We start from the raw sequence: 72,089 nt of genomic DNA, 5'->3' as shown, positions 1-72,089 counted from the left end.
AAAATCACCATCTCTCTGTGTGTCACCTTGCAAGACACGAGAAACATTTTGCAATCTCAGCACTGCAAAAGTCACATTCTATTTTTAGTTGAGTGTCGGAGGCAAAAACCTTGGAATCATATTGAAAAAAACTAAAATAATGATTGGTGATGTGATGGGGAAGGAACTGCAGATTCTTTCTGGGTTCTTTATTTTGGAACAGTGAGGGCAGCATGGTGGCGCAGTGGGTTAGTCCTGCGGCCTCACAGCGCAGAAGTCCCAGGTTCGATCCCGGTTCTGGGTCACTGTCCATGTGGAGTTTGCACATTCTCCCCGTGTTTGCGTGGATTTCACCCCCACAACCCAAAAGAAACGTGCAAGCTAGGTGGATTGGCCGTGCTAAATTGCCCCTTAATTGGAAAAAATGAATTGGGTACTCTAAATTTAAAAAAAAGAATTAGAACAGTGAAGTGGAATTCTTCACCGGTATCCCGCTCTTCACCACCATGCCTTCCGACCCCTCCACTGTTCAGGCTGCTGAACAGGCTGTTCAGGAAATTGCGAGACTACTCATCCGACATCGTGCTCAATGAGCAAATATTGCCACACCCAAATGCCTCAAAGACCTTTGTCTTCAATTCCCACTTCAAAAGTCTAGTCGAACCCCAAAACTGTCTCAAATTGAATCTGGCTACTCAACATTGTTGTCGTGCAGGCTCTGAGATGAACCTCTGAGCCTATCTTCGTGCCATGGATGAGACTACCTACTTCCAACTTTCACACTTCCTACATCAACCCTGTCTCAACTCATCTGCTGAAGAAATACACTTCCATGCTTTTGTTCCCTGTAGATTTGAATATTCCAGTCCTCTCCTCTGCAGTCTCCCATAAACTCAGCAAGACCTCCACCCTTTTTGGTAACTTGCACCAGACCTAATCACCCAGCACCCATACTAGCTGTCTTAAATTGGTTCCTGGTCAATAGCTCCATTTTTAAATTCTAATTCTTGTTTTCAGATCCCTCCATGGATTTGCATGCTTTCTATCGCCATAACCTTCAAATATTCAGCACTTCCAATTAAGGCCTCTTGAGAAGTTTCATTGTTCCACCATTGACAGCCAGGCTTGCAGGGGACTTTAAGAGGTGAGATGTGCTGCCATTAATCGGTAGCGGGACGGGTGCAGACAGTAAAACTGACAGTGCTGCCAAGGTTTCTGTTTGCGTTTCAGAACCTCCGAATCTTCATCCCAAAGGCGTTGTTTAAAAAGGACAATGCGCTGATCTCTCGTTTGTGTGGGCGGGGAAGACCCCGCAGGTTTGGAGCGTGGGGTGGGGGGAGGGCTGGCGTTGCCGAACATGATGAACTATTACTGGACTGCGAACATTTTCATGGTTAGGAAATGGGTAGTGGGGGAGGGGTCAGCATGGGGGCGGATGGAGGCAGCCTTGTGTAGGGGAACGAGCTGAAGGGCATTGTTGACAGTGCCTCTGCCGTTCTCGCCGGCCAGACACTGAAGTGAGCCCAGTGGTTGTGTCAGCCCTAAGCGCAGTGGAGGCAGCATTTGGGATTGGAGTGGGCACTGATCTGTGACAACTGTAGATTTGCGCCGGGGGGGGGGCTAGATGCGAGGTTTCGAGCGATTCGACAATCTATTTATAGGGCGCAGATTCACAAAGCTGAATGAAGAATTAGAGTTGACCAGGAGGAACGGCTTTAGCTACCTGTAGGTCGGGATTTTGTGAGGAGAGAGGTGCCATCCTTTCCTGGGCTGTCTCCTCTGGGGTTGCAGGATAAGGTAGTCAAAGGAGATAGGGTAGGAGAAGGTGTCCGAGGTCTACACGTTAATGGACTGGGAGGGGCCCTGGTGGGCAATATAAAGCATAAGTGGGAGGAGGCACTGTGAGGGGAGGTGGAGGCCGGGACGTGGGCTGAGGCCCTGCGCAGAGTGAATGTGTCCTTGTCGTGTGCGAGGCTAAAGTAATTCATAGAGCGCATATGATGGTAACAGGGATGAGTAAGATTTTTGAAGGGGTTGAGGATAGGTGTAGGAGGCCCGCGAATCAGGTTCACATGATTTGGGCATGCCCGTAGCTGATGGGGTTCTGGCACGGGTTTGCGGACGTGATGACCTAGGGGCTGAGGGTGAAGGTGGCCCCGAGCCCAGAGACGGATCTCGCTCGGATTGAGGGACTCAGAGCCGCCAAAAGCGGGGATGTGGGTGAACGACCTGGCGGAATTCCTGAGGCTTGAAAAGGTAAAGTTCATCCTGAGGGTGTATGTTAATGGGTTCACTCGGAGGTGGAAGCCATTTATTGATTTCTTTAAGAAGTTTAGTTCAGCAAAGGCGGGGGAGGGGGGGGAGTTGATGTAGGGGGGGCAGTGGGCATTTGTTGTTTATAACGTTGGATCATTTTTCTTCTGCTTTTGTTTGTGAAATGAATAAAATATTTTTCAAAAAGGCAGCCAATCTTGCAGCTGCCAGGACCCTAAACTCTAGCTCTCCACACCTCTCTCCTCCTTTAAGATGCTCTTTAAAACCGACCACCTGTACCAACCGTTTGCTCATCTCTCCTGTATTTCATCACATTCCTGTAAAGCTCCTTGGGACATTTACTCAGTTAAAGGTGCAGCATAAAAGCTGTTTTTGTGAATTTATTTTTGATTTAACTGAGAATTTGCTCATCTTGGTGGAGGACTGCTCACAATGCTATTTGGCCGGGAGTCCCAGGATTTTGACCCAGCTCAGTGAAGGGACAGCAAGATAGTTCCAAGTCAGGATGGTGTGGCTTGGAGGGGAAATTGAAAGTCGTGGTGTTCCCATGCGTCTGCTGCCCTTGCCCTTCGAGATAATAGAGGTCATGACATTTGAAAGTGTTGCAAAAGGACCCTTGGCGAGTTCTGCAGTGCACCTTGTAGATGGTACATACTGGTGCCACTGTGCGCTGGTGGTGGAGTGAGTGAATGTAGATGGGGTGCCAATCGAGAGGGCAAAGCTTTGCTGGATGGTGTTGACTTCCTGCTGTTGGAGCTGCACTCATCCAGACCAAGGATAGTATTCCATCACAGTCCTCACTCACATCTGATGGACAGGCTTTGGGGAGTCAGATGCGCAGAAGAAAGAGGATGAAGGTAGTGGACATAAGTTCCCACAATCTGAAGCTCAGTTCAGGACGAGGGTTCCTCGGTACAGATTGTAGAATTCCCAGCCTCTGATCTGCTCTTTGTAGTCACAACATTTATATGGCTGGTCAGTTTCTGATCAGTGGTAACCCCCAGGATGTTGATGGCGGGCTAATCAGCAGTGGTGATTCCAATGAATGTCAAGGGGAGATAATGAGATTTTATTTTGTTGAAAACAGTCACATCCCAAGGACTTGTATGACATGAATGGAACTTGCCAGCTGTTAGTCCAAGCCTCGATGTTGTGTAGGTAATGGTCAAAGGAGGAGGAGCATCAGCTGTGAAATTACAAAAGTACAAAAATATATAAAATTGTGGCTGGTTATGCAAGAATGCCATCCGGATGGTTGAAAGATAAAGGACTTTCTGAACGTGCATATATTTGCAATTAATGCAAAAGACATAAATCATGCTTGGGACTCATGACTACGTTGAACCAAAGAAAATCGACCCGTCTCCCCATGACACTCATTGGCTTTACCATTGCTGATTATCCCACAATTAACATTATAGGGGGTTCCCACTGACCAGCTACTCACCTTAGGCTTCCGAGTTGTTCCCCTGGAGAGGGGAAGGAAATTATCTATGTGGCCAATCCATGGTTAGGCTGAAGTGCATCTTGCGACCCATGAACATGAACTTTGTTGTAGTTTGAGGAAGGATTTTATTGGACGTTTAGATCTAAAAGATCCTTGGGAGGTGAAAACGAGAATGGGGATGCACAAAGATCAAATGTACTAAAACATTTCTGCATGTTTGTTGCAAAGTGGAAATGGAAGGAAGCAGTTATATTGATACAGTTTTCTTACCAGCAGCTCAAGGTGCCCTAAAGCAATGTCACAAAACTCTGAGCTAGCATGTCATCAATTCCAGTCCTACTTGACCCCGAGTTGCAACACAGGTGAAATTAGATTTTATTTAAAATCCCAAGGTCCTGGGTTGAGTCCAACAAGTGACAGTCAACAGGTTTGTAACTAAAACACAAGTGACCTTTTATTATATAGTGTTATAATTAAATGGACAAAGAATGTAACTGACTATCTCCTACCCCTTTCCAATCCCCCACCTTTTTTTTAACCTCGCCCCACTCTACATTCACGGACAAACAACAGGGAAAGGGTGGTGGAAAAGGAATTAAAGTATTAATGAAAATAACATGATCAGGGTCCTTGATGCACTGCGATGACTTCCAGTCAATGTCTTTCTGAAGTTCAGGCCTTTGATTTGATACTTCTTCATTCTCGGCTTGAGGTGGTTTTCTCTGGCAAGGTTCTTTACCTTCTGTTGTGACCGAAGGTAAGGACTCCACACATAGCCAGACAGACAGTATACAACCAGGTTTATGCTATTACTACTCAACACAATACTCTCTCACTCTCCACTCCCCTTCAGGGTCCTTTTCCCCGTCCTGCTCCCATGCTGGGGTTTATATCCTGTGGGGGATCCTCCAATTAGGAGGAAGCTCCGCTCTCTAATCACCGAGGGAGTTTGTATTCCAAGGTGTAAGAGGCCACTGAGTCTGTGTCCACCACCCTTTCGGGCAGGGCATCCCAAATCCTAACCACCTGGCTGCAGTAAAGGATTTTCATGCTGCCTTTGGCTACTTACGGCTCCAGTTAAATTTGTGTCCTATGGTTATTGACCCTTTAGCCATTGAAAATACTCAATCTATTTTCCCTAAACCCTTCGTTATTTGAAACACGTCCATTGAATTTCTTCTTCATCTCTACTCTGAGGAGAATAATCATTATGCTTCATTTGGTCTCGGCTGCCGAACAAATTTAGTAAGCAGCAAGGGAATAAATAAACAGCAGAAACAAGATTGATTGAGCAGAGCAAGCACTTGGAACAGAAAATAATGAGCTCAGAACCACTGTGCTAAACTGATTTAATTCATTTTCTATTTTCTTTCATTGCTCAGCCAGGAGAGATATCTGCAAAGTTCCAGATAGTTTCCATGAATAATAGGCCGATAAATTCCTTCATTTGACCGACTGAGTTTAAACGTTTCTTAAACTCAAAACACCTATTTGAACACATTTTCCAAACGATGTACATTTGAATTAATCTGCTTGCCTTCTCCCTTGGGTCATTGGCCAACAACAGCTTGATGAATGATTACAACAACTGCATCAGTTAAAACTGGATGAGAGTTTCTCCTGAGTAGGGCCGGTTTTTATAACCCCATTGGATGATGGACATTTTAAAGGTACCAAAGCAACCTAAATCACAGGCATAAACACTTTAGACATCAAAACAGATCTGCCTCGAGGTTGATCCCTCCTGCTGTTGATAACAGGTCATGTGTTCCGGCCATTAACTTGTTGTGCAAATATGTTTACACTGTCGGGATTTAGACGGAATTGGGGCAGAAACCATGGTAATTGTGTGTCAAGAGGTGCTGTAGGTATTGTGATTTTATTATAATCCCGGAACAGACCTGAGCATTTGCTGGAATACTGGGCAGAAACCCCAATATTTTATTTTAGTTTTGTATGACTGTGAGGGAAGGATACTTTGCTCCAGGAGTGATTCCACGCACAAACAGGGATATGGTATATTAAAACAAAACTTTTGTTATTAAAATATCTTTTAATATATTTTAAAATATATTAAAATATCTTTAACATCACACAAGAAAATAACTTACAATTATCCATTAAAAAATGCTGAACAATAACATGAAACGCTAACTCCAAACTGCTATCTTTATCTCCGCTGAACAAACCATTCTCAGATCACAATCCACTTTAAATACAGTTAGAAGACAGATGTCTTGGAGAAACCACTTTGAGAAAGAGAGATCCTTCAGGATCGAGCCTGAAGAATCTTGCCCGTCTCAAAATACTGTCTAAACTGTCAGCCTTTCCAGAAACTGCTATTCTATTCACAGGCAAAATCTGTTTAACTAAACTGCTTTGAGAAAAGCTGCTTGCCTGTCCACGGTCAAAGCTTTAACTTGACTGTCTGCTCTCTCGGAGAACACAGCTTCTTATCTGTTCCGATCCCAATCCAAAACTAAACTGCAAATCCAGAAACTGCTTCAGCCCCTGGCTTCTCCCGCTAACTACACCTTCTTACTCAGCTGAACACAATGTCTCTAATTATCTACTCCCCAGGGAACCCACTTAATATAAACAAAAGTCCATGAGCCCAAACTTTTACAATGCTTTAGTTGCACCTCTGTCTCCAAAAGGTCTACTACCTTTTAAATTATGATTTTTAAAAACATGACTGCAGTAGTCACACACTAACCCAGGCTTTTTAACCCTTGCTGTACCAATTACATATGCAACAATACATCTGTAATTTCTAGATTCTTCACAATTTCCTCTGATTAATCAATGCAAATAGGTTCAGACAAAGTCTTAGAACATAGAACACTACAGCGCAGTACGGGCCCTTCGGCCCTCGATGTTGCGCCGACCTGTGAAACCATCTGAAGCCTATCTGACCTACACTATTCCATTTTCATCCATATGTCTATCTGTTGCAGGCAGTGCGTTCCACACCCCTACTACTCTGAGTAAAGAAACTGCCTCTGACATCTGTCCTAAATCTATCACCCCTCAATTTAAAGCTATGTCCCCTTGTGTTGGTCATCACCATCCGAGGAAAAAGACTCTCACTGTCCACCCTATCTAACCCTCTGACTATCTTATATGTCTCTATTAAGTCACCTCTCAGCCTTCTCCTCTCTAACGAAAACAACCTCAAGTCCCTGAGCCTTTCCTCGTAAGACCTTCCCTCCATACCAGTCAACATCCTAGTAAATCTCCTCTGAACCCTCTTCTGAGGAACTAGAGGTAATCTCTTGGGTGTGTCGATCAAAGTCATGTCTCGGTACTATTGTGAGAAGAAGTAACTTCAATCCTTGTTACAACAAGGGCTGTTAGGCTGATAGCCTATATTATCCAAGTGGTTACGGATTCCTTCTTGCTTTCCAATTGGCGCAAGAAGGTGGTGCGTCACAAGGATGGATGTGTTGGCCCACTCATGGCTGGAGCAGGGGTGGGGGGCACATCACACAGTGAAACGTCCAGGAATACATTTCATCATAGTTAGCGACCCGACATTTGGCAGGTAACTTCAGAGAGCCACCTTTGCAGCAAGGACTCTCCATCTCCTCTTCAAGGAGAGGACAATTTCTCAGCGGGAAGTACAATGATGCAGAAGTGACCGGAACAATTTTGTTCAACAACTGCTTCATACAAAGTTGCTCCTATTTAGTTTGATGTTTTTGATTGATTAAAAAGTCAGCTTCTACAAGGGTCAGACGGACTCGAGACATTCATTCTTTTTCTCTCCCCCACCCTCCCCATGCTGCCAGACCTGCTGAGTTTACCCAAACGTTTCTGTTTTTATTTCCGGCACCCGGTGTATTTTGCTTTCATTGAAACTCAGCAACCTAGCTTGTTGATGGGATTGCTGCCATGTAATATATTACAACCTCTACATCTCAAGTCATTTCTCTTAATATCATCACTGCCTATTCATGAAGACCCCACAACATATGGAAAACCTCTTGGGGTAACTGGTATATTTTGAATGGTGAATCCATCTTTCTTCAGCAAACGTTCATCCCCAGTTCCACTCCATGGAGTACAATTTCTTTGCATTTTCACCAATTCGCTTTTCATGCCGTGCCATTTAGCACACTCTGCTCCCATTATTTGTGTTCTGCTGGACGACACTGCCACAAACACTAACCACCTTCCTCCAGAAGGAGCCCGCTGGAATTGTCTTGTCGCACTTTCAGCAAATTAAATTTGTGCGAGTATGTCAGCAGGAATTTTACATTTTAACAAGAGAACTCCAGGAAGGAATCAATTTCATCCACCTCTTGGGAGTGATTTATTACAATTTAGATTAGAGTGTAATTTCAAGGTTCAAACTAATCCCATCAATTTTGACCCAGAAGCATTTGTGGATGCAGAGGACCATTCCGCCAGCAGGGGGCTCTCACCGATAGCATTTTGCTTCAATTTGCCCTGACCAAATCTTCACCCTCTTGCATTACATAGAAAAACAGAGCATAGAAACAGGCCATTTGATCCAACAAGTCTCTGCCCTATTAGCGAGTCTCCTTCTACCTTGCTTTGCCTCAACCCTTATGTCTTTCTCCCTCATTACTTCCCTGCTTTTCTCTTCTGTTTTGTGCTGTTGCCGGTTCCTGGATTTGTTCTTGACTGGACACCCTGAAAATTGGAAAGATCATCTTTGCATTGACCCTGTCACATCCCTTCATAACGTTATCAGGTCCCAATCACCCCATTTTCAGGTGTCCTTTTCCAATTCTATCATTGGTGGCTGTGACGTCAGTCATCTCAGCCACACACTAACTGCATCCTCAAACCTCGTGTTCCCCTTTCCCCATTTTTGTACCATCACAAAGACTGCCCATTTCCAACTCCACACTCGGAGCCTGACTTCATCTTTGATTCAATATATTTGCTGCTAGAGTGCTCATTTATGCCTTTGTTATATCCAGCCTCGACCACCTGAACTTAATAATAATAATAATAATAATCTTTATTGTCACAAGTAGGCTTACATTAACACCGCAATGAAGTCACCGTGTAAATCCCCGAGTCGCAACACTCTGGTGCCTGCTCGGGTACAAGGAGGGAAAATTCAGAATGTCCAATTCATCTAATAAGCACGTCTTTCGGTACTTGTGGAAACCCACGCAGACATGGGGAGAACGCGCAGATTCCACACAGGCAGTGACCCAAACTGAGAATTGAACCTGGGACCCTGGAGCTGTGAAGCGACGGTGCTAACCACTGTGTGACTGTGTCCAGAACTCTGCTGCTCCTGTCTTTGTAAGAAGTTTTACTACACCAGGTTAAAGTCCAACAGGTTTGTTTCAAACACTAGCTTTCGGAGCACTGCTTCTTCTTTCACCTGAGGAAGGAGCAGTGCTCCGAAAGCTAGTGTTTGAAAGAAACCTGTTGGACTTTAACCTGGTGTTGTAAGACTTCTTACTGTGCTCACCCCAGTCCAACACCGGCATCTCCACATCATGGCTCCTGTCTTAGCCCACAGCAGGTCCCATTCATTATCACCCCTTGGCTTGCTGATCTACCTTCACTCCTGGCTGAATTTGAATTCTCTTTCTTGGGTAGATTTCTCCATTTCATTGTCCAAGTGCGTTGGAAGGCAGTTCCGGTGGCATTATTCCCACTGTCTGGAAGGTGTGAACCCATGCCCATTTCTGCGTTTGAAGCCTCATTAATTGCATGATTGTGTATCTCTCCAAATCACATGGTGTGTATGAAGCGGATTCGTTCCCCCCTCCTCCAGCTGGGGGGTTTGATATTCCCAGCCATATTTAAACACCAGTGAAACACAACTTCAGTCACCCTCTGCAGCCCACCTATCACCAGGAGACCGACCAACCACAAGAAAAAGGCCACCTCCTTCAAAAAGGCAACACCCTGTTTCAGCCACCACTCAACACCTTGATTCCAGGTGTAGAGGCATGTCGCCTAAATGTGTGGGCTCCAGGAAGCAGCCGGATGTCACCTCTCCGGCCTGGGAGGCTATTGCCCTGGAGGTCAGCACAGCTGGCAACCGTGCCAGAGGTACAGCACAGTACAGGAAGCGGATGAATGATTTCATCCATTTGGCCAGGGTAGGTCATTTTTAAACTCCCATCAATATCGACCCCTCATCATGGCATCATGTTATAAAATGGCTATTCACAGAATCATAGAAGGAGGCAATTCGGCCCATCGAATCCACACCAACCGTCTTAAAGAGCATTCTACCCAAGCCCAATAACCCCTTCACCTCACCTTCATATCACTGGAGATGAAGAGACAATTTAGCATGGCCAATCAACCTAACCATTGGACTGTCAGAGGAAACCGGAGCACACGGAGGAAACCCAAGTAAACACAGGGAGAATGTGCAAACTCCAAACAGTCACCCAAGGCCAGAATTGAACCTGGGTCCTTGGCGTTGGTTGGCAGCAATGCTAGCCACTGCGTCGGCTATTCTCAAACATCAATGAGTGGGCGACACATGTCAACACTCATGCTCTCACAGACACTTTCATATCACCACCATCCCATCTGTCATGTTCTTCACATTCCACCTCTGGCCCTTGTGAGGAGGGCTCAGCACATGCAGGGGAATTATGTCTTCATGCAGGCCAAGCTGACACACAACAAGCAAGAGTGAGCCCAGTCTAGGGGAGGGACAGCAAAGGACCCACAGGGAGAATGAGCACCAGCTGGACATCCCGGGTGTGTCTCAAAGATTGTGCATTTGCTCATAGACCCCTCTTCCTGTGCCTTCACCCATTCCAGCAGCGCAAGCCACCAAGAGTGCTTCTATCCGGGGCAGGAGACTCTTATCAGGACGGGCCAATGTAGGCTTCATGCCACCGGAGGACATCCGCCAAGGTGATCACAGACTAAAGGATGTAGCAGTCAGCAGGCTGCCTCTGCCTGTGCTGTGGATGTCGGGGCTGCACCGTGGTAGCGTTTGAAAAGTTTTAAAGTTTTTAATGTCATGTCTGGTTCACGGGTGTGCTGCCATTGCAGATAAATGTCATGTATTGACATTCATTGGATGGGGGTTTGTGAATGTTCTGGTCAATTGAAGGTAAAGTGATTTTGTACTTTGGAATCCTCTAATTCCAAGATTTAGCCATCCTCTCAATCTGATAATATCCCATTATAAGATGAACATTCATGTGATCTCAGTGGAGCTACTGTTTAGGCCCTTCTGTGTTGTCAGGGAAATGTGTTTATATACTTATTGAAAGTGTATAATGGGAATTTTTTGAACCCTTCTTCCTCCAGGGATAGCAATGGTTGAGGGCAGCTCATCAGCAGTGATACTCTAGTGGCATCTCGGTCTCCTCACTGTCAGTGTTTGCATCAAAGATCTGCACTTCAGGGTGAGATCTCATCTGTGGCTCATGAGATGAGTCTCACATCGCTGTTGTTCCTCAATGAAATTTAAGTTTAAGCTGAGAGAGTTAGTGGTCACCACTGACCAAAGCTAAGTTCAAATCAGAGCAAGTCACAAGGTAGGAATGCGCATGCGTGAATGCAGGACTCCTTCTCTCAGCGACTGTTCTGCTATCCACTGAGATGTCAGGAAATGGCCTGGAGGATGTTTCCATATGATCTCACTAAATTTTACTCCTCCTGGAACCTGTCAGCAATTAAATTATCACACCCCTTGACATAAAGGCAGCATTTTATGGAGTATAGCATCAAGGAGACCGAGCTAAACTGGAGTCAGTGGGGATCAGGGGGAAAACTCTCCACTGGTTGGAGTCATTGCTGGCACAAAGGAAGATAGCTGTGGTGGTTAGAGGTCAATCATCTCAGCTCCAGGACATCACAGTTCCTCAGGGTATTGTTCGAGGTCCAACCATCTTCAGCTGCTTGCATCATAAGGTCAGAAGTGGGGATGTTCGCTGATGACTGCACAATGTTCCGCACTATTCACCACTCTTCAGGTAATTAAGCAGCCCATGTCCAAATGCAGCAAGACCTAGGCAATATCTAGACTCGGGCTGACAAGTGGCAAGTTACATTCATGTCACACAAGTTCATGGCAATGACCATCTCCTCCAAGAGAGGATCTAACCACCACCCCTTGACATTCAATGGCATTTCCAATCAACATCCTGGGATTACCATTGATCAGAAACTAAACTGTACTAGCCATGTTAATACAGTGGCTACCAGGACAGGTCAGACCTCCTGACACGCAGTCTGTCCACCATCTACAAGGCAAAAGTCAGGAGTGTAATGGAAGACTCTCCACTTGCCTGGATGAGTGCGGCTCCAACAGCATTCAAGAAGCTCAACACCATCTAGGACAAACTAGCCTGCTTGATTACTCCCCGTTCCACAAACAGTCACTCCCTCCACCACCGACCTACAGTAGCAGCCGTGTGTACCGTGTACAAGATGCACTGCAGTAACTCACCAAGGCACCCTAGACAGCACCTTCCAAACCCACGACAACTAACACCTTGAAGAACAAGAGCAGAAGATACCTGGGAAACCCCACCACCTGAGGTTCCCCTACAGGTCGCTCACTACTCTGACTTGAAAATATATCACCGTTCCTTCACTGTCCCTGGGGCAACATCCTGGAACTCCCTCCTTGACAGTTCAGTGGGTGTACCTACACCTTAATGACTGCAGCGGTTCAAGAAGGCAACAGACCCCACCACCTTCTGAAGGGCAATTAGGTATGGGCATTAAATGCTGGCCTAACCAGCAATGCCACCTGCAGTAAATGAATAAAAAAGTTTTACATTGAGACTACTGCACTATCAGAAGCGCTGACTTCCGATGAGGCGTTGAACTGGGTCTTTCCCTAGTCTCTTTGAGGCAGGTTCTCCCTGGTGTTCTGGTCAGCAATTATCCTTCAGTCGACATTGTTTTTTTCTGAGAGCTGCAAGGCGCAAATTGGATGTCACCTTTCCTCCATTGAAACAGTGACAATGCTTGAAAAGCACTTTGTGACATCCTGAGGTCATTAAAGGTACTAAATAAAAAAAGTACAAGGCGTGCTGAAAATGGAGAAATGCTGCAGAAACTTTTCAGCTTGCACACACCAGAACAGATGCAAGAATGGCAAATTTCAAAGGAGTGGCAATTTATACTGTTCAAGGAAAAATTGGTGCTGATTGGTTGGCAAATTGACTCTGATTGGATGAGACGTTGCCATGGCGAATGTACCAAGTAAATAATATCCCCCACGCTTTTGCTTAATTCGGAAAAGACGCAATGCCTGGACATGTTTCTTATACCTCCAGAGATTGTGCCCGCATGTGAATATATGAAGCTTCTGGGAAGCGTAAGTACGTTACGAGCCTGATTGATCATGTCAAATTGGTTGCGACTATAATTCTTAACACACTTGGGATTATGCAGCAAGTACTGTTCAATTGCAGGACCAGATCTAAAGTTAGACGGTATGGGCTCAGTTAAACAAAAAAAATTAGTGTTATTTTGGGCAAGTTTGGCATGATGTTACCTGCCGGCTTTTGGAGGTAATCCAGAACAGTATCCACCTACACTTAGTAATTTTTCTGGGTCTTGGGGAGTTTCTCTCCGATCCAGCCCACACTTAGAAATGTTTTCAGCAGTGGGGAGTTAAATCTGCTGGTGGGAAGGCTCCACACAGATCGGTGTGCCATTTTGATAGGGTGCCCTGATCTCCTAGTGAGCTCCCACACCTCCCACCCATGGACAATGCCACCCACCAAAGACAAGGGCAATACCCCGCCAAATGAGGATACCCTACTATGGGATCCCCTTCACCACCCCAACCTTTATGAAGCCCCTTCATAACCCCATCACACCTTCACCCTTCATACCCCTCCATCACCCCCGCCCCAATTTCATGGCCATGGCTGCCTCAGGCCCTGACCTTTGGCACTGCCAGCCTGGCAGTGTCAACCACACATCCTGGCAGTGCAAGGTTGGCACATTACCCTGGTGCCCACTTGCCGCTGTCATGATAACGAGGTGTCAGGGACATTGCCAGGATACTGCCTGCCTTGTCCCCGCAGGTGGAGTGGGGGGGGGGGGGGCTCCAGTGGCCTCCCTGACCCCAAATGGCCTCACAAGTGGAGTCCAGTACTAATGGGTGCCTGGTTAATCCCTCATATGTGACCGGTGACTCCCGGGCAGCGGTGAAAGCGGCGTCAAGGTGGCCGCCCATATTTAAAAGAGCTTAACAGCTAATTTAAGTATCATTATCTCAGTCGCAACCAGCGAGGGCGTAATCCAGATCGTGTCAGGCGCCTGTGGGTGAGTCAGGTGACTCGCCATTGGCTCACGCGCCCAGCGCCAGGCCCGATTTGGGACCTCTCCCGCGATTCACCTATCGCCCCCTGCTCCGTGCTGTGGACCACGAGGTGGTTGAATCATGGCCAAATTTTTTTTAAATTATCAATTTGTGGGATGTGGGCATCACTGGCTGGGTCAGCATTTATTGCGCATCCCTAATTGCCCTTGAGAAGGTTGCGGTGAGCTGTCTTCTGAGTTTGCCAAGTCTCTCAAACATGGGCTGCTTGATTAAGATCAGTACGCTGAAACCTGGCTTATTTACGTTAACTAGAAGAAGCTCCATATATTCATATGCAGGAACTTGCCCTCCGCAAGCAAAAAGGAACATACCCAGTCATTGGGCCTTGCTTGGATTAATCAAAAATGGGGGAGGAGGGAGTCAGCAGTTCCTTTGTCCATTCTCCGTGGCAATGCCTTGACCAATCAATCAGTCGACCTGCCAACCCATCAGCGCCCCTATTCTCATGCAGTATAAATTGTTGTCCCCTTTGACATTTGGCATTCTCGGATCTGTCCCCCCTGACGAATGCAAGAGGACAGACAATCTTTGCCAGCATGACTCTTTTTTTTTGCAATAATTCCCAAGTTCTGTGCTACCATTCGAACAAATGCAAACCCTTTGTATTTTCTTCAGAACGTTTTTGTAAAATATACAGAGCACAGTTGGCAGCTGTTTCAATTCGTCAGTTCAAGGATATTTCAGTTCACAGTCAATGCAGTCCATGCAGAACTGGATGGTGCAACGAATCTGATAGCTGTAGAATTTCACCCCCATTATTAACCCCATAATAAGACATGCATGGAACTCAATGCCACATCTCTGCACTCAGAAACTTAAAAAACAAAATGCAAAATCACGAGCAGGCGCAGCCAGAGGAATTTAAGATGTACTGCGATAGACATTTCTGGTTGCATGAGAGCAATGTTGATTGGAAGTGAGGCTGAAACTTGATGTGGTATCTGTGAAGGCAGATGGGTTCACAATAGAATTGGTACAACTCAATTTATAAAAAACGACGCAACGTCGGCAGGAAAGCTTATGGGATGATAGGGGAGCAGTTTGCGTCCAGTTAGAGCATGCAATTGGCCCAAGCTTGTCCCGTCACACATTCAAGGCTGGCTTGAGAACCTCATAACGGATTATGTGAAGCGGCAGAACAGCACAAGGGTTGTTGACACACAGGGGGCGCGATTCTCCGAAACGGAGAGAAACAGCTGGCGTCGGAGGCCGCTCCTCGCCCCCTATTCTCCACCCCCCCCTCCCCCCCACCCCCGGGGGGCTAGGAGCGGCGTTGCGCGAATCTCGGGCGCAGGGCCTTGAGGCTTGAGTCAAAGCGGCGCGCCGAGAATGACACGGCCGGCGGCGCCTAAGTGATGTCAGCCGTGCATGCGCAGGTTGGCTGGCTCCTACCCGCGCATGCGCGGTTGGCGTCTTCCCCTCCGCTGCCCCACAAGACATGGCGGCTTGACCTTGCGGGGCGGCGGAGGGAAAAGAGTGCGTCTCTTAGAGACGCCAGCCCGACGATCGGTGGGCACCGATCGTGGGCCAGTCACCTCATGAGCATGCCCGTGGTGCTCGATCCTCCCTCCGCCCCCCCCACAGGCCCCACACTTACCTGCCGCGCGCTGTACACGCCGGCAGCGACCAGGTGTGGTTGGCATCGGCGTGAACCGGTCGGGTTAGTCAGGCTGCTCAGCCCATCCGGGCCGGAAAATCGCCGGTCACACACCCAGTCATTGGACCTTGCTTTGGGGGGGGGGGGGGGGGGGGTGCCAGAATCGCGGGGTGTGCCAGGGCGGCGTGGCGTGGTTTGCCCGGCTCTCCCGCAATTCTCCCACCCGGCGTGGGGAGCGGAGAATCGCGGCCAGGGTGTTTGTTTCCTTGCCTTCCATGAGCTGCCCCAATATAGTCAGACAAGTGAAGGCAAGGTTAAGTTATTCATTGATGATGTCAAGGGTTGTATTTCTATTTGGGGTAAAGAACCGAGGAATTGGATGCAATATCCTAAGGTGATCCAGGGATGGTATCTGATATGTGTGCAAGGTCATACTTGGGGAAACAGGATCATTGTTTTGATGGGGTTTCAGTTGATAATGCTCTTATCAATGTAGTTTTTTTTAAAACTTGTTCATGGGATGCTGGCGGCATTGCCCATTCCTGATTGCCCTTGAGAAGGTGGCGATGAACTGCTTTCTTGACCCGCTGCAGTCCAAGGTCATGTGGATACACCCACAACCGTGTGGGTATTTTACAGTTGGAAAATTCAGAATGTGTCTCTACCCTGCATTAATGGCACTCGTCAAAGGATTTCAGAACTCGGAGGATCATTGTGCAGAACCACCACCCCCGCTCCCACTCCCCCCAACCCCGCCGCCCCGGGATCCAGGATGGTCCTGAGGCACAGGTCCCAGGTCTTTGGAACTGTTCGCCGTCTCCCAAAGAGGCAGCCAACAACGGCGACACCTGAAACTCCAGTCTGTCAAACCCCAACTTCTGATCACAGGCCTGGTGCACAACGCCTGCCTTCAGCCCAGTTGAAAGGACTCTTTGTTGCCAGAACCCATGTTCTGTGATTTTTGTACTTCTGATCAAACCTCAAGAGTTTCTTTTTGTGTCTTTTGAATTCAGCAACAATTGACATGTTCTTTTGAGGTGAAAGATTCAATGCGAATTACACATGAAATGAAAATCGCTTATTGTCACGAGTAGGCTTCAATTAAGTTACTGTGAAAAGCCCCTAGTCGCCACATTCCGGCACCTGTCCGGGGAGGCTGGTACAGGCATGATGTCAAGTTCATGGTCATCATGATTCATCAGGCCACAAGTCAGGTGACTCATTTAGACTTAGACACAGAATTTACAGTGCCGAAGGAGGCCATTCGGCCCATTGGGTCTGCACCGGCACTTGGAAAGAGCACCCTACTTAAGACCACACCACCACCCGATCCCTGTAACCCAGCAACCCCTTCTAACCCAGGCAATTTAGCATGGCCAATCCACCTCAGCTGCACATCACTGGACTGTGGGAGGAAACCGGAGCACCCGGCGGAAACCCACGCAGACACAGGGGGAACATGCAGACTCTGCACAGACAGTGGCCCAAGCGGGAATCGAACCTGGGAGCCTGGCGCTGTGAAGCCATAGTGCTAACCACTATGCTACCGTGCTGCCCTCTGTTTTGCGCTGGTGTGCACCAATTTAGTGAGGGTTTTATTGTTGTTTGAAGTTGTCAATTTAAATGCTTTAAACATTGACTCTCTTTACAGTGGTTCGAAGCTACATTTTGCAGTGAGGATTAGTTACGGGCAGGTGGGACTGACGGATGAGGACAAATTGAATCGGTTCGGATTGTATTTGCCGGAGTTCAGAAGAATGAGGGGGTGGATCTCATAGAAACCTATAAAATTCCTTTTATACCACATCTTCCTTCCTTCATGATACCGGAGCACTCACTGTCCCTCTGCAACCCCCTTGGCTTCCTGCATCTCCTCATCTTCATCTTCCGAAAAGCTCTCTTACTCCAGTTCACCCATGGCAAGGACTCACTTCTTTGCAAAGCCAGGACACAGCACACTGTGGCCATGCAGGAAACCCTCCTGCGTGTGCATTGCAGAGAGTCACCTGGCCAGTCGAGGCATTTCAAGTGTATCTTTGAAGTCATATGGTCTGCTGTATGAGGGAGCCTGTGGAACTGTCAGCATCATTGTACCTCTCCTCAGCACAAGTTGGAGGATGATGCAACAGAAGCATCAGCTCGTGATAAGGCAGCCCACATCGTCCAGTAACGTGCCTCAATGACTACCGTCCGGTGGCCCTGACTTCAGTCGTAATGAAGTGCTTTGAGAGGTTGATCATGAAGCGCATCACCTCCATACTCCCAGAATGCCTTGATCCACTGCAATTGGCATACCGTTGCAACCGGTCCACATCAGACGCCATTACCCTGGCCCTACACTCATCCCTAGAGCATCTCAAAAACAAGGACTCCTACATCAGACTCGCATTTATTGACTACAGCTCCGCCTTCAACACCATAATCCCAGCCAAGCTCATATCAAAGCTCCAAAACCTAGGACTTGACTCCCCACTCTGCAACTGGATCCTCGATTTTCTGACCACAATCAGTAAGAATGAACAACAACACCTCCTCCACAATAGTCCTCAATACCAGTGCCCCGCAAGGCTGCGTACTTAGCCCCCTACTCTACTCACTGTACACACACGACTGCGTGGCAAAACTTGGTTCCAACTCCATCTACAAGTTTGCTGACGATACGACCATAGTGGGCCGAATCTCAAATAACAACGAGTCCGAATACAGGAAGGAGATAGAAAACCTAGTGGAGTGGTCTAGCGACAACAATCTCTCCCTCAATGCCAGCAAAACTAAAGAGCTGGTCATTGACTTCAGGAAGCAAAGTACTGTACACACCCCTGTCAGCATCAACGGGGCCGAGGTGGAGATGGTTAGCTGTTTCAAATTCCTTGGGGTGCACATCTCCAAAAATCTGTCCTGGTCCACCCACGTCGATGCTACCACCAAGAAAGCACTACAGCGCCTATACTTCCTCAGGAAACTAAGGAAATTCGGCATGTCCACATTAACCCTCACCAACTTTTACAGATGCACCATAGAAAGCATCCTATCGGGCTGCATCAGAGCCTGGTACGGCAACTGCTCGGCCCAGGACCACAAGAAACTTCAGAGAGTTGTGAACACCGCCCAGTCCATCACACAAACCTGCCTCCCATCCATTGACTCCATCTACACCTCCCGCTGCCTGGGGAAAGCGGGCAGCATAATCAAAGATCCCTCCCACCCGCTTACTCACTCTTCTGTATCTCCTGCCCGATAGAAGAAGTTGGAAGTCTGAGAACACGCACAAACAGACTCAAAACAGCTTCTTCCCCACTGTCACCAGACTCCTAAATGACCCTCTTATGGACTGACCTCATTAACACTACACCCTGTATGCTTCATCCGATGCCAGTGCTTTTGTAGTTACATTGTGTATGTTGTGTTGCCCCATTATGTATTTTCTTTTATTCCCTTTCCTTCCCATGTACTTAATGATCTGATGAGTTGCTCACAGAAAAATACTTTTCACTGTACCTCGGTACACGTGACAATAAACAAATCCAATCTAATCCAACACTGCTGCCTCACAGCGCCAGGGACCCGGGTTCAATTCCAGCCTTGGGTGACTGTGTGGAGTTTGTATGTTCTCCCCGTGTCTGCGTGGGTTTCCCCCAGGTGCTCCGATATCCTCCCCCAGTCCAAAGATGTTACAGGCTAGATGGATTGGCCCTGCTAAATTGTCCCTTAGTGTCTAAAAGGTAAAATGGGGTTACGGGGATTATGTGTGGGTATGGGCCTAGCTGGTGTGTTCTTTTAGGGGATAGGTGGCAGATTCGCTGGGCCAAATGGCCTCCTTCTGCGCTGCAGGGATTCTCTGATTCTATGATTAGGGATTGCTGCCAGGGAGTCGTACAGCCACAGGGGTGCAGTTTATTGAACTCTTGGCAGCGAAGCCGGTGAATCTTTGAGCCTAGCTATCCTCGTTCAGAGCAAACCTGGGCCTTCCTGTATAGGGCACCTTTGCGTAGTGATGTGTTGTGGACTGAGAAATGCTCCTGTTGATCCTGGAAAGACTCAAAGGCAATTAACTTGAGTGCTGTCGATACTTTCAATAGCCACTGGCAGGGAGAAGCCTCCAACCCCATGTGGCATCAGGTCTTCATGAAGAATGTGGCATATCTGGCGTATGAGGTCTCTGGACAATGCAGGCTGCCCGGCACTGCCTCTCACTCATTTGCAAGTCAGAGATTTGTTGTTGATAATCTTTTGGTGTGTTGCGTTGCCTCCGCTGTCTGGGTCTCTCTTCCTCACCCTCCTGTTCACGTTCAGGCTTCCCTTGGCCGTTTCCCCTGGGCTGTGCCTCCTGCTGGAGCTGCATGTGCCAACACCTCTCCCTCCATTGAATGAGGACTCTACCAAACGCAGCATTGAGCCATGGATCCATTAGTCCTTTTGCCTTCTCTCTGAAAGTAAACATCAAAGACAACAATAGTTGAAGGGTGCAGAAAGAGAAACCCTGACTGAGAGACCGATGCGCGATTTGGGTGCCTTGATTGCATTGTGCCTGTTGCAGCCTTACCCCTGAGATGTGAGCATACACACAGAGGTGAGCAACGTTCCATTCCAAAGGTGTATCTCCTGAAGCCCTATGCGGGGAGTGGGAAAAGGTGTGAATTAAATGATTAAAGCAAAGTAGCTCTGTACTCCATTCTTTGGTGGCATACAAATGACCTTTCCATTCCTCATGCTCAATGAACAGAATCCATTTGGCCAAAGATGAATGGCATTCATTCTTAACCTGTGTCTGCCCTTAATTGATGGGATGGCAGATATGATGCACCTCTTCCCTCTTCACTCCTGCCCTTAGTCTCCAAGACTGCATTGTTACCTTGCACTGTCGCTGTTGAGACTTTGATGTGAGGATATTGAGTTCTGTGTATCCCTTTAACAGCACTGAATTAAATGATTAACTATCAGTTGCTTAATGAGCAATGAGGTCTCTCTCCATTGTAACTGACCTGGATCTTGTCTACTGTAGTGGCAACAACAAGTGAGTATGCCATCCCAAGAAGGAGCCCAGCCCAGCTGATCGTCCTCCCTCATTCCTTGTAGCTCTCCAAGGCAGGACTGATCTTACATTCGTTTTTGCATGACGCCATTTTTCTGGGACCTCAAGATGGTGCAGCTGCATCTGGACTTCAAGACAAAGTTCAACCCTCCCTCCCTCACTGTCCACATGCCTCCAATTTACCTGGAGTCTCACAATGTGCTGGTAGTGCTGTCGCCAGTTATTCTCAAGCCTTCCCCACTGATACTGAATTCCATCATCATGTTCTAGACATTCTTTTTTTTTATAATTTAGAGTATCCAATTAATTTTTCCAATTAAGGGGCAATTTAGCGTGGCCAATCCACCTAGCCTGCACATCTTTGTGTTGTGGGGGCGAAACCCATGCAAACACGGGGAGAATGTGGGGGGCCTCACGGTAGCATGGTGGTTAGCATCAATGCTTCACAGCTCCAGGGTCCCAGGTTCGATTCCCGGCTGGGTCACTGTCTGTGTGGAGTCTGCACGTCCTCCCCGTGTGCGCGTGGGTTTCCTCCGGGTGCTCCGGTTTCCTCCCACAGTCCAAAGATGTGCGGGTTAGGCGGATTGGCCATGCTAAATTGCCCGTAGTGTAAGGTTAATGGGGGGATTGTTGGGTTACGGGTATACCGGTTACGTGGGTTAAGTAGGGTGATCATTGCTCGGCACAACATCGAGGGCCGAAGGGCCTGTTCTGTGCTGTACTGTTCTATGTTCTATGTTCCACACGGGCAGTGAGCCAGAGCTGGGATCGAACCTGGGACCTCAGCGCCGTGAGGCAGCAGCGCTAACTACTGCGCCACCGTGCTGCCCCGTTCTAGACATTCTGACCCTCCTCTCCAAGCCCATCACCTGCAAAGTGCCCATGCCCACATGGTTCGGACACCCCCTCCACCACCATCACCATGAGAGCAATTTCTCAATGTTAACTAATCCTTCAAAAAAATGTCAGCATCATGCGCAAGAATGAGCTTGATTCAGTTCAAGGTGGTACACAGGGTACATATGACCCGGGCGAGGATGAGTGGGTTCTACCAGGGGGGAGGGGGGGGCCAATGAGTGCGATAAGTGTGGATGAGGGCCAGGAAATCATGTGCACATGTTCTGGGCTTGTGAGAGGCTGGAGAGATACTGGGAGGCGGCGTTTGGGACGTTATCTAAGATTGTGGGGTGGAAGTCAGGCCGTAGATGGTGTTGAAATATGTCCCTTGTGTGAATTTGAAGGGAATACGGAGGTGATGGTGTTCTTGTGCATCTGCTGCCTTCGTACTTTGAGGAAGTGTAACTCAGGAGTTTGGGAGGTGTTTCTGATAAAACCTAGACAATGTGCATTCTATAGTCAGCACACTCTGTCACCATTGCATGCCAATGAAGGAGAGACAAAATGATTCAGGTGCTGGACGGTGTGTCAGTCGAGTAGAGTGTTTTGCCTTGGATACCTTTTGAGTTTCTGACAACTGCAGCCAGCCAGATGCAGCATATTCTATTTTGCTCCAAAGTTGCACTGAGTGGTAGGGAAAAGCTTTGGGAAGGAAGGAGGTAAAGCACTCCCCCAAAATACCCAGTGTCTAACCTCCTCCAGCAGTTTTAGCATTTATGCGGCTGATCCAGTTGAGCTCAAATGTTCATGATGTGAGGCTTGACAAAGATAATGGGGCAAGAGGTTCTGCCCATGTCTTTTGCAGCAGCAGAGGATCTTCCAGTCCCGCCACGGTCAAAGGGATTTCCCGTTACTTGTACCTTCCACCTCCAGGGAACCCATGGCAGGAGGTTGCCGTCAGTGGGACCAGAAAATCCCACCGGTGGAAACAGCCAAAAAATCCTGCTGATCACCTTAGAATGTTGACTGGAGGTATTCCAACCCTTTCTTCTTGGAAATGGTCCACGTGCCACAAATATTACTTTCCACCCAGAGCACAAACCTGCAAGTTGCCCAGATTTTGGTGCATGTGAGCGCGGACTGCTTCATTATTTGAGCAATTGCGAATGGTGGAGGCAAGGTTGGTGCTGAAAATAATTTTCCCCGAGAAACGACACTGAGGAAAACCGGCAGCAGTATCCTCGCACTGAAAAAGACCTTCCCTTGTACCAGGTGTGACTTGAGCCATTGGAGAGTTTTCTCCCTGAACCCATCAACCCAGTTTTACTTGTGCTCCCTTGATGCCACTCTTGGTCAAATGCTGCTTGGATGGCAAACTCAGTCATTTTGACCTCATAATCTGGACCACAGTTATCATGAGGTCTGAAGCCCGGTGCAATCCAAACTATTTATTGTTGAGCTAGGTTATACTTTTCTGATACTTGACCAAGTTTGATTTATCCTGATTTTTATAGACGGGGAGTAGCGAGGCAATTTTCCACACTGTCACGCAGATGTCAATTTTGTGGATGAACAGAACAGTTTAGAATCGATCTTTCGCACCACGCTGCTATGTTTTCAGGGTCCTTAACCTTTGCTAGACCCGGTGTTTTGAAACATTTTTGATTTCATGTGCAGTGAATTGAATTGGCATCTTCACTAGTGGGACCTTCAGGTAGCGGCTAAAAAGATAATCAAACCTAGCTGAATTTTCAAGGGCTTCATGTGCTGTGCTCCATTCTTGCCAGCATGATCATGACTCCCCTTCCTTCTGTTATATGCTTCATTATCTATCACCCTTTCATGACTGTGGAAGGAGTGCAAAGCTTTGGGTAAATCTGTCAGTTGTGAGATTGCTCAGTTCTCTCTGTAGCTGCGACTTCTGACCTAAGGTCTATTTTTCCACGGCTGTGGCCAAACTGTTGAGTATTTCTACCTTTTATGTTTTTATATCTGTTTATTCTGTTTAATTTGGTGTTGCAGCTCCATCAGGTTGGCACTTCAGCTTTTAAGTGTGTCTGCTCCCAACTTTATTTTCTGCACCCCTTTTTAAATAGGATTTGCTCATCCAACAGCATGGTGTTGGGAGAGTGAGTGATAGAACAGGCTACAAGTTTGAGGATAGTGACGTTGGTGCTGATGTCTGTTGGAATTTGCCTTTAAAGGAGAGCAGCATGCCATCACTTGAAGGGAAGTGGGTCATCAGATCCAGCCTCAGCCTCACTTCAGACCCATAACTCTGTTGTAGAACATAGAACATAGAACAGTACAGCACAGAACAGGCCCTTCGGCCCTCGATGTTGTGCCGAGCAATGATCACCCTACTCAAACCCACGTATCCACCCTATACCCGTAACCTAACAACCCCCCCCCCCCCCAACCTTACTTTTTTTTAAGGACACTACGGGCAATTTAGCATGGCCAATCCACCTAACCCGCACATCTTTGGACTGTGGGAGGAAACCGGGGCACCCGGAGGAAACCCACGCACACACGGGGAGGACGTGCAGACTCTGCACAGACAGTGACCCAGCTGGGAACTGAACCTGGGACCCTGGAGCTGTGAAGCATTTATGCTAACCACCATGCTTTCAAGCTTTCTATCCTTGTAAAAATGTTTGCAGGTGCCTAGAATGAATAAATGTACCCACAACCAGTTTGCACAATCCTTTATGAATGATTTGTGTCTTTATATCACGTGACATGGCAATGCACTGTTTTTACTTGCTGGATCCTCTCGTAATCTATCTCATTTAGCAAGTTAGTTAGTGATACATAAAATGGCTGACCGTGGATAGAAGATGGGTACTTGGTCTCCATGAGGACTGTGTGGTGGTCTGCAACAGGTGGCGATATCTTTCCAGGACGCGGTGGGTTTATATGACCAATTTTTCTAAGTTACAAGAATTGAAGAACCTCATCCGAAGTTTGTTTGGTACCTTCAACACTTGTTCCAAGTGGAGGAATTTTGACCTATCAACTGATGGAGGCTGGCAGATAAAACTATGATTTATCTTAATTTGGAGTCGACGTGCAGGACTCGCAAAGCCACTCGCAACTGACTGGACATCATTATATTACTGCGCCACCCATTTTGCCTGGGTCAGTTCTGTCAGTATGATAGGATAGACAAACGTTAGATAGTGATGGAATATTAGCTGATTGAGGTGATTCGTTTTGTTTGACCTTGTCAGACTACTGAGTCCGGGAAAATTTCCTAACTGGCAACATTCACACACTCCAAGAGTGGAGGGCTTTGCAGGGTCGACCACTCTGCTCCTTATCATGCCATGACGTGATGCCGTAAACTCAAGCTGAGGCCAATTCAGAGCAAAAAAAATTGTTTTCGACTTTTTCAGACAACCAAATCAATCTCCAGTAATGCAGTGTAATGACTAAACAGCATCTTGCCCCAGAGAACTAAAAGTGTCCTTTCTTTGCACAGACGTTTGTCAAATTCTCTTATAATCACTCTTATGAATTGTTTTCAGATAATTTGGGGGCTGAGTTGACGTTACAGCAACCATGGTGTGAACTTATGTTGAGGGCTCTCTGCTGCCATGTATCATTATGTGACTTGCATGACACCTCTTGTAACAGGCAGCACCTGGTCACACAGTCCCAACAAAGCTGCAATGGGAAAGAAGTGGTGAAACCTTGGATTTACTGTAAATTTAACTTTCTTAAAAAAACTCTTTCACACTTACAAAACAACGATATACTGCAGTAATTGTAGGGCATTTAAGTAACCCAAGATATATTCATTTTTTAAAAACTTATTTTATTACAAACATGTATCAAAGCAGGTTACAGCAAATAAACACTCCGGGAAACATACTTCCCAACAGTCAACTATAGTCTGTACAGATTTTTCCCCTTTTTCATCCCCCCCCCCTTCCCCATCACCCACCCCCCTGCGACAAATAGCTCCTCAAACACGGTCACAAACATCCCCCACCTTTTCTCAAACTCCCCTGCTGAGCCCCTTAACTCATACTTTATCTTCTCTAACCGCAGGAAGTCGTACAGGTCACCCAACCATGCTGCTACCCCAGGTGACGATGCCGACCGCCACTCCAGCAAAATTCGGCGCCGTGCAATCGGAGAGGCAAAGGCCACAATATAGGGCTTCCTCCTCTCCATGAGCTCCGGCTTCTCTGAAACCCCAAATATTGCCCCCAAAGGGCCCGGGTCTTCCTCCACTATCCTGGCTAAGACCGCGAACACTCCCGCCCAGAATCTTGCCAATTTTTCGCGACCCAAAAACATGTGCGCGTGATTCACTGGTCCCGCCCACACCTCTCACACTCCAAGGTATATTCATTATTATCAGTTGCTACCATGGGCGGAATCTTAGCATATTTTTTCGAAGTTTCAGTTCCGGTGAGAATCCCGTCGATGCTGAAGGCAGGAAAACGTACCAAATATTTGACCTCTTCAACAATTGTTTTCCCCCCCCATGATTCACGTCGCGTTCTCTGTGTTTGTCCTCTGATTCATTTGCCCCAGGAAAACTTAATCTCCGGAATCAGTGGGTCGCTCCTTTTATACTTCTCCCCCTGCACGTGTTCCAAGTCCAGTCGGGGGGTGGCTGCCAGAAAGACAGCACCAAGATTTTCAGAATGAGCCCTGACCAAACTACTGCATGTGTGTGTGGAGCGCATCCTCTACCCGCCATTGCACAGTCGTCCATCAAGCACGGTAACCATCCCAGCCTGGGAGGCAGTGGCCATGATAGCGAGTACCAGCTCACTCCACAAGAAGATGGGGCAACAGTGCTGGAAGAAAATGTGAAGACAGGGCAAGTCTGCCTGCTAATGTCTTTCAGTGCACCTCTTCACACACTCTTCGCACCTCCATTGTGATCCATCACCCAGTCACCTCACGGTCTCCCAACATTTGTCATGGTGTCCTCCCCACCCACCCGTCTCTCATGTATCTCATCTCCTTCTTGAAACCATTCAATGAATCAGGTTCCAACGCAATATGGGGCAGTGAGTTCCACACCTTCACCATCCTCTGCTAGAAGTAGTTCCTCCTCATCTCAGTTCTAAATCTACCACCTTTCAACCTGTATCTGTGACCTCTCACTCTAGATTTCCATACAAGGGGTAACATTTGATCTACATTGACTTTATCAATCCATTTTAGTATTTTGTATACCTCGATCAGATCCCCTCTTATCCTTCTAAACTCCAGCGAGTATAAGCCCAAACTGTTTAATCTCTCCTCTCACATCAACCCTTTCATCACTGGAATCAATCTGGTGAACCTCCTCCGAACTGCCTCCAATGCCACTACATCCTTCCTCAAATAAGGAGACCAAAACTGGACACAATACTCCAGATGTGGTCTCACCGACGCCCTATACAATTGCAGCAACACGTCTCTACTTTTACACTCCAGTACTTTTGCAATAAATGCAAACATTCCATTTGTCTTTTTAATTACATGCATACCTACTTGCTACGATTCGTGAACAAAGGTGCCCAGATCTGCCCAGACACATTTTTTATCTGCTTTTCATTTAGATAATAACTTTTTTCGGCCAAAATGGATAATCTCACACTTATCTACATTAAACTCCATCTGCCAAATTTTGGCCCAATCTCCTCGCCTATCTGTATCTGTCTGCAAAATCTTTATCTTCTCTTCCCTGCCTGCTTTCCCACTTATTTTATGTCATCTGCAAATTTTGCTATATTACACTTTGTCCCTGCTTGCAGATCATTTATATAGATTGTAAACAATTGAGGTCTGAAGACTGACCATCTCGGAATCCTACTAGTTCCAGTTCGCCAGCAACAGAAGGACCCATTTTCCCGACCCTATGCTTTCTGTCAGTCAGCCCATCCTCAATCCAATGTAGTACTCTACTCCCAATCCCCTGCAATCTCACCTTCTGGACCAGTGTTTTATGTGGCACCTTGTCAAACGCCATCTGATTGTTTAGATATACCACATCCACAGGTTCCCCATTATCCATGTTGTTGGTTTCATCGTCAAAGAACTCAAGTAAGTTTGTCAAGCTTGATTTATCCTTCATAAGACCATGCTGCCAATGGTGGGTTGAGCTTTGTCTTTCCAAATGTTCAGTCATCTCCTCCTTAATGATTAATTCCAGCAACTTCCCCACCACAGAGGTCAAGCTGACCTGTCAGACAGAGGCAAAATATTTGTTCAGTGCCTCCGCCATCTCTGTGCTCCCCATTATTATGTCACCAGTATCATCCTTCAAAGGGCAACATTTACTTTAGCTATTCTCTTCCTTTTTATATATTTTTAGAAGCTTTGGGTATCAGTGTTTTATGTTTTCTGCTAGTTTACTTTTGAAGTTCATCTTAGCTCTTCTGATTTTATTTTTAGTCGCCTTTTGCTGAACCTGATAGTTCTCCCAATCCTCCAGTTTACCACTAGTTTGCAGTATGGTATGCCCTAGTTTTTGCCTTTATGTCTTCCTTGACTTCCTTATTTAGCCATGGAACGTTTTTCTCCCTTTTGCAATTCCTCTTCCTCTCAGGAAAATACTTTAATTGAGAGGTATTTAATACATCCCTGAACATCGGCCATTATTTCCCTCAATTATTTCCGCTGTGTCTACTGAAGCCAAAGTTTTCCTCATGCCTGTATAATTAACTCTTCCCAAAGTTAAAACTCTAGTTTGGCATTCTGTCTTCTCTCGCTCTATCGGAATTTGAAATTCTGGCATTCTGTGATCATTCCTTCCAAGTGGATCTTGAACGACAAGACTATTTATTTACCCTTCTTTGTTACTTAATACTAAATCTGAAATAGCCTGTTTGGTCACTGTCTGTGCGGTGTCTGCACGTTCTCCCCGTGTCCGCGTGGGTTTCCTCCGAGTGCTCCCAATTCCTCCCACAAGTCTCGAAAGACATGCTGTTAGGTAATTTGGACATTCTGAATTCTCCCTTCGTGTACCCAAACAGGTGCCGGAATGTGGCGACTAGGGGCTTTTTACAGTAACTTCACTTTAGTGTAAATGTAAGCCGATTTGTGACAATAATAAAGATTATTATTATTCCCTGCTTGGCTTCACAACAGATTGATCTAAGAAACAATCCCTCATGCACTCTATGAAATCTCCCTTGAGGCTACCCTTTCCAATTTCTTTAGTCCAGTCAATATGCATCTTAAAATCACCCATGATTACCATTGTGCCCTTTTCTTAAGCCCTCATTGTTTCTTGGTTTATACAATACCCCACTTTCAAAGTATTGCTCGGGGGCCTGTAAATTACTTTTACCAAAGATTTTTTTCCCCTTGTTTTTTATTTCCACCCAGATCATAGAATCCCTGCAGTGCAGAAGTAGGCCAGAGAGCCCATCGAGTCTGCACTGACCTTCTCACAGAGCACTTCACTCAAGCCCACTTCCCCGCCCTATCCCAATAACTCCTTAACCTAGCCTGCACATCCCTGGGCACGAATGAGTAATTTATCATGGGTGCATAGATGATTGAAGGTGGCAAGTCAGGTGGAGAGCAGTTCATAAAGATTATGGCGTTCTGGAGTTTATTAAAAGGGCATAGTGTACTAGAGCAAGGAGGTTATGCTGTACTTATACAAGACACTAATTAATCCTCAGCTAGAATATTGTGCACAGTTCTGGACACAACACTATAGAAAGGATGTGAATGCAATGCGGAGGGTGCAGAAGACATTTGCAAGAACCCAGGGATGAGAAACTTCAGTTATGAGGCTAGATTGGAGGGGTCGGGAATGTTCTGCTTGGAGAGAAGAAGGCTAAGAGGAGATTTGATAGCGATATTCAGATCATGAAGAGACTGGACAGAGTAGATGGGACAAAATCGTTACCACTCGTAAAAGAATCAGGAATGAGGGAGGGCACAGATTTAAAGTGATTTGCAAAAGAAGCAAATACGATGTGAGAAAAACCTACTTACTCAATGAATGATCCAGATCTGGAATGCGCTGCCTGGAAGTATGGTGTAGGCTGGTTCCATTGAGGCATTCAAGAAGGCATTAGTCAAATACTTGAACAGTAATAATGTGCAGGAGCATGGGGAAAAGGCAGAGGAATGATCAGCCATGATGCTCGCTTGGAGAGCCAGAGAGGCACGATGGGCCAAATGGCCTCCTTCTATGCAACAATGTTGTGATTCTGTCTTGTATAATTCAATGAAGGTTAAAAGAACCAAGGCTTACCTACAACTAACATGCTTATTTCTCAGAAACATCCCTGACTTAGGACAAAGTGGCAGCCATTTTTCCTCATGAACCCACAAGCATCAGTGAGATAATAACCATTTGTTCCCAGTGGTAATGGACATCTTGCAAAGCTCCCTGCACTTCAAACAGGAATGATACGTTTACTGTCCCTCTGAACTGGCAGATGGTAAACAAAGAACAAAGAAAAGTACAGCATAGGAACAGGCCCTTCGGCCCTCCAAGTTGTGCCGACCATGCTGCCCGTCTAAACTAAAATCTTTCACGCATCCGATGTCTGGATCCCTCTATTCCCATCCCATTCATGTATTTGTCAAGATTCCCCTTAAATGTCACTATCGCCCCTGCTTCCGCCACCTCCTCAAATATCGAATTCCAGGCACCCACTACCCTCTGTGTAAAAAAAACTTGCGTCGTACATCTCCTCTAAACCTTGCCCTTCCCACCTTAAATCTATGCCCCCTAGTAATTGACCCCTCTACCCTGGGGAAAAACCTCTGACTATCCACTCTGTCTGTGCCCCTCATAATTTTGTAGACCTCTTATCAGGTCGCCCCTCAACCTTCGTTGTTCCAGTGAGAACAAACCGAGTTTATTCAACCTCTCCTCATAGCTAATGCCCTCCATACCAGGCAACACCCTGGTAAATCTCTTCTGCACCCTCTCTAAAACCTCCACATCCTTCTGGTAATGTGGCGACCAGAATTGAACACTATACTCCAAGTGTGGCCTAATTAAGGTTCTATACAGCTGCAACATGATTTGCCAATTCTTATCCTCAATGTCGCGACCAATGAAGGCAAGCATGCCGTATGCCTTCTTGACTACATTCTCTAATTGTGTTGCCCCATTCAGTGACCTGTGGACCTGTACACCTAGATCTCTCCGACTGTCAATACTCTTGAGGGTCCTACCATTCACTGTATATTCCCTACCTGCATTCGACCTTCCAAAATGCATTACCTCACAGTTGTCCAGATTAAACCCCATCTGCCATCTCTCCGCCCAAGTCTCCAAATGATCTAAATCCTGCTGTATCCTCTGACAGTCCTCATTGCTATGCGCAATTCCACCAATCTTTGTGTCGTCCGCAAACTTACTAATCAGACCAGTTACATTTTTCTCCAAATCATTTATATATACTACAAACAGCAAAGGTCCCACACTGATCCCTGCGGAACACCACTAGTCCAATCAGAAAAGCATCCTTCCATTGCTACCCTCTGCCTTCTTTGACCTAGCCGGTTCTGTATCCATCTTGCCAGCCCACCCCTGATCCCGTGTGACCTCACCTTTTGTACCAGTCTGCCATGAGGGACCTTGTCAAAGGCCTTACTGAAGTCCAGATAGACAACATCCACTGCCCTACCTGCATCAATCAACTTTGTAATAACTACTCAACCAAAGGAAACTGTCAAATTAGATCACTGAAAAGAAACTTTGGTCTTGATTTTCGTTCCTGGGCTGGGACCACAGAGTCAGGACATTTTCCGGCTCCGCAAATCCAAAAGTGCTCCAGAAGTTGAGGATTTTTGTTATGGGATGACTGTGATCTTTGGGAGTTGAGCCCAACACCCCCAAAGCAAGTGCGAAGGCTGCTGGTGGTTGAGGTGGGTTGGATGAAAGGTCTTCCCCTCTATCCTGGCTCTGTGTCCAAGATTTAGAGAAAACAATAGAGGCACTACATGACTAAGATGTTTGAGTTATGATGAATGGCCACCTACGATGTTTATGAATTGATACTGTTTCAACTTTACATCAGTTCAACTTTATGATGCCACAGCAACGAACAGTTGGGTCTTTACCAACTATTACGTTCCTTCATGTTCCGTTTTTCACAACCTCAGGAAGGGCAAATTGCTTCCCAGATACAGTATAGAAATGCCTTTGAAAGTGTAGGCAAAATGATATCATTGGGAAATACACTAATGGCAAGTACACTGAAACAGGATCCCACCAATCTTTGAGGCAAAATATTAATTTACCATCTCTGCCATTTCTGTGTTCCCCACCATTCTCTCTTCCCTTTTTATATAAAATTCTAACATGCTATGATCACTCTTCTCTCGAGGATCCTTAACTGTGAGGTCATTAATTACTCCTGCATTGCATCATACCAAATCCAGATTAGCCTGCTTGCTGATTGGAGCAATATGTTGTGAATCCAATCTCTAAAAAATTCAATGAACTCGAGGGGCAGAACGGTAGCACAGTAGTTAGCTCGGTTGCTTCACAGCACCAGGGTCCCAGGTTCGATTCCCGGCTTGGGTCACTGTCTGTGCGGAGTCTGCACTTTCTCCCTGTGTGCGTGTGTGTGCGTGGGTTTCCTCCGGGTGCTCCGGTTTCCTCCCACAGTCCAAAGATGTGCAGGTTAGCTGGATTGGTCATGCTAAATTGCCCTCAAGTGTCCAATAATGTTAGGTGGGGTTGCGGGTGGAGGTGTGGGGCTTAAGTGATCTTTCAAAAGGGCAGGTGCAGACTCGATGGGCCAAATGGCCTCCTTCTGCACTGTAAATTCTGTGTCCATGTCCTTCGAGGCTCCCCTTGCCAATTTGATTAATCAGTCGGCATACATATTAAAATCGCACCATAATTATTGTTGTACCTTTCTTACAAGTTTCCAATATTTCCTGGTTTAAGTTGTGCCCCACTGTGCAATTACTGTTTGGGGATCTATAGATTACGCAGGGATTCCTTTCCTTTGCTATTTCTGTGCGACCTGTACCTGAAATTTGAAAAAACAAATTCTGATCAATCCTCGCACACACAGTGCCAGTGTGTGTTTTGAACGCGCCCTCTAACTGGAAGTAAAACTTGCACCGACTTGTTGTGACTTGCAGTTGTAAAAATATTTGCGTTAAAGCCTTGTGGAAAATCCAGGTTTGTCAACAGTAACCATGGAATGCATTTCTGATTGGAAATTACCCTTTGTGTTTTCTATTGACAACACTTGTTTCTTGAGCGAAGCCAAACTTTTTTTTAAACGCGGAGATACTAATCCGTTGTGTGAAAGTCTTGGGAGACATTGAACGTGATGAGTTGGCCCGTTATGATTATGCATGTCAGCGCCCGCAGCAGACAACATAATTCACATTTCATAGACAGAGAACAAAACCCACGCTTCTGCTTCTATTTACCCTCTTGTCTCAACTCAATTAACATCACGGGGAATAGATTCCAATTTGCTGCCAGTTTTCGGAATAAAAGATGGACTCACTTCGGGAGGGAGTGATTTTAGAAGTGACCTTTGGCGGTATTTAAAATGCAGCATTGGAACAGGAGTGATTGAACCCCCCCCCCCCCCCCCCCCCCCCGAGCACCGGTTTCTCCTCAAACTCTCAACGCGGGGTAAGGGGACGCAAAGTGGGACGGGGCGAGTTCGGGACTGGTGTTCCGGAAGCTTTTCTTAACTGGAAGTTTGTGTGAATGGGAGGCCCTCGCGTGTACATCTTATTTTCTTCCTTCCCTCCCATTAATATCGTTTGCCCCACAGGGTATTTTATGTCCCTTGTATGCCAGGATACATTGCATTTCTCTGCCTGCCGGTAGGCATGGAGCCCAATTTGCACCCACCAACACCCACCATATTGTGTGGTTTCAAATGGCCGTTTGCCTTTGCCCTCTTGCTTTACGCAACATTTTTCCTTCAGTTCATGAAATGCCAGCAGGGAGCATTTTTTCAGGCCGCTTTGATACCTTCCCGGGGGTTGTATTCCGTGCTGTGTCCCTTGCACCGTATTTGCCCCATTCGGCAGCCAGGTCATGACTCTACTCTGGAGTCGCACCTTCACATTTTGCATCACTGTGGGGGTGGGAGCGACTTCGCAAGGGTGGTTGGAGGTGGCAATGGAGCCACACAGCCACATTTCTGTCCCTCTGACAACCTGTTTTGCAGTCGGATGCAGACCCAACTCTGCCAGTCAACAACAGTCTGCATTCAGACGGTCCCCTGTCAGCAGAAAAGTAGAATGGAGTAGTGAGGCCTGGGTGGGCGATGAAAAAGACTGGTTTTAAAATGTCACTTAAGGGAAGCGGAGAGCCAGAGGCGCTCAGTAAGAGATATCTTGGAGATTCTGGCCATGCTGTGTGCTGCAAGGTCATCACACGGTGGAATATAACCTCGGGAGTGTGTCTGTGCGACCTTTAAAAGCCGGCATGACTGACATCAATCCTATCTCTGAGACATAGACCATACAGTGCAGAAGCAGGTCATTCGGCCCATCGAGTCCGCACTGACCCACTTCAGCCCTCATTTCCACCCTATCCCCGTAACCCATGAACCCCTCCTAACCTTTTTGATCGGAGGGGAATGTATCATGGCTAATCCACCTAACCTGCACGTCTTTGGACTGTGGGAGGAAACCCACGCACACACGGGGAAACTCCGCACAGCCTCAGCGGGGAATCGAACCTGGGACCCTGGCGCTGTGAAGCTACAGTGCTATCCACTTATGTTACCCCTTTGAGGCTATCACCTTTCCCAATGAAATGAATGATTGGAGATAGTTTGTCATCTGCCCGATGTGTAAAAGAGCCGCGATCTTCACCAATGGTCCTTTGCTCCTCTTTTGCAGGCAAGCTTGAGAGAGGGGAACGGAGACAAGGTGTGTCCCAGCCACCTGGAAGGGAGCCCACACGCCCTGGAGGTGAGTGATTCGGCGCGGCTGAATAACTGCAGCCGGCTGCGGAATTTAAAATGGGCAAATATGGAGGGAGCCGACACACACACACACACACAGACACACACACCAGGGTAAATTACAGTCTTGTCATTCTGTCTGTGAGTTGTGCAGTGCTGGATACGCGGGACGAACAGCCAGTGGAGATTCAGAAAGCACGCCCTGGTGATTCATCCATCAGCCCTCTCATCCCAACTCATCACACCGTCGCTGAAAGCACTCACTCCAATTTTAACTGAAACCCATCAGACTAAATCCAATAAACCGAGGGACAAATGAGAGAGAGGGGCAGCCCCTTAAAGGGAACACTGCCTCAAAAGAAAAACAATCGCCAACTAAACTTAAAAACATCAAACTGGGCAATGTGATCCGGAGGGTCCATAAAGCAGCCCGGTCCCCGTTTCTCTGGCTGGCTGAAGTCCCTTCAAGCCCGGGGTTCGGCGGGAGGAATTTCAGCCTCATTCCGTGATGTTTAATCAGGGTTAAGTTACTTGCGGGAATGGTCTGGGCTCAAGAGAGAAGAGTGGAGGGAATTCGCCTCTTTCACAATTGTTTGACACAGTCTGTCTCCGAGGACCCTTTGGTTTCGGACAATGGGGAGTTGGCGCGGAGACTTCTAATTGCGGTCTGGATATTTGTGCTCAGGGTTGAAGCAGGGATGGGAAACAAAAAATACTCGGCCTGCAGGAAATCTGGAGTGGAAACAGGATTTTTAAAAATGCAATTCAAACGTCCAGCGTCTGCGGAGAGAATGGGAGAGTTTTCACCTCCGGTGTCTCTGCTGCGTTTGAAGTGCTGGCGCAGACAGGGTGGGCCGAACGGTTCAGCTCGGCGGGCTGGGAGCTCTCTCTCTCTCTCTCGGTCACACCCTGCCTGACCCGCGGAGTGGCCGTGCTTTTTGTGGGGGGTGGTTGAGGAGGGAGCTGGAGTTTGTCAACCCCGCGGTCTCCAAATGAGCGAGGCAAGTGCTGTTCTCTCCCCCAGCGCCTGGAGACGATCTGTGCCGGGTTATAATGAATGCTGCCCCTCAAGATTCATTCAGAGGAATTGGCCGGTTTTCAGTTCAATGGAAACCCGACCGGCGCCTGATCAACACTCGCCCCGAAATTGAAAATAGATGTGACTCCCTCCCCGGATTCGGTAGCCAACCCGTTGGACAGACTTTACCGCCTGGGGACAGACCTGATCTTTAATGAGTATCTGACCGCAGAACAGACTAACTCTACCCCCAACTTAATGATCAATGTCCTTGGCAAACGTGGAGATGAGAGGGGGAACGACAATTTACATTTCAGCGTCTGTCTCCTTTCAACTAGCAAATCGGCCCGCTGATATTTTTTTTTAAACTATATAAATTATCAAATAACACTGACAGTAACGGAAGGAAAAGCCGTGAGGAACGAGGCGCTCTCTCCGTCTGCAACGCCGATTTTTATTTCAATCGGTGCCCCTTCTGCCGCCTGAGAAACGTGTGTGTGTGTGAGAGAGGGAAGTGAGAGAGAGGGGGGAGAGTGTGGCATTGATCAGATCGGGCAATGGTCACTCACTCCATCCACCTTCCCTTCAACACGGAGCCCCAGAGCGGGTCTTCCCAGAGTGGGGGGGGGGGGGGGGAACTCTGCCTTTCGAACGAAATCTCCACCGGATGGAAATCAAAGATCCCGGGCGGCGATTCCCGCAATTGCATTTCATCGAATATTCAAGCGCCCTGGTTTCCATAACCGCGGCTCGGAACCAATTGGTTGGTGTCTCGCAGCCAATTTAATCACCCAATAATTCCGGACAGAGCGGGGCAGGGAGGGGCTGAAATAAACATTTCTCCACATTCCCATGTTACACAATCCCGTCATAATTTCTGTCAGTGTATAAACCGTTTGAAAAATAAGCGAAAACACGAGCACGCTTGCTGTCTGAGCGAATCCCTCACATCCCGGGATTATTTCAGTGGAAATATCTTGACGCGAGCCTGCCCTCAAAATGTTTCTATTTTTTTTTGGGGGGGGGGGGGGGGGGGGGAGCTGGAAATACTAAAAACAAAAACACCTGTGCCGGGTTGGGGAGAAACAGGATTGGGAATCCATCCTTCCAAATAGCTGAGCAAGACTTCCTCAATTCCATCCCGAAATCAGATGGAGGAGGTGGTCCGCCTCGCCCCGAAGGAATTTTAAATTCTCCCCAATCCCCGTCAAAAAAACCAAAGTGTGTTAACCTGCTAAAAAATAAAATTTAAAAAAAGAGTCCGTTTCATTTTCGCACTTTATAGGGAAATAATCAAATTCTACAAGATTATGAATATTTTAAAATATATTCCAGGCTGTCAATACTGAAAAGATTTTATCCTAAAATGTTACCTCAGTTTCCCCATCAGTCCGGATTCTCACAGAGAGAGAGAGAGAGAGAAACCCCTTCTAGACCCCATCCACATTCTCCTCTAAAAGGCACCGCCGACCACTTGGACAGACCTGTGCCGACTGTGGAGGGAGGGGTACGATCTGAGATCGATCAGTGGACGCAGATCCCCCCCCCCCCCCCACCTCCTCTCAAGATGATCACCTCGGCGGATCTCCCCCGGTGCGAATTCTTAAATTAAAAATACTTGTTGGGGGGGAAGGAATGGTGGGGGGGTTGGGGGGGGGGGGGGGGTTCGCGCCTTCTACCCGGCGGGATTCACCCACCCCCACCCCCGCACCCCCCTCGCTCTGGCTGGAATCAAATCCCATTCATTTCCAGTTCGGTTTGCGAAATTAGACAGATGGGGGATGGGGGGGGGGGGGGGGGGGGGGGACGAGCCCTTGAGTTTGAAGCGACCCGCCACTTCCCCGGGTGTTGTTCAAACGTTGGAAATGTGTGTGTGCCTGAGTGTCCTTTCAAAGCGTGTTTGGTTGGGATTCCTAACCACTGACCCCCCCGTTTCCCAGCTACATGAAGACCATTCCTGCACGGGCCATGGTGCACAGGGACTGGTTGGACAGGATAATGTGAGGGTAAATGAATGAGCACGCTGCGGCTTCAGGAGGTACAATTTACAACCAGTAGCTGACATATGAGCAACTTATAGACTGGTGAGGAGGGGAGAGGGAGGTGGGGGGTGGGGGGGAGATAGAGCCCTGTGATGGTTTGTTTTGTGTCTTGGGGAGGACCCCCCCCCCCCCCCCCACCCTCCAAACAGTTGGGCTGAAATGAGACGTACACAATACCAAGTCCACGTTTACACCGGCCGATCCACCGCGTATTGACAGGGGCTGAGGTTGGAGGCTGGGCCCTGCATGCCGGGCCCGTAGCTGAAGGTAGACGAGTGGTGCTTGGCCCGGAGCCGCAGGCTGGCCAGGCTGCTGTTGCAGTTGTCCCGGTAGACGTAGGGGCTGGGGCCGCCTCCGTAAGGGCAGGGGGCGGCGGCGGCGGCGGCGGCCACCGCCGAGTTCAGCGCGGGGCCGCCCAGATTATTCAGGCTGGAGCCGCCCGGCAAGGCGGAGGCCGGCACCATAGTCATGGAAGGCAGCGAGCTGGGCGTGGAAAACATGCCCTGCGACGAAAGAGTGTTGACGTTCATGGAATTGAAGAAAGAGAAGCCCTTGGCCGAGATGGGGTTGGTGGCGAGTCCTTTGGCGGCCCAGTTATTGTAGGTATAGCCGGAGTACACGTCCTCGTAGGGCTGCACAAGCCCATTGAAGGGAGCAGCGAAACCCCCTTTGCACAGCTCAGCTTGCTGATGGCGCTCCCGCTTCCTCCACTTGGCTCGGCGATTCTTGAACCATACCTGAAGATCCAAAAGCAAAACAGTTTAATTCCCATCTTTCATTCTCAAGCGCGCGTGGGGCGTATTTTTTATATATCTATCTAATTTATATATCTATCTATATTATATATCTATCTATATATATCATCCCCAGCCTATTCGGAAATCAGACCAAATTGTTTATAGCCGGGCAAAGGATTTCCTGTCGACGGTTCTGCATCGAATAGTTTTCAGTTCAGTTAACATTGCAGTGTTAATGTAAGCCTACTTGTGACACTATTAAAGATTATTATTATCTAACCTAACCTGTGATACAGCAACACACTCAACAAAAACATTGATTGATTCCTCCAACCCAAACCTATAATCATCGAACAAAATGCTCCCCCCCCCCCCCCCCCAACCCCCGTTTCAATCTCTTTTCCCCAAACCTGGCCTGTCAACCTTGGGTGATCTGTGCAGCTGCTTCTGGAGAGTTGAAGATTGAATCCTTTATTTTAACCTCACCCCCGCCCGCCTTTGGAGACCGGTTAACGTGTCAGCAAATGGTTGGGAATATCAGTGCTGTTGAGCCAGGATATTTAAGGCCGGGATTATGGAGGTGTTTGCAGCGGGCAGCACTCACCCTGATCCTGGCCTCGGTCAGGTTGGTCCACACGGCGATCTCCTCCCGCGTGGACATGTCGGGGTAGCGGTTCCTCTGGAAAGTGGCCTCCAGCTCCTGCAGCTGCTGGCTGGTGAAGTGGGTCCGCTGCCGCCGCTGCTTCTTTTTGGCCGAGCTGTCCTCGGAGCCCGAGTCGTCCGACTTGCAGCGGCGAAGCTGCTCGCCCTCTCCTGCCGGGGTTGGGGAGCAACACAACAAGGCCAGGTGAGGAATGTACCCTTCTCTCTCTCCCCAACCCCAAACATTACACACACACCCCGCGCCCCATCCCGGAGACCACCTCAATGGCGAGGAGTCTCACTCACTTCTCACCGTTCCTCCCAATCTGACAGAGCCTTGCATTGTCAATGTCACAGCCCTGCATCAGTCCACACACTCTCCGTGGCAGATTCATCGGTTGAGTGCCAAACCCAGTGTTTGAAACGTGCACTTTGCGGGTCAAATGATGACTGAGATTGTCCAGAATCAGGTAACCGGACATGGCAATGGCTACAGACATTTCCCAATATCCGCACCCACCGACTGGTCAAACTTTAGGGGTTAAACCGCAGGAAACTGAGGTATTTTTCTTTAAAACTTCGGCCGGCCTCCCGGCCTATTTTTTTTTGGGGGGGGGGGGGGCATCAATTTTAGCCGAAATCTTTTGTGGGTAAACCCAAGGCCGCCGGGGTTGGTGGCGTTGCCTCCCCCCCAACTCCACCCTTCCCCCGCCCGGGTTTATTTCCACTGGGAGAAAGCATCGTGTTTAGTTTTATTTTTCTGCTGCACACATTTCCAAACCCTGCCCAATAAACAGGAGGGCCGGGGGCAGGCCCGCTCCTGTTGGGCCGCTTACTCTCTTCGCAACTCTGTTCATCCGCACCGCGGGGGGGGGGGGGGGGGCACCGATTAGCGATTTTAAAATATACATAAAAACTTTGGGATGTTTCAAAAGCGAATTCTTTCTGATTTAAAAAAGGAGAGAGAGAGATAAGGCTTTATCGCTTCCCGGGACAGCAGACGAGACAATTTGACTCAATCCATTTGTTTAAGTTCGCGCTTTGCGTTGATGCCTCCAAACTCTTTGCAGTTTATGTAAGGCAGTCAATGCGAGTTTGACGGCGTTACCGTCTCCGTGTGAACGGGCGCCTGGCCGCTCTGCCCGTGTGGAACCGGGGGGGGGGGGGGGAGGGGGAGCGAATGGAGTCCTTTCTGACTTGGTAACCTGGCCTCTTTAGAAAGCACAACCCGAGTTTGGTTAAAAAAAAATAATTAAAAGTTATTGAAGTTAATCAGTGTGTTGGAAATGTCGAGGTGATTTGATGATGGGGTTTTCTGATTTTTTTTCACTGCTGTATTTTGGCAGAGGACATGTCTGGATGATTGGGTTAGCAGCTCTGAATTGAAACTGTTCCCCAGATTCATCCTGGACAGAGTTAGTAGATTGTAGCCAAAACCGGGGACATCACAGTCAGAAATTATCAGTGTGGCCGGCATCGATATGTTATGACCAGAGTTTACTATATATATGTATATATAAAAATGTATATTACACACATATATATATATATATATATTATACAGTGAAATCAATTCGAAATCAACGCAGAATAGTCGAGGAACTAACTGTTCGCAGGTTCCCGAACGAACCTCTTCTTCAGAGTTCCTTCCAAGTTGTGTCAACTCGGTGAACGGTGCAATTAATTCGTTGGGATTTCGATGTGCGTAAATAATATTGTTCTGTTGGTGTTGGGCTTGAAAACCAAAACGAACCAAGTCCAAATCGCCGACCTGTTCCCCGCGCCCCGCGCCACAATTATTTTCCACAGGTCGGGTTAATTTAAAAACACACATTTCCAAATCAATCATCGAGTCCGAATGGGGAGCGGGAAGCGCCGCTCCTCTGCCAGGCCGGGCGTTATATTGGGAGACAGGAGAATTTGGCCTGTCCCTGCCGCCTCTCCCTCTTACCTCCACTCTCACTGTTGGGCGTCCCGGCTAAATGCCTGATGCCGAAGGCACTGTTATTCCCGGATGCGGTTTGCAGCGATTTCAGGGAACTCGCTGCCATGCTGCACCCCTGGTTTTCAATCAGAAAACTGTCCCCAGGTGGCCCATGCAGATTTGGAAGAGTTTCTGTTCCCTTCACCCCCCCTCCCCCCCAATCTCCTCGATGGATCCGGGCGGCTAATTCCAAAGCTTAGTCTCTCTCCTCCTGGTCGATGCGAGGGGGCAGCTGTTCCCTTTTGCTGTCCATTTGGACAGACAGTAGTCGCTTTGGAATAAAGCGCGTTGGTTAAAGGGGGCGGGAGTACTGCGGGTGGGGGGGGGGGGGGGGGGTTGTAGGAGGAGGCAGGGAACCCAGAGGAGGAAATCCCGCCCGTGGGCCGTGCGGATTGGTCACTCCGGGCCTGCTGCTCACATCATCGTCGGGGGGGGCGCAACCTTGCGTTGGCCCCATAATCCGCCCATCGCCATTTATTCGGGACGCCGAGGTGCCAAGAGGGAGCGGATGAAGGAGCAGCTGTGGGAGCGCCTCCAGGGAGGCTGAATGTCCCCAACACTCCCAGCAAGCGACTCTCTAGCACACACACTAACAACAGATACACCTGAATTCTCCCCCATTGCCTGCAACTCTGCAATGTGTTGGATGGGGTTACTGGGTTATGGGGTTAGGGTGGAGGTGTTAACCTTGGGTAGGGTGCTCTTTCCAGGAGCCGGTGCAGACTCGATGGGCCGAATGGCCTCCTTCTGCACTATAAATTCTATGCTATGTGTCTCTGCTCTAGATTTACTCGCAGCCTGGCCTCTCCCGCAGACACATTCTGCAAAGAGATAGGCACAGACTCCATCGATCCAAAGTGGACAAAGTCCAAATAAACTCACTCGGGACAAGACGGCTGGCCCGCCCGTTCCACCCACCCAAAGGATACCTTGAGTCGGGGGGCGGCTCTCCCGGCTGGCCTGATGTGCGGTTGTCAACAGCTGGAACATTTATTCTGGGAAGGAGGCTGGCAAAGCTGTTGTCTTGCTCCTGCGCCCTTTGCAATGAGTGAAGAATACAAGTCCCTGTGGAGCCTCCCAACTTAAAGGGACGGTTGTGCAGAAGCCATTTCTTGGCGGTGCGGTCAGGTTGCCAAGTGAGCACCTCAAGGGAGGAAGCCCTCGCTCTCTGGTTCCGGTTGAAGAGCGCAGGTGGCTGGCAGAGGGGTCCAAACAGGTTAAGGGAAGCCTCCTTCCGTATCAGGCGCCGGAGGGTGGGGGTCCTTTGCTGGAGAGACCTTAACGAAGCCGAGGCGGGCATCTCACGCTACCCAAGACTGTTTGTGCGTGACACTGTGCGCTCCGGTGCCCTGACCTCCCCCAGGGACGTTGTGTGCCCCCCCCCCCCCCTCCGGCTGTGCAGCCCAAATCGTGCCAAACCCCAAGCGTGGATGGAGGTGGTCACCAAGGGGACAGGGGACGAGAAGCAGCTGACAGGGGAGCGGCAGAAAGGTGGCTGCAATGTGCAACATCTCGGGGAGGCACTCACTACAAGGCAACATTCAGCTGTCAGTCCTTCCCGTTCCTCCCTGAAACACCGCTCCTGGTGTGTGTGGAAAGGCCTTATGGTTGTCTGGGCCGTGCACCACATTGAAGCACAAGGGGGGAGGCCAATCGGCCCATCGTGCTATCATTGCAAGAGCCAGACCAGGAACCAGCCCCTTTCCCCGCGCACGCTCCCTTTTCGGATCGACATCCAATCGTTCTATTTCTTTGATCACTCCTTATTTAATCTGCTTCCTTCCGGCCAGTGTATTCATTCCAAAGCCTAACACAAGTTGTGAACGCAGAAATCTCCTCTCCCTCCTCAGAACGGTGTCGATCACCTTGCATTTGTGTCCTTCAGTTTCCCACCATCCCCTCGGTGGAAACCATTTCACCTTATTTACTCCCGCCAGAATCACCCTCTTCTGTGCTGGAGCGGGGTGAATCCCAGTTTCTCTGCCAGCATTCCCGGATAATCTCCTGGAAAACGCGGTGTGCGGAGAGAGATGGATAATTCTCCCATTCCTGAGCGGGAGGCCACATTTCATTCCAGAGCGAGCACCAGGCAGCTGGCCAAAGTTATACTGGGGGGGGGGGGGGGGTCTGAACGGTGAGTGGAGTCACTGCTCCGAGTCCCTCTCGCAGGACACATATCCCCCTTCGGGCGCCTTTCCCACTCCTTGCCGATGCCATGGTCAACTTCCATGGCGGCGCATCTTTAGCGGCGGGCGTCTGAACATATCCCACCTCATGTGTTCGCCCTCCCCGGCCACACAACACTCGCTCGGGCCATTCGTTGGCTGTGAAATCATCTCGAAAGTCCCGCCACACGAGAAAAATCCTTTCAGTCATACCAAGAACAGGGATGTGGAGGAAATGATCTGCCCGCCCTTCCGAGTGGGGAGCCGCCTGAGTTCTCGGCTCCTCGCTTCCCATCGCTGAGCCGCACTTTTTCCACCAGGTTCCTCCCTTGGGCGTCCCCCCCCCCCCCCCTCCCCCTGACCAAAAGTCGAGTGGTGTCTGAGCGCAGGACCGGTTTAATCGTCGGACGCTCAATAAAACTAACCGGCGAGTGAGCCGCAAACTTGCAGGCCACCATGCCGGGGGTGGGGGTAGGGCGGGAGGGGGGGTGATATCAGAGGGCGAGGAGATATCAGCAACAAGGCAGACTGCAGCGATCCCGGCTGATAACGCTGTGGAGGCGGCCTCCCCCACCCTCAGTCTTGCAATAAAAGGTGAGGACATTTGTGAGTGAGAACTTTGCCCCACTCGCCCCCTCTTCCATCCCCTGCTTTCCCCTTGCCCCCCCTCCCAGTAACGGGGAGTAGGGCGGGGGGGGGGGGGGGGGGGTAGCAGCCTGTTCGACATTTACAATCCTTATCCTGATCGAACCCACTGATTTATTTGTGAAGTGTCTGAAGTCACAGACAGTAAACCCATCAATGGTGTAGAAACCTTGTATTTATAAATTATTTTCAGATCTAATTGGGGGGGAGGTTAACTTATTGAAAAACTGCAGAGAGAAAATATAAATAATGATTGGGGCGGATGGTCGGAAATTGGAAACTAAAGGGCATCATTTGCCAAACTAGCTGAGAATTTAAACGAAGAAAAGAGATTATTTCATTCGATTAATTTGACTTGAAAGCGTCCAGCCCTTAAATATTTAATAAAATGTACAATCGGGCGCTTTATTGTAAAATAAAGGCACCCCTCGGCTTCAGGGCAAACCCTCAATCCATCTCTTGCTGGCTCCCCCACCCCAAAAAAAAAACAAATTCAAATTCAGCGAGTGGCGTTTTTCCTGGCGCCGCAGAGGGGATCGGGGTTGATTTATTGCCGGCTTGGTGGGGGTGGTAAATAAATAAAATCAGCAGCCAGTAAATCGAGTCAGGTTAGCCGGTAACCCAACGCTGCCTCCCCCGACCGCAATAGCGACAGCTTTTAACGCTGTGCCTGTCATAAATAAAGAGCCTTCATATTCATCTGCAAGTCTCGTAAAAAATTAATACGAGGTGTCAGCCCCTGCTCATCTCCGTCCCCCGCACTGGGAAGATTTATGAGGGGGCGGTGGGGGTATTGTTTGGCCAAAGTACCTCGCACTTTTTGATAGGGGCTCTCAATACGAGTAAGAAGTCTTCCAACACCAGGTTAAAGTCCAACATGTTTGTTTCAAAGACTATCTTTTGGAGCACTGCTCCTTCCTCAAGTGAATGAATACGATTAATTCGCCAAAACAAACCTGTGGGACTTTAACCTGGTGTTGTAAGACTTCTTACTGTGCTCAGCCCAGTCCAACGCCGGCATCTCCACATCATCTCAATATTAGGGCAGCTCTGCCTGTCCCTGCCCCTCGCTTCTCCCCTGTCCTACCGCTCCCAATGCACCATTATTCTTGACTGGATTATTACACAGACATTGCAGAGAGGAAACAGGTCCCCAAATCAGCCCACAAAACACATCTAATTTACGGGGGTGTAGTGGGAGGGGGGAGGGGGGGGGGGGAGGAATGTCAGATATCGGTCAGCAAACCGGCCTCGTGTATTCTGAACTGACACAGATCGGGTGAAACGTTCAGCTTTCACACCATTCATTCCCAAGACCGGCAGAGATTGGAAATAACTCTGTCCCTGTCTCTGGGGGGGTCGAGCGGGGCTGGGTCTTTTATTTTTGTTGCCGCTTGTCCGAACCGGGGGATTTGACTTTGGGGTGTAGGGGCCAGGCTGTGTGTGTGTGTGTGTGGCGACAGAATTTCCTGGGCCAGTTTGCACGCCGCCCCGCTGCTTCCTTACCGTTTCTGCGACGGTTGTCCGGCCCCGTGATTGCTCCCAAAGTGGCCAGTTTCCGCTTTGGGCATTCCGAGTCGGTCGCTTCGGCAGTGCCAAACGCAAATTCCATCCGGAGAACTTAATCCTGCAAACAGAGCAGAGCGGTGTTTAAAAAACAAAACAGCCAGCGGCCCATGCAACCCGCTTCTTCGCAGCTACGCATCCCGTTTTTGGATATGTCTTGTTGTTGGGGCGATGGGGCGGGGGGGATATTTTGGCTCAGCTCTTTCACAAATATCAGTCCAAATTTCTGAAATTCTCGCACCGTTTTATATCTTGTCCCGGTGCCAAGTGGGGGGCGATTGTAATCAAGGACAGGCGAGAGCTGAATTTACAATTCGTCTTCAGTGTGGAAGGGTTCCACTGCCTGGAAATGTGGGGATTGGGGGGGGGGGGGGGTGAGGATGGGGGAACAGGCCGCACAACCAGGTATGAAAATAGCTGCTCTGCCCACCAGTCCTAATCTCGGGAACAACTCGCATATCTTCAGGAGAACTGTCCACAGCACCTGTTGGTATTTACCAGGCCGTTAGTGTATGTTTTTTTTGGAGGGGGGGGGGGGGATTGAAATGTTTTAGCTATGCAAATGGCGTCTCCCAAAAACATCAGGCCGCGCACACAAGACAAGTCTCTCTCTCTGTTGTACATCTGCTTTGTTGTGGGGTGGACAGAACCGCAGCAACAAATCAATGAACACATTCTCTGCAAGGCCAGGAGCTACCTATCGTTAAGAAAGTCCACCGACGACTCTACTTTCTCAGAAGAGGAAGGAAATTTGGCATGTCAGCTAAGACTTTCACCAGCGTTTCCAGATGCACCAGAGAAAGTATTCTCTCTGGTTGTATCACATCCCAGTATGGAGCCTGCTCTGCACCAGACCGCAGGAAACTACAAAAAGTCGTGAATGTAGCCCAGTCCATCCCATCCTTAGACTCTGTCGACAATTCCCGCTGTCTGGGAAAGGCAGGCAGCATAACTAAGGACCTCACGCACCGGAAAATACTCTCTTCCACCTTCTTCGACTCAAGAACAGTTTCTTCCCTGCTGCCATCAGACTTTTGAATGGACCTACCTGGTATTAAGTTGATCTTTTCTCTACACCCCAACTATAACTGTAACATTATATTCTGCAGTCTCTCCTTCCTTCCCTATGTACCGTATGTGTTGTCTGCACAGCATGCAAGAAACAATACTTTCCACTGTATACTAATACATGTGACAATAATAAATCAAATCAAATACCTGACAGTCGGAGGAATAATGATTAATCCTCCGGCTCCGGTGTACATTCGAGAGCAAGCACATGTCTGCAGTATTGTAGGTAGCGAGCTGCGGTGTCCCTCGGCCAGCGCTGAACCCCAGTGTTGGCACCTGTCTACGTGCTGACTCTTCCACAAATCATTCGATGTGAAATGCTCATATCCCACAGTTGCTGCTGGTTTGATTTGCCGCGTTTCCAACCACGCTTCGAGGAGGGAGGGTGTTTTTTTTTCTCCCCCTCCTGAAAATCCGTCCTCGGCGAAGAGTTAGCAGACGGAGAGAGGAGAAGAAGAAACAGCTCCCTCTTCCTGCTCTGGGCAACTTTCGGGGGGGGGGGGGGGGGGGGGGGGAAATCATAACGGTATTTTTGTTGTCCCCTCCAATCGAGTTCAGCGAGGTGGAGGGCAGATCCCGAGGTCGCTTCAGCGGACACCCCCAGGTGACTGGGCGAATTTACCCAGTCCACGGGGAGAAGAATCAGGTCGGGGTTTTTTTCCCCTGCTTTGCCCACACTTGTCCCTACACCGAAATGCCAATGGTGTGGACAATATCAACACCTCTCTCTCCCTGTGCCCTCTTCAGGCAGACCCCCCCCCCCTCCCCCTCACAGCCGAGAATCATCGCCTTCAGCAGAGAAGGAGAGTCAGAGGAAAAACACATGCAGACAAACAATAATATTGGATGATTATAATAGAATCTGTTGTTCGCACTCACCCTCTCGAAAGTGTTCGCGTTACATAAATGCCAGCACAGAGAATCGGTTTCACCTGCATCAACCCGACCCGCAACCCTTAAGAGCAGAACTGTACCATCTGAACTTTTTTTGGTTTTAAACACACGTACAAGAAGACTTTGTAAATGATGTGGGATTCCAAAGAAAAGCGCCCTTTTCAAAGGCGCCGTATCAATTATTTTTAAAAGTCACATTTGTGGTCGGGATGACTTCTGACGCAGGCTGGATGATTTTTTTTTTACAATGCCAAGACCCCCCTGTCTGTTTACCAGATGATTGGACTGGTTAGCAAACAGAAAAGGTGGAGACCCGAACGAGGAGGGGACTGAAAGACACCATTTGCATGGCGCATACACGAATTAATTTCGGGGATTTGACTTGATTAAGATGTCTGTCAGTTTGCAATTCAGAAAACTCATTATGGGACTGGGAGCCAAGAGGCTAGTTCGAGGGCAGATGGAATTACTGTTCAGTGTTTGCAGATGATAATTTGCGCTTTCAGACCCGGATTTGCATATATTGCATCTGTCAAGTGCCTTTCTCCCTCATTTAAAAATAACTTTGAACTGGCACCGTGATTCCTAATATGGGGGTCGGGGATGTATTACCGGGCCTCCTTTCATTTTCAAGCCACGTTGGGTGCACAAAAGAGACGAGGAGCATTAATATTAATCGGGCTGATGGAGTTGTCCCATGTCAGCACCTCGGGATTGGTGTCCCAAACAGCTACCCTAACCTTTTCTCTCACGGGCCCTTGAGCATTAATATTCTAAATTATCGGGACTTTGCACTTTCCCGAAATAGAAGGGGAAAATGAGAGATATCAAACTTGACCCGAACCAGAATCGACGAATCTTTGGCGGGGTTGGGGTTCTCTCTCTCTCTCCCCCTCTCTCTCTCTCTGTGGATGACACTGAAAATGTGACACGTTCTGTTTGTCCAAGTACACCTGACCCCCTCTATCCGTCTTCTCTCCAATTCTGGGAATAAAATCGTGAGAGCCGAGAGAGAGAGAGAGAGAGAGATCCGGCAGAAACAACCGCTGACATCCCCTTGATTTGGGAATTGAGGGAAACAGGGGGGAAAAAAAGTGTTACACTTCCCACTGGTGGGAATCTCTTGTTGACCAAACGAAGGCAGGTTTTCTGCCCAGCCAATTGCACTTTCCATTTCAGTGTTATTTTCCCCTCGACCTGTAACCAAACCGAACTCTGCAGGCGAACTAACTAACTCTGAGCACCCTGAGCAGACGAGGAGCGGGGGCGGGGGGGGGGGGGGGGGGAGCTTGCACGCCATCGCTTGTCAGGTTAACGAAATATAGTCTCGCAGACGAACGATCTGGAAGACAAAGCAAAGAGCAATTTACAAGCGGGTAGCCGGAGAGGAGAGGACGGATTTCAGAGGTCAACTCAGTGAGCAAGTGTTGGAATATTCTACACGGAGGCTGCACTCGCCCTTTCCCCAGTCGAATCCCACACGGGCTGGAAACGATTGCAATCACCTCGATCCCAATTCTCTCCGCCCCCCCCCCCCCCCCCATCACCAGGGATCATTTCGTGACGAGAAACCCGGTTCAAACGATTTTAACCCTGGTGAAGGCCCCCAGAGGAGGAGCACAGAAGAACTTCAGATCGACACGACCCTGGTGCAAATTCAGGTCCCAAGGGGTTGAGATTTCGTTGCACATCATCATACTCTGAAGGAATTTATCCCCCAACCTTCTGATCTATGCAGACTGGTTCAATCCCTTCCCACACTCCAGTCGAGCAGAAAATGCTGAAAATCCTCAACGGGTCAGACAGCTACCGTGAGAGGGAGACGTTTCAGACACCAAGACCTTTCAGCAACCCTCTCTTGCCACCATCAACTCCAGGCCTGGAGAACCGGACACACCCTGACCGTCCCAGCAACCTGTCCGGCGCCTCAGCAGCGCTTCTCACACAGGAAAGTTGGGCGCTTTCTGTATCAGTGAAATAAACAAACTGAACAGCAAAACTGCAAGTTTCTCATGTATAAGGTGTCCAACTCTTTTTGCAAGAAACGCTGATAGCAGCGTTGGGGTGGGGGAATGTGCGCAGCGATTCACCGTCTGGTTTCCATTGAGACTCCCGTCTCTTTCACGAGTTAATGCCGAGACAATAACGCAGCGAACGCAATAAGGAGCATTATTGCACCTTGTCAGCTGGGGGAGGGAACAGTGTGATCGATATTTGACATCGTGTGGACTTTCGAATCGATTGCACCCGAGTGATGGTTTAGTTTTGCCGTTGGTGGCTTTCTCCCGGTCTTCCCTTCTCCCCTCACCTGGCCACCACCCTCCAGTCCGCAGCCCCCCACCCCACCCGACGCCATCCGAAGGCCAAGATTTATCTCGAATGTCAGGTGCAACCTCCCGACCTTGGCCAAATGGTTTGATTTCACAGAGCTTTCCGCTTGCGTTCGGTTCACCTGGCCTCCGAGAACCACTTCCAATCTGCACCTTGGCTGAAAATATTCGATGAGAGCCGAGAGAGAGACCCACCCCTGGAAGAAGCCTGGTCTTATAAATGTGGCGCGGACATTTTCACATCGTGCATGCAGACTCAGCATCAACTGGTCCCACACTCGAGATGCCAAGTGCATGAACGCTCTTCTTCGACACTTGAATTATTATTTGGCCTTCCGACCAGCGTTCATTCAAATCCGATTAAACATGTCGTTCATTCCTTCCGGGTGCCTTTGTCTCTCTCTCTTTCCCGAGTTCGCTTGCTTTCAACTTCCGACAAGGGACGTTTGCAATCCTGGCGTCTGCTTGCGGACGAACGAGGTTGGGAGGTGGGGGGGGGGGGGGGGGGGGGGTAAACATTCACCTCGTTTCCACTTCTGTGCCAAGACTATTCTTGATTCGGAGATGCCGCGTTGGGACTGGGGTGGGCATAGTAAGACGTCTTACAGCAACACCAGGTTAAAGTCCAACAGGTTTATTTGGAATCGCCAGCTTTTGGAGCACTGCTCCTTCATTAGGTGACTCTTCTTCACCTCCAAGAGGAATGCAAGAAAGTAACACCAGAGAGAAAACATGCCTCAGGGCGGTGTCTCCCCTGGAAGCTCAGACAAGCTGCGGGAAGAGTGAGTCAAACATCGAAAAAAACCCACAAGAAACATACCTATGCAAGGGATATTTTTCAGGGAATACACAGGACGCAGAGTATCGATTGCATTTAACCTGATTGGAACTCAAGAGATATGTGCCAGACGATGTCAACTGTCTTGCTTTGACAAAGAGTCATGGGACTCGAAATGTTAGCTCTTTTCTCCCCCGACAGATGCTGCCAGACCTGCTGAGATTTTCCAGCATTTTCTCTTTCGTTTCAGATTCCAGCATCCACAATAATTTGCTTTTATCCAATGTTAACTGTCCGTTGCATGGGTGTGACTAGGGGAGGTGGGGGGATGGAGGAGTGCCTCAACAGCGAAGAACCCCCGGAGTTTAGAAACCTGGTCATAATGTCACTGTCGAGTGCAGGGACCCAATGTTGGGCATGGGGTTGCTTCAAGGCACAAGTGGCAGGGCAGCTGTAAAGGCACTGTGACCGTCTCAGACACTGGGGTTATGAGACCCTTTTGCCGGACACCGTTCCCCTGTGAAAGAAACAGTGCCTTCTGCCTCCCCCACCGCCAATTTATGCACAGCAAGCTCGCACAAACAGCAGGGTGATAAGGATCCGATACGCTGTTTGTGTGATGTTAGCTAAACATGAATATTGGCCAGGACACTTTGGAGAATTCCTCTCTTCTTCGAAGTCGTACCATGGAATCCTATATATCCACCGGAGAGAGCACACAGGATCTTGGTTTAACGTCCAATCTGAAAGATGGCACCTCCGATGGTGCAGAACTCTCTCAGTACATGAGAGAGGGCAAGCCTCGAATTTTCTGTGCTCAGATCTCTGGAGTAGCAGTTTTCTGGTTTGTATCAAATGCGGTATGCAGCCATGGATGAGATTCCAGACCAGAACCTTTAGATGTTTTTTCAGTGTTTTCAAACCCTTGCTCCTGCTTCATTTCTGCCTTGGCTGTTGGATAATAAGTAAAATAACATCAATTGTACCCGAGATGATGAATTGCAAAGGCCTTCACATTCATTGAGCTGCCCGGCACATAGAACATAGAACAGTACAGCACAGAACAGAACAGGCCCTTCGGCCCTCGATGTTGTGCCGAGCAATGATCACCCTACTTAAACCCACGTAACCCGTATACCCGTAACCCAACAATCCCCCCATTAACCTTACACTACGGGCAATTTAGCATGGCCAATCCACCTAACCCGCACATCTTTGGACTGTGGGAGGAAACCGGAGCACCCGGAGGAAACCCACGCACACACGGGGAGGACGTGCAGACTCCACACAGACAGTGACCCAGCCGGGAATCGAACCTGGGACCCTGGAGCTGTGAAGCATTGATGCTAACCACCATGCTACCGTGAGGCCCCCTGTCAACAAATGTAATAATCTGGGATGTAATAATCTGGACATCTGTCCAGTTTTTCCATATTAATTTCTGGGTAAGTTTCCATTCTAAACATAAACATAATAATATGTAGAAACTTGTCACAGTGAAATTAATTCCAACACTGGTTGAATTGTAATTATGGGATTGGAAGCTTGCACCTCAGGAAGGATCTATATGCCTTGCAAGGTAGATTCAGTAAAATTATACTGAGGCTTAAGGGGTCAAATTGGCAGGACTGGTTGCATACTCAAGCCTATATTCCCTTGATTATAGAATATTGTGGTGTTTGAGATTATTACATTTGTTGACAGGGTAGATGGTGAAAAAACTCCTGTGATAGGGAAGTCTGAAAAAAGGGGAATTATGTTAAAGTTGGAGCTAGGCCATCTAGGAAGTTGTCAACAAGTATTTCAATGGATAAAAAATCTGAAACTCTCCCACACAAAGCTGTTGAGGCTTGCTCAATAAAGATCAACATTTTTATTGGGTAATGGCATCAAGGGCATGGTATCAAGGTGGACAATTGGACTTCAGGTACAGGTCAGCCACAATTAATTGAACAGGCCTATTCTCCTCTTGGAGTTGTAGTCCTAGTATAAATATGGTACAGGAATTTAAAGTTGAGCTGGAGATAGAAGAAAGGACGTAGTGTGTGAAATGAAGGTTTGGGGCAAATTATTCTGTATAGGGGAATAATGCACTTGGATTTTAATCCCTATGGGCATTGCCAAAGATGATTGATTCCCTTTCCATTGATCCTTGTTCACATTCCAGAATGGAGGGCTGCAGGAACAACATTCTTCCTCACTGCCCTCGTTTCCTTCTTGGTTTCTACTCAGCTCATATGCTCACTCTCTAAAGTCTGCTTACATTTTCACTACCCACCTTGTGATATTAATTCTATCCTCTTATTGTTCAGTGCTTACTGTAATCAGTGGTTCTGTGGAGCACAAATAATCTTGCCAAGTAGTGCAGTATTTACCAATATCCAGTACCTGGCTTTATTACTTTTTTAATTAGCTGCAGCCACCAGATGATGGATATCATGAAAGTTCCTCTGGTCACATTTTGCAGCTTGGCGTTTTCCTGTGTTTGCTTTGTCTGTTGAAAATGGTTGCTGGAGAACAATCGGAGTGAAGGCGAGGCAAATCAAGAGGTGAGATAACAGGAAGAGAGACCTGAAAGTGGTGGTGTATGGGGGCTGGTGTATGGGGTGTATGCTCACACATCTTTGAAGTTGAAGAAACATGTTGACGGCTTGGATTTGAATGCCCACACGCAGTGGCTAGATGATAGAATATCATTAATTCCTCGGGTCAGAATATGCTATATCAGAAATGGGATGAATTTTTCCTGCATTTGCTATTTCTAATTGTCATTGTCAAAACTTTCAGAATCACATGCGGGATGAAGCGACATATCGTTGGATCTTCTGTCCAGATCTTGGTTTCATCGAATTTACATTGCGACTGAATGTCCCTAAACCAGCCCATGAGAATTCCTACCCCAAAACTAGGTAACAGTTAGGGGGAAGAAAAAGAATCCAAGACACTTGTGGTTGCAAACAATAGGAGGAAAGTTAAGGCAAATCAAGGGGGTGTAAAAGCAATAGGAGAAACCTGGGAGTTTACGTACATCAATCTTAGATGACACGACAAGTTGAGCATGCTGCCAAAGAAAATCACATACGATTCTTGGAGGACAAAAGCAAGGATGTTATGCTGAATCTTAATGAAATACTGGTTTGCTCTCAGCTGCAGTACAATATTGGGCCACTGTGCTTTCAGAAGGATCTTCAACAGAGTGCAGAGGAGATTTACGAGATTTACTATCGCAAGAGGGAATTCAGTTATTTAGGGAGAATGGAGAGGCTGGGGTTGCTTTAGAGTGGAGGAGATTAATAGGAGATTCTCAAGCACAAGTGGTTAGGATAGAATAATGCTGAGAAATTGGTGTGAGGGGACAGCGACTTAAGGTGATGGGCAAAAGAACCAGAGACGGCAGGGCAAACCTTTCTCAAACCTGGAATTCATGGCTTGGAAGGGTGATGGAAACACATTTAATGGTAACATTCAAGAGGGAAATGGATAATTATCCGAAGGGAAGAATCTTCAGAGCTGTGGGGAAAGAGCAGGGGGATTAATTCAATAGCACTGGCTCCCAGCATGGACACAATTGGTTAAATCTTTTATTTTTTTAAAATAATTTTTATTGAAAAATTTTGAATTTATACAACAACATCAAACCATACTAAAATACCAACAATAACAATAACGACAACAATCATGAACCTTTGCCCCTCCTCAATGAACAACCCAACATATTAACAACAACTTAAATGAACACAATGCTAAGTTACATAACCGTAGCGGGAAAAAAAATAGAAACTATAGTAAGGAACACCCTATAGTAAGGAACACCTTGCTCTTGTTGTAGGGAAGCATGTGACTATTTTCTTGGAAGGGAACTAATATCATCCAGCTCAGCTAATGTTACACCAGACATTTTTGTATAAAGATTTTCATTCTCTTCTACTTGATAAGAATATCACAATATGTAGTGATGATCTCCTTCTTGTTGACACATTAACTGCATTAATGTTCATTTTTATTTCAATAAATGCATATAAAAATGCATTGAAGTTAAATATATATATATATATAGAAATAAAACAATCGGAATAACAATATGATTTATTATTTAGGAATTATGGATCACATCTAGGTTGGATGTGATGAAATATTGATGTCACGAATGTAGGGTTGAGAAGTTAGCTTCCCCGCCAAGATTTTAAATGCACCAGTTCAGGACAGTGCAAACCCATTTTGATTCTAATGCATGCAGACAGTCAAATAGCCCACTTTAAAAAAAAAAAAGTGCTTTCCCCAAAGGCATTAAAATGCTTTGGTGTCCAAGAAATCAAGTCAGTAAGAAAAGCAGCCTTGAGACATTCCAAAACACTTCACAGCCAATGAATTACTTTTGAAGTGCAGTCACTGTGGCACTGTGGAAAATATGAGAGCCACAATTGCGCACCGCAAACTCCCATAGACCTCAACGTGATAATGACCAGATAATTTGTTTTTGTGGTATTGACCAAGGGATAACTATTGGAAAGGACAAAGAGGATAACTCCACTGCTCCTCCACAAAATAGTGGGATAAATGGGGATTCTCCGCCCCGCCACGCCACATTTCTGCCCCAACCCGCTGGCAGGATTCTCCGTTACGCCAACCGGTCAATGGGGTTTACCACTGTGGGGCAGCTCCATGCCATTGGAAAATCCCCAGGTGCCGGAAAAACAGAGAATCACACCAGCGGAGAACCCCGCCTGAATGTCCACCAGAGTGGTCAGGCAGGGCTTCAATTGAATAACTTATCTGAAAGATGGCACTACTGACTGTGCAGCACTCCTTCAGTAATGCTCTCGAGTGCCAGTCTTGATTTTTGTGCTCAGGTCTCTACAATGGGGCTAGAACCTTCAACCATTTGACTCAGAAGTGTTCTATTCCTGATACTCAGGTGGTGAAGCAGACTACTCTTTATACACTTCATAGCTTTTCATTTACAAATGATGTGGCGATGTTGGACTGTCTACTGAACCACAGATTACCAGATTGAGAATGAAAAACGTGAATATCCAGACTGAACAGCAAAATATGCCGCGTAATGTTTACATTTCCTCTTTGAACAACTTGTAAATTGAATACAGAAACAAGACAAAAATCACCGGTGAATCCTCAGCTGAACATTATGTACAATTCCAGGCACTTTGTGGAGGATGTGGAAGCCCTGGAGAGGGGACAGAGGAGGTTTATCGGAGGATACCAGGAATGAAAGTCTCCAGTTCTGTGCAGAGATCAGTTAAACTGTGATTGTTGTTAGAGGAGCAAATGTTAAGAGGATACCTGATGGAGGTATTCAAAATGAGGGTTGTGCAAGTCGGGGAAAATGGTTCCTTTGGCAAGCAGGTTGATAACCAGAGGCCACAACCTAAAAATAATTGACAAATGAACTGGAGGGGAAATTAGAAGACATTGAGGATCATCAAAGTCTGCAACAGTACCTGAAAGGGTGGTGGAAGCATGTTCTTCCCGACGTTTCGAAAGGCAAATGGACATGTACGAGAAAGCATATAATTATCAGGGTTAAAGGGAAAATGCTGCGGTGTGGTATAAATTGGATAGCTCTTCAAAAGAGGTAGCGGTAGGAACTTCAATTTGAATGGGCTTTTGCGCTGTAAGATTATATGATTCTGTGATACTCCTGTAAACTGATGACAACCAGCTTTGGCCTGAGATTGATGCAAACTGGTTTGAAGTTATCCCAATTAAATTTATTTGAATGGTATGTGATCAACTCGAGAAGGACGTCTTACATCTTTGGGATTAGCACCATATGTACGCAAGTTTCATTTTCAATCCTCTTTAGAGAAAGTTTGAAGTCAAAGAAGTCATTAAACCCATTATTCCCACTCCATCCAGAGCCCAATAGACTTGCTCCAGCTGCTCATCACTTTTCCCCTTGCTATGTCATCTGTTCTTTGCTTACCCCTTAAGAACACTAGACTCTTGTGGGCAGCACGGTAGCATTGTGGATAGCACAATCGCTTCACAGCTCCAGGGTCGATTCCGGCTTGAGTCACTGTCTGTGCGGAGTCTGCACATCCTCCCCGTGTGTGCGTGGGTTTCCTCCGGTTTCCTCCCACAGTCCAAAGATGTGCAGGTTAGGTGGATTGGCCATGATAAATTGCCCTTAGTGTCCAAAATTGCCCTTAGTGTTGGGTGGGGTTGCTGGGTTATGGGGATAGGGTGGAGGTGTTAACCTTGGGTAGGGTGCTCTTTCCAGGAGCCGGTGCAGACTCGATGGGCCGAATGGCCTCCTTCTGCACTGTAAATTCTATGAAACTTCTTTCCTGAACAATATATGTCAAGCAACTCTGCTCATATCAGGACTGCACCACATTGCATTCATTTTGTACACAGCACACCTTGATCTCGTTTCCTTTTAGGAGTGTCAATTGACCACAAATTAATTACATCTTTTAGGAGATTGTCCCACCCAGTCGCCTGCAGGCAGAAGGTTAATTACCCTGCTCCTGTCAGTATTTTAACAGTGTGAGTTTCAGTTCATGTTGAGTAGAGTTCTTCAGTAGCATAATAACGCATGCATAGTGTCCCATCAACTTTGGTCAGAGAATCATTTAGAATTTCCATCTGTCAGCCCTGAGGTCATTGTTTGAGCTCTCAATTTATGGATTTGTAGTGGACGGATTCATAAATATCAAAAGTTGATGAAAAAGAATGTTCCATTAATTGTAGTCCCAATGTGGCTTACGGCAAAATATCACCGTGATAGTTTTCTTGCAACTCTTCTTTCACCGTCAACAAAATCTAGTTATTCGCTTGAAGGGGAGTGCACAGAAACAGTTTCACACCCATTTTATGAGTGTTTCCCCAGCTCTTTCATTTGATTTTAAGCTGTAATTTAAAACGTGGTGCCACTTTCTTGGTAATCAGCATTAACCACGGCCAACCCATTGTTGCACCCATCAACATTTAAACAGTTTCTTCTCTCGTATCACTCCAAATACGGACATCAGTAGATGAATATCCAATACTCAGGCCCACAGTATTGTATTTCAAAGCACCTTTATTTGCCTTCAACAATAAAGCTTCTCATGGTCGCTCTTCAGTTTTTAATAACTGAAAGATTATTCGTTTCTGACCTGGCTTTATAGATCTGAGGGATAAGACCCCAACTTGCTAATTACTTTGGGTAACATGCAGGCTGGAGAATATGACAGACAGCAAACATACTGGTTGGAATATATTAGTTGCGGGACAACACAAAAGCTGGCCCGTGTTTAACACAGAATTGCACACCTTCTGATATGTTATTCATCGAGATGACATACAAGGTGTTGAACTGCATGGAAGGTGCCGTATAGACTGTGTTATGCATGGAATAACATTCTTGATGGAGGATGACAAATAAGGTACAGTGGCGGCATGGTGGCGCAGTGGTTAGCACTGCTGCCTCACAGCGCCGAGGACCCGGGTTTGATCCTGGTCCCGGGTGTGTGGAGTTTGCGTATTCTCCCCATGTTTGTGTTGGTCTCACCCCCACAACCCAAAGATGTGCAGGTTAGGTGAATTGGCAACGCCAAATTGCCCCTCAAGTGGAAAAAAAAGAATTGAGTATTCTAAATTTAAAAAAACAAACAAGGTATGGAGTGTGTTATTCATACAGACACACTGGGTGAAGTATTTCACACAACATAACACAGTCTCTTTACTGTGCTGTCCCCTGTATCATGGGCCTCCAAAAAGTGAGACACAGACTTATTACAAGGCAGCAACACTTCGATGGATTAAGCTAACACCATAAATTGTAAGTCTGAAACTCATTTTCATGGATGCTGTAATCTCAGAAGAATTGTGTCCTTTATTCCAACTTTGGCAAGATGTAGCATTCATGAGGCTGGATGTTAAAATCGGATTTGAAACTGATCCTGTTGTTCCACATGTAAGCTGTATTGATACCCAATTGTTGCATTTTTCAGAGAATGCAATGCCTCCATGAGGGTGGGGTGATGGGCCTCATAATGCAGCATTGGCTGCATTTGTGTTCTACTGCCCATGCACTTTCTTTGCTCGGAAGGCTTTGCTGCTCCAATTCTCCATGCATTTTTGGGCCTGCAATTACTCAATTCTGGTTGTGAGATGTTAAACAAACTCAGATGAGAGATTGTTTTTTTCAAAAACAACAAGCCCGATTAAAATTATACATTGGAATAATGCTGAAGCAAAAAAGAGTGCACTCTGATACTGACAAGCATGAGAGAATACTACAAGACAATGGAGCTCCAATGCAATACAGAAGTGTCAGGCGTGTTGTTTTGGACCGAGACCTCGTGTGGATGCAGAAGATCCTTGGGACTACATTCAAGAAGAGCAGGGGTGTTCTCCCCAATATCTCAGGCAATGTTTGTCCCTTAGTCCATTTCACTAAAACCAAATTATTTGATTGGATTGGATTTGATTTTGTTTAAAATCACGGTACAGCGAAAAGTATTTTTCTGCGAGCAGCTCAACAGATCATTCAGTGAATGAAAATAAAAGAAAAGAAAAGAAAATATTGTGTTATAAACCTCAGGGCGGTGACAAGATAAGGACAGTTAGATTTCAGGTGATCTCCTCTGAATACGGGTTCCCCCGGTGACGAGGGAGTGGGGTTTCCCCCTTAACTGAGAGCTCAGCTCTTTTGTATAGGTCGGGGAGGAGGCTCTTTGGCGAGTGGAGTGTGTAATATTGTGAATGCCTGGCTGATCCACGTCTGCTGATTTAGCGGATTCCACAGATTGTTACCACACTGCTGTTTGCGGCAACTTGTATCCTTAAATTGGCTGCCTTGTTTTCTACATCACTACAGTGACTGTGCTTCAAGTGGGTTGGGACACCTTGATGTGATGAAGAGAAACACACACTTTCTCTCAGAGCAGAAGAGATCATTTAGCTGATTTGAAAAAGGTCCTTAAATGAAGAAAGGATGCAATGGATTCGATAATGACAGACTATTTCTTTTTTTTTTTTTTAAATAATTTTTATTGAATTTTTCAAAATACAAACATTTTAACCCCCCCTACATTTACATTTAAATTATAACACAACAAAGTCAAACCCCCCTACTTAACAAGAAAAAGAAAAAGAATCCCCCCCCCCCCTACCCGCGCATCCCCCCCCCCCCCCCCCCCCCCGCCGGCGAACCGACAGTCAGACCAACTTATTATTTCTAGCAGCGTCCTCGGGCAGGCCTTGCCCGTGCCACCGCCGCTACCGTACTTCCTTCGTCGTTTTCCCCCCTCCCCCCCCCCCCCCCTCCCCCCCTCCCGCCCTCCCCTCCCCTCCCGGGTTGCTGCTGTCATGGCCTCAGTTTCTATCTCTGATCCAAGAGGTCTAGGAAGGGTTGCCATCGCCTGGAAAACCCCTGCACCGACCCTCTCAGGGCGAATTTGATCCTTTCCAATTGGATGAAGTTTGCCATGTCGTTTAACCAGGTGTTAACACTCGGAGGCCTTTCGTCCCTCCACTGAATCAGGATCCTCCTCCGAGCCACCAAGGACGCAAAGGCTAATATTCCAGCCTCCCTCGCCTCCTGTACCCCCGGTTCCACCCCAACCCCGAAGATCGCAAGTCCCCATCCTGGCTTGACCCTGGACCCCACCACTCTCGACACCGTCCCTGCCACCCCCTTCCAGAACTCCTCCAGTGCCGGACATGCCCAAAACATATGTGCATGATTCGCAGGGCTTCCCGAACATCTAATACACCTGTCTTCACCCCCGAAAAACCGACTCATCCTTGTCCCCGTCATGTGGGCTCTATGCAGTACCTTAAATTGAATGAGACTTAGTCGCGCACATGACGACGACGAGTTAACCCTCTCCAGTGCGTCTGCCCATGTCCCGTCCTCTATCTGTTCCCCCAGCTCTAACTCCCACTTATCTTTCAGCTCCTCTACTGGTACCTCCTCCACCTCCTGCATAATCTTATAGATGTCCGAGATCTTCCCCTCCCCGACCCAGACCCCTGATAGCACCCTATCACTCACCCCCCTGTCGGGGAGCGCGGGGAACCCCGCTACCTGTCGTCTGGCAAATGCCTTCACTTGGAGGTACCTGAACGTGTTCCCCGGGGGGAGCCCAAATTTCTCCTCCAGCTCTCCCAGGCTCGCAAACCTCCCCTCTATAAACAAGTCCCTCAGTTGTCTAATACCCGCCCTCTGCCAGCTCTGGAATCCCCCTCCTGTGTTTCCCGGCGCAAATCTGTGGTTCCCTCTTAGTGGTGCCCCTATCAGACCTCCCACTTCCCCCCTGTGTCGCCTCCACTGCCCCCAGATCTTGAGGGTGGCCGCCACCACCGGGCTCGTGGTATACCTCGTGGGAGGGAGCGGCCATGGTGCCGTTACCAGTGCCCCTAAGCTTATGTTGCCGCAGGACGCCCTCTCCATGCGCTTCCAGGCTGCCCCCTCCCCTTCCATCATCCACTTTCGTACCATCGATGTATTTGCCGCCCAGTAATATCCTGAAAGGTTGGGTAACGCCAGCCCTCCACTATCCCTACTCCGCTCCAAAAAGACCCTTCTAACTCTCGGGGTGCCATGTGCCCACACGTACCCCATGATACTACTCGTTACCTTCTTGAAAAAGGCCCTGGGGAGGAAGATGGGCAGACACTGGAACAAAAACAAGAACCTCGGGAGGACCGTCATTTTAACTGACTGCACCCTCCCTGCCAGCGACAGCGGCACCATGTCCCACCTCTTAAACTCCTCCTCCATCTGCTCCACCAGTCTGGAAAAGTTCAACTTGTGTAGGGTCCCCCAGTTCTTTGCCACCTGCACCCCCAAATACCTAAAACTTTTAACTGCTCTTTTGAAGGGGAGCCTCCCAATTCCCTCCCCTTGGTCTCCCGGGTGTATTACAAAGACCTCACTTTTCCCCAGATTTAATTTATATCCCGAAAAGTCCCCGAACTCCGCTAGTATCCCCATTACCTCCGGCATTCCCCCCTCCGGGTCTGCCACATACAACAACAAATCATCCGCATAGAGCGAGACCCGATGTTCCTCCCCTCCCCTTGTCAGTCCTCTCCACCCCCCTGAACCCCTCAGTGCCATCGCCAACGGCTCAATCGCTAATGCAAAGAGTAAGGGAGATAGGGGACATCCCTGCCTAGTACCTCGATGGAGCCCAAAATATTCTGACCTCCTCCCGTTTGTTACCACACTTGCCATCGGAGCTGAATAGAGCAGTTTTACCCACTTGATAAATCCCTCCCCAAACCCAAACCTTTCCAACGTCTCCCACAAGTATTCCCACTCCACCCTGTCAAATGCCTTCTCCGCGTCCAGCGCTACCACTATCTCCGCCTCCCCTTCCACTGCTGGCATCATAATCACATTTAACAATCTCCGAACATTTGTGTTAAGTTGGCGTCCCTTCACGAACCCCGTCTGGTCTTCATGGACTACCCCTGGCACACAGTCCTCTATCCTGGTTGCCAGGACCTTTGCTAACAGCTTGGCATCTACATTTAAGAGGGAGATAGGCCTGTAGGACCCGCACTGGACCGGGTCCTTGTCCCGCTTCAAAATCAAGGAGATCAGGGCCTGCGACATTGTTGGAGGCAGAACCCCCCCCTCGCGCGCCTCATTGAAGGCTCGCACCAGCACTGGACCCACCAAGTCCACAAATTTCCTGTAAAACTCCACCGGGAACCCATCCGGCCCCGGCGCCTTCCCCGCCTGCATCTGGCCTATCCCTTTAATTAGCTCCTGCAGCTCTATCGGCGCCCCCAACCCTTCCACCAGCTCCTCCTGTACCTTTGGGAACCCCAATTTGTCGAGAAAGTTCTTCATTCCCCCTCTCCTCTTCGGCGGTTCAGACCTATACAATTCCCTATAGAAGTCCCTAAAGACCCTATTCACCTCTTGCCCCTTCTGCACTACATCCCCACCCCTCTCTCTCACTCCCCCAATCTCTCTGGCTGCATCTCGCTTACGAAGCTGGTGTGCCAGCATCCTGCTCGCCTTTTCCCCGTACTCATACGCCGCACCCTGCGCCCTTCTCCACTGCATTTCCGCCTTCCTAGTGGTCAGTAGGTCGAACCTGGCCTGCAAGCTACGCCGCTCCCTTAATAGCCCCTCCTCTGGCGCCGCCGCATATTTCCTATCTACTTCTAGGAGCTCCCCCACCAGCCTCTCCCTTTCCTGCCTCTCCTTCCTCTCTCTGTGTGCCCTTATGGAGATCAGCTCTCCTCTAATCACTGCTTTCAAGGCCTCCCAGACCGTCCCCACCTGCACCTCACCTGTGTCATTCGTACCCAGATAGTTCTCAATGCCCGTTCTCACCCTTCTGCACACCTCTTCGTCCGCCAACAGCCCTACATCCAGGCGCCACAACGGGCGTTGGTCCCGCGCCTCCCCCATGTCCACGTCCACCCAATGTGGTGCATGGTCCGATATCGCAATGGCCGAGTACTCCGTGTCCTGCACTCTCGGTATCAGCCCCCTGTTCAATACGAAAAAATCGATCCTAGAGTACACTCTGTGGACGTGGGAGAAAAAAGAATACTCCCTCGCCCTAGGCCTACCAAATCTCCATGGGTCTACCCCTCCCATCTGCTCCATGAACCCCCTTAACACCTCTGCCGCTGCCGGCCTCCTATTCGTCCTGGAACTCGATCTATCCAGCCCAGGGTCTAACACCGTATTAAAGTCCCCTCCCATGATCAGGCCCCCTGCCTCCAGTCCCGGGATGAGGCCCAGCAGGCGCCTCATAAAACCCGCGTCGTCCCAGTTCGGGGCATACACATTTACCAGTACCACACTCTCTCCCTGCAGCCTACCCCTCACCATCACGTACCTGCCCTCCTTGTCTGCCACCACCTCTGCCGCCACAAACGACACTCTCTTTCCCACCAAAATCGCCACCCCCCGGTTCTTGATATCCAAGCCTGAGTGGAACACCTGTCCCACCCACCCCCTTCTCAGGCGGACCTGATCTGCTACCCTCAAATGAGTCTCCTGCAGCATTGCTACATCAGCCTTCAGTCCCTTCAGGTGTGAGAAGACCCTTGATCTTTTGACCGGCCCATTCAGCCCCCTTACGTTCCACGTGATCAATCGGGTCGCAGAGCGACCCGTCCCTACTCCCTGTCGATTAGCCATGTCTTGTCCCTTGCTCGCCCCGGGTCATCCCTTCTTTTCTGACCCGCTTCCCATAGCGATGGCCCCCCCCCCCCCCACCCCCCCCGGCTCTCCCCTTCTCGTCCCTGGTCTTTCTAGCAGCAACCCGGTGTCCCCCCCCAGTCCCCCCCCCTTTCCCCCCCCCCCCCCCCCCTGGCTAGGACCCCTCCTAGCCGCGATGTACCCCACATCGTACTCCCGAGAGTCAGCTGGTCTCCGCTGACCCGGCTGCTCCTGCCACATTCCGACTCCTCCCGGTTCACCCCATCTGCGCCCGTGAAAGATCCCCTTAAAACCCCCGAGAAAGACCCGCATAATCAACCCGCTCCCCCCCGTCCCGTCTCCCCAACTTAACGATATAAATACAAATACCCAATGGCAACTAAATACATAAATACTTAACTACATACTTAAATAACAAAATAATTAACTAACTATCAACTAACCGCGTGCCCAACCATCACCCTCCATCAAACAGTATAAATAACCGCAGATAACCATAACCCGAAAAGAAAAAAAAAGAACCAAAAAACCCCCCCAAGCACCCAAAGAAAAAGGGTAAGAGGGGTAAATAACTAAGGGAAATTGGAAACGGGAAAAAACACCCCATAAGAAGCCAACGACCCACAATAGAGATTTCAACAGTACAAATATACAGAAACACCCAACAACTCGAAACCTTCAAAATATTCAGAAAAGTCAACCGTTCGAGAAAAAACACCCCAAACACTCCACGAAACTGTTACCCAGTTCCGACCTGGCCTGAAAAAGAAAAGGGCCACTTGCACAATCAAGAGTCCCCCGGCGGCTACGACCGCCGGTGCTCCCAAGTTTTAGTTCGTGTCCAACTTTTCCTCTTGTACAAAGGTCCAGGCCTCCTCTGGGGACTCGAAATAATGATGTTGGTCCTTGTAGGTGACCCACAAGCGCGCCGGTTGCAACATTCCAAATTTGATCTTTTTCGCGTGTAGCACCGCCTTTGTCCGGTTGTACCGGGCCCGCCGCTTTGCCACCTCCGCACTCCAGTCCTGGTACACCCTTACCGTCGAGTTCTGCCACTTGCTGCTTTTCTCCCTTTTAGCCCACCTCAGGACTTTCTCTCGATCACTTAGCCGCTGGAACCGCACCAGCACCGCCCTCGGGGGCTCGTTTGCCCTAGGCCTCCTGGCCATGACCCGGTATGCCTCTTCCAATTCCAGGGGCGCCGGACCGGCCCCTTCCCCCATCAGGGAGCTCAACATCTCCGCCACATATCCCGGGAGATCCGACCCCTCCAGGCCTTCTTCCAGGCCCAGGATCCTCAAATTTTTCCTCCTCATCCGAGTGTCCAGCTCCTCGAAGCGGCTCTGCCACTTCGTGTGGAGTGCCTCGTGCACCTCCACCTTTGCCCCGATGACTGTGGCCTCCTCCTCCCTCGCGGCCATCTCCTGCTGCAGATCTTTAATCGACGCCTCTTGGATCGCCTGGGCTCCCACCAACCTGGTGGCCGTCGCGTTCATGGACTCTAAGAGTTCCACTTTCATCTCCGTGAAAAAACGGAGGAGAGCGGCCTGCTGCTCCTCCGCCCATTTCTTCCACTCCTCCGGTGCACCGCCGGCCGCCATTTTGATTTTCTTCCCCCGCTTTTTTTGGGGAGCTGCTGCCGTTTTTCTTGCCGCTCCACTCCGGGTACCGACCATAAAATCGGTCTAGTTCTCCTCAGGGGACCTTCCCCCACCGGGATTCGTTTTTTCAGCGCCGTTGGGGCCCTCCAGTTGGCCCAAAAACACCTTTGTTGCAGGAGCTTCCAAATGTGCGGCTTAGCTAGTCATAGCCGCAACCGGAAGTCATGACAGACTATTTCTAATGGTTGAGGGGTCCAGAATGCGAGGACATCGATACAAACTTAAACATAAGGGAGATAGGACAGAATCAGGAGGTTTTATTTACCTACACAGGATTGAGAGACGATGGACGGCAATAACAGGATTGCTGATGAAAGCAACTATAGAATATTGAAGAATAGGTGAGATAATTAGTTGAAAGAAAGGTGTACAAAAAGAAAGTAGTCAAATAAGATTTGGACTACACCTGACATGAAGGATAAAGACCAATGTGGAATCGTTAAGATCAACAGCCTGTTTCTATGTTGCAATTCCAGTGGGAAGATTCCTGGTATCCACTTGGCAGCTGTGAGATGATTGAAATCAGGAGGTCACCCTGTTCAGGCCCACACTTATCCCTATGTGATGTGCTGTGCAGCAGCATTTCTGAAAGAGAAGGTTTGTGAGATTTACTTCAAGCCATTGTGTTGGGTCTTCAGCCACTGAGGAGGATAGCAACCTAAACCATTAGGCCTGCAATAGCACATGTTGGAGGGATTTAAATATTTGTCAAGTGCAAGAAGTGGAAAATGGGATAAATCACTCCAGGTGTTGACTGTAGAATCTCATACAGAAATGATTCATCAAAGCATGAGACACCAAATTAAGAAACTGAAGGAAGTAAGAGTATCAAAGGAAGAGCTTTGACAGACCTTGCAGCATTCTTTCCTAAATTTGACACACTGATGCGGTTCTGCCACATGCTGTGTTACTCATCGATAAAAGTGACTGGATTGCACTGTTCAGAATGCACAGTATGAAAGTACGGCACCGCAGGGAAGTACGTGATGTGCCTCCAAGCCCTGTTTTAAGTTAGTTGATCTTACAGGTGTGGTGGCATGGGTTCTGCAATTAATCTCATTATCCTTGGGCCAACAGTTATGGTGATCCCTGCCAGAAGATTTCGATAAATTCATTTTTGCTTGTGGTCATCGCTTGCAAGACTGACATTCCAAGAAAATATGAACAAGGGTGCTGTCATTTAACCCCTCAAGCCTGTTTGCCATTCTCGAAGATCATAGCTAATTTGTGAGCTGACTTCATATCACCGCCTTTATTTTGTATCCTTTAATACCTTGGCATACAAAAATCTATCAATATCTAGTGTCCTCTTTCTGGAATTTTCTAATTTTTCTTAATTTCATTCCTGAAAAGTCTGGCTCTAATCTTTTGACTATGGACTCCCCAGCAAGCAGAAATAGTTTCCAATCTACCTCATCAGTTCCCCTTAATATCTCAAAAACGTTGATCAATTGAACCCTTAACCTTTTAAATTCCAGGAAATAGAATTAAATTCATTGAATCCTTCCCTGTAATCCAGAGATCATTGACTCTGTTGCCCATCCCCACTTGCCCTGTATAGATCGTGGTGGGCTGCCTACTTTAACAGCTTTTGCAGTTTTTGACCCGACCGACGTATGCTTGGTCACTTGAAGGATCAGTTGAGAGTCAGCTGCATTCATGTGGGGCCCGAGTCGCATTTGGCCAGACTGGGTAAGGATTGAAGGTTTTGTTTCCTTCAGGATATTGGCGAACCAGGTGGGATTTAATGACAACCTGACAGGCAGCACGGTAGCATTGTAGGGCAGCACGATAGCATTGTGGATAGCACAATCGCTTCACAGCTCCAGGGTCCCAGGTTCGATTCCGGCTTGGGTCACTGTCTGTGCGGAGTCTGCAGATCCTCCCAGTGTCTGCGTAGGTTTCCTCCGGGTGCTCCGGTTTCCTCCCACAGTCCAAAGATGTGCAGGTTACATGATAAATTGCACTTCGAGTCCAAAATTGCCCTTAGTGTTGGGTGGGGATAGGGTAGAGTTGTTGACCTTGGGTAGGGTGCTCTTTCCAAGAGCCGGTGCAGACTCGATGGGCTGAATGGCCTCCTTCTGCACTGTAAATTCTATAAGACAGCTCCAAGGGCACCTTTTCTCAAATTGTCACGGTGGGATTTTGAAGAAGCCACTTTTTCTGGATTGTCAAACCAAGCCTCTTGTCCACTAATTTTCCCACTCTACTATCAGAGCCTGGCTGGTCGGCACGTAACCACACTGCAGCATAAGAATCAGGATCTCTGGAGCAAGGGAGAATAATGTGCAATATCTAAATCACAATACATTTCAATAATAACTGAGCGTACTTTGTTATACAGCGCACTTCATTGTATTACTGTTCTTGTTTTAAAAAATGTTTGACATTCCTTACTTTATTAGGGAGAGACAAGAACGGAACTTGATTTTCATCACATTGACCCAAATAAGCTGAATAATAGCGATCATAATAAAATGCAAACTCAGAGAATTATAGGGCAGGAGGAGTCCACAGGAATAGGGAGAGTTTGAACACGAGGAATTTTTAATTGAAATGTGAACCAAGAAAGGTCTGTAAGCACCGGGGGGTGATGGATGAATGGGATTGATGGATAAATGGGATTCGTTGCAAGTTGAGATCAAGGCAGCAGTTTTAGACTAGCCATGGTAGAGAGAGTCTGGAAAATGGCAGGCTGACCAAGAGAGTTTTGGAACCTCAAAATGGAGGTAACAAAAACCATGGGTGAGAGTTTCAGCAGCACACGGACTGTGACAGTCAGGGACAAATTACATAAATGGGCAGGAGGTTGTCATGATGAAGAGGACATGGGCTCAAATATGTCACACAGAATCAAACAAGATGCTGAATTCAGGTTGCAAAGGCAGCGAAGAAGGAAAAGTGTCAAATTTTTGGATGGGGACTGAAGGAAATGGACTTTGTCTATGCAATTTTTAATTGGAGGACATTTTAACTCACCCAGGAATGCGTGCCATACCAGTCATTTGAGAAAAAACAAAGGCAATGGAGGGAGCAAGAAAGCCGGCAGGGGGGAAAATCAAGCTTTGGATTGAGGTCGGTGGGCCCCAGGAGGAAGCAACCATGAGGAACTTCGTGCAGCTTTGACGTGCTGGGAAATGATCTGACAGAATTGTTAACTGCAATTTATCTCAATTCCAACTGAGCTGGAAAGTGTAAAAGGATGGAAGGAAACGTGTGTGGGAGAGCATATTTGGAAATTGGGAAAGACACAAGAGTCAACTTCAGATGAGTAATGACCACAGTAAAGTAAAGAAGAGACAAGAGGAGTTGCAACAGAAATAGCTTGGACAACAGGGCTAAGTGAAGTATAAATAAATACATTTTGGATGGCCTCAAATAAAGAACAACAAATCATTGGCATGAAGTTCAAAACAGAAGTTCAGTCTAGGGGGATCTGCAGATCCAGACCTGACTTCTGCTTTGCTGTGATGTCACTCGAATCCCTAGATTGAATTACTGCCTTGTATTCCACTGGCAGCTATCTATTATCCAATACAGTGTTTTTCAAACTTTTTTGCCCTGGACACATTTTTATCAACAAGCCATCCTTTGGGACCCACGGCAGCCATCCTTCGGGACCCATGCCAGCCGAACCTCTGGACCCACCATTTTTACTTATCTTTAATGTGATTACTGACCCTGCTTGGTCCTCACAATCTCACTTGCTTCGTTATTCAATGTTACATTTCTGTTGAGGACTTCAGCTGACGTTTAAAGCTCTTGCTGTGTCCGTTGAAAAGAATCAAGAGGTTTGCCCTTGAACTCGCCATGCTTACTTTTGAAATGTCTTCGAAGTTTTGAGTGTTTCAATTTTTCATTTTCCAGTACTTCCCTACATATAACATACACAAACTTTGCATCCTGATTTGTAATGGCACAATTAATGAACCCACACCTCAAGAAATCATCGTTATACTACTCTGTTCCTGTTTTCAGCTTCTTCTTCATGGGTTAATCACCCAGAGGCCCTAGAGCTCACACCAGCACTGTTGGCTACTCCAAAATGGAGGAATCTCTCGGCATTTTTAAAAGCCGATCGCTGCCAGTGGGCACTTATTCCCGCGATCGGAAACGCCACGACCGATGACCCCGCAACTCACCTGACAGCAGCCTGTGACCCACCCGCGACACTGAGTTTGAAAATGACTGATCTAATGTGAACTGAATTCTGAGAGATTTACTGTTTTGGAGAGAAAGTTTGGACTTCCTGATGTTTGCCAAGCCTGAGCTTGAAAAGTTTGATTTGAATGTCTGCTGCTGTTATCCATCTTATTCATTGCAAGAAGGAAGAAAAAAATGTCAGAAACAATCAGTCTAATTCTCTTCGACTTAGCCAGATCCATTAATGTCACTTTATTAACAGGTTACGTTGTTTTATTTCCAATAAATAAGAAATTGTACATTTATAGAAAACGTACGTCCAAATGGGCAGTAGACTCATTGCAGAAGGCCATTCGGCCCATCAGGTCTGCACCCACCCTCTGAAATAGCACCCAATCGAGGCCGATTCCCCCACCTTTTCCCATCACCCCACCTAACCTGTACATCCCTGGACACAAAGAGGCAATCTTTTTTTAAATCATGGCCAATCCATCCTTTGGACTGTGCGAGGAAACTGGAGCACCTGGGAGGAAACCCACACAGTTTGGGGGGGGGGGGGAGAAAGTGCAAACTTCAGACAGACAGTTACATAGGTTGGAATTGAACCCGGGTCCCTGGAGCTGTGAGGCAGCAGTGCTTACCACTGTGTCACTCCTGTAAATGTACACAATTACTACATTTATTTTGCTGTTCGAAACTTGGTTTCTAATCCTTTTAAAATGAATTGATAATAAGAAGCAGAAATCACATGACCTCCAACCTGATGCCCATTACAGCTTTCTTTAAAAAAGGCTTGATTTTGTGGAGTGCATGATTTTCTAGATCAACTCTGTAAACCGCATGCTGCACCGCCAGGTGCAGACTCAATTAAGTGCTGAAACAGATTGAAACTTTTAATACCATTCAGTGAAATGGGCAGCTAACATGGGAACCAGTGTTCACCAGATACCCCGCTCCTGTTGTTGCTGTAAAACAAGCCAGTAACTTGTACGGTCAACACATTCTGGACTCCTTCCAAACAGTGTAACAGTATCGAATGGAGACAAGCAGTGGGATTAGTGAGTTTATGGAATAAGTGTAGGAATGTGGATGAATGTATGGAAACAGCTCATTCTTTGTGAATAGATATTTTGCCTTTTCTCCATCAATCCCTGCCATAAGATGTTCCCCCTTCCACTTGAATGTACTCTTCCTTCTTGGGTCAAGCTCCATTCCAATAGGTATCTTTCTGTGCTTAATGCAAATAACCAGTCTTTAAATGTAAGCGTATACAATGAGTGTTGTGAGGGGATGGGATTGCCCATACACAATTTGCATCTGTACATGCATTAGCTAATAGTTAGCCACCTAAAATGGGAAACATGGCTGGTATTTCCCCGTACATAGGCTCTGGTTTCGCATGTCAACACGTCAGTTCTAACATCAGAGATGAGTGATCCACAGGTAATCTGATTTTTTTTCCCTCCACCTTCTTGGTTATATCTAAGATGTACTCAGGCGATCGTCCCAACTGGCATTTGTCATTGTCACTTACCCTGGCTATCAGGGAGCCAGAAAAGTGAATCACAGGGGTGGCAGTGTGTTAGAGCAAAGGAATGCCTCAATTCTTGGATTGGATTGGATTTGTTGAGGCACAATGAAAAGTATTATTCTGCGTTCAGTCCAGACAGATTATCCCATGAATGCAAAAAAACATAGTATATACATAAATACATAATGTAAATACATAGGCAATGGGTGAAGCATACAGGAGTGTAGTACTACTGAGTAGAGAAGAAGATGTGTGAAGAGATCAGTTCAGTACATCAGAGGGTCATGCAGGAGTCTGGTAACACTGGGAATAAGCTGTTTTTGAGTCTGTTTGTGCGTGTTCTCAGACTTTTGTATCTCCTGCCCGGTGGAAGAGGTTGGAAGAGTGAGTAACCCGGGTGAGAGGGGTCTTTGATTATGCTGCTCGCTTTCCCAAGACAGCGGGAGGTGTAGACAGTCAGTGTTTGTGAGGCGGGTTCGTGTGATGGACTGGGCTGTGTTCACGACTCTGTAGTTTCTTACCGTCTTGGGCCGAGCAGTGAGCTGGATAGATAGGATGCTTTTTATGGTGCACCTGTAAAAATTGGTAAGAGTCAGCGCCGGCCCTAGGGTTGCTGGCGCCCCGGGCAAGCTGAACTTCGGCGCCCTTGGGGGGGGGGCGGGGCCGAGAGGGGGGCGGGGCCGAGATGGGGGTGGGGCCGAGAGGGGGCGGGGCCGAGGGGGGGGGCCGAGGGGGGCGGACCCGGGGGGGGGGACCCGAGGGGAGGGCGGGGGGGGGCGGACCCGAGGCGAGGCGAGGCGGGGCGGGGCAGGGGGGGCGGACCCGAGGGGGGGGGGGGGCGGGCGGACTCGAGGGGGGGGCGGGCGGACCCGAGGCGGGGGGGGAGCGGACCGAGCGGGGGGGCGGACCGAGGGGACGGACCGGGGGGGGGGGCCGCCCTGGGGGAGTGCGGCCACCCTGGGGGAGTGCGGCCACCGCGCATGCGCTGGTTGGCGCCGGCCCAACTGCGCATGCGCGGGACCCGAGTTTGGCGCCCCCTAGCACATGGCGCCCCGGGCGACTGCCCGAGTTGCCGGTGCCTTGAGCCGGCCCTGGTAAGAGTCAATGTGGACATGACAAATTCCTTTAGTTTCCAGAGAAAGTATAGGCGCTGTTGTGCTTTCTTAGTAGTAGCCTCGATGTGGGTGGACCAGGACAGATTGTTGGTGATGTGCACACCTAGGAATTTGAAGCTGTCAACCATCTGCACTTGGCCCCATTTATGCGGACAGGTGTGTGTACGATACTTTGCTTCCTGAAGTCAATGACCAGCTCTTATTAGTTTTGCTGACGTGGAGGGAGGGATTGTTGTCATTACACCATGCCACTAG

General features: G+C 48.1%; 1 protein-coding gene across 5 annotated transcripts; it reads right to left on the bottom strand.

The window, feature by feature from the left end:
* Positions 1 to 37,173: 37,173 nt before the first annotated feature.
* On the bottom strand, positions 37,174 to 47,610 carry LOC119957488 (pituitary homeobox 3-like). Of its 5 annotated transcripts, none has more exons than XM_038785588.1 (4): positions 47,115 to 47,610; positions 45,105 to 45,225; positions 38,767 to 38,975; positions 37,174 to 38,162 (listed from the first exon to the last, which is right to left on the bottom strand). In XM_038785588.1, the coding sequence occupies exons 2-4, from the start codon at positions 45,208 to 45,210 to the stop codon at positions 37,614 to 37,616; spliced, it is 864 nt and encodes a 287-aa protein (XP_038641516.1). In that variant the 5' UTR covers positions 45,211 to 45,225; positions 47,115 to 47,610; the 3' UTR covers positions 37,174 to 37,613. The 5 variants fall into 5 exon arrangements, with proteins under 5 accessions (XP_038641516.1, XP_038641515.1, XP_038641518.1 ...); XM_038785587.1 differs by lacking the exon at positions 47,115 to 47,610 and adding an exon at positions 46,383 to 46,717; XM_038785590.1 differs by lacking the exon at positions 47,115 to 47,610 and adding an exon at positions 45,406 to 45,426.
* Between the last annotated feature and the right edge of the window lie 24,479 nt (positions 47,611 to 72,089).

Source organism: Scyliorhinus canicula, chromosome 26 (assembly GCF_902713615.1).
Source record: "Scyliorhinus canicula chromosome 26, sScyCan1.1, whole genome shotgun sequence".
NCBI lineage: Eukaryota > Metazoa > Chordata > Chondrichthyes > Carcharhiniformes > Scyliorhinidae > Scyliorhinus > Scyliorhinus canicula.
Note: the sequence above shows the minus strand (reverse complement) of the source record. Positions and strands in the feature narration are given on the sequence as shown.

What these genes read in the sequence shown, in the direction of transcription:
- LOC119957488 (XM_038785586.1), bottom strand. Translation starts at nt 42,088, where the DNA reads ATGCCCGCCTCGGCTTCGTTAAGGTCTCTCCAGCAAAGGACCCCCACC. An exon ending in GGCCAGCCGTCTTGTCCCGA is followed by an intron (nt 38,976 to 41,670) that starts GTGAGTTTATTT and finishes CAACCCCGGCAG; the next exon opens with GAGAGGGCGAGCAGCTTCGC. An exon ending in TGACCGAGGCCAGGATCAGG is followed by an intron (nt 38,163 to 38,766) that starts GTGAGTGCTGCC and finishes TTGGATCTTCAG; the next exon opens with GTATGGTTCAAGAATCGCCG.